We start from the raw sequence: 72,089 nt of genomic DNA on the forward strand, positions 1-72,089 counted from the left end.
TCCGCCCACCTGAGGGACGCACATGACGTCACAAAACAACAACAACAACAGCCGCTGTGGACGGAGGCGGCCGGTAGGGGGCCGCCTCACCGTGACAGACCCCCCCACCAAGCCGCACTCCCCTCCACTGGGTGTGTGGCACACAGCGGCTGCACACAAAACATGAAGGGGCAGGAAGGCAGGGACACACCTCCTGCAGTCCGGGAGCTGAAACATAAAACATACAACATTACTCAGCTCACCTCCCCGGGCAGGACCCTGGACTGACCGGGCCGTTAACAACACAAAACCACGCCCCAATCGGTCACAGGGCCCTCACGCCCTAACCGGACCTGATCCGGTGAGCCCCACAGGTGTGAGGACGAGGAGCTACGGCTCCTTTCTCGTCCCTCGTGTATGTGTGTGTGTGCAGGCTACCTCTCCAAGGTGTGGCTACTTCACCTCCTGGACCTACCTCCTCCCAGAGCTGACCCCTGCCTTCTGCTAGGGGTCACCCCAGCCTCCTGGGGAGCCAACCCCTCCCGGGGCCTCTCATCGCAAGGTGGACTCCTCCACCCAACCCAGGAGCGCCAGAGACCGAGGCCCAGAGCGCCCCCGACACGGGCTAGGGAGCAGCCCCAAGGGCCTCCTGGTCACCCCGGGCAGGAGGGAGAATCTCCTTCCTCAGCAGGAGCTTTTCAGACCGGAGCCCCATGGTCCCCAAACATCCAGGGGCCCCAGCCCTCTAGGGAGGGGCTCTTCATGACCGGGCTCCAGTCACCCCACAACACAAGGGGGCTCCTGCCAGGTGGAGACCCCCACAAGGTCCAGGAACACCGCCAAGGAGAAGCACCTGCACAGAACACAGAACACACACACACACACAACACAAACACGCCACACCGATGCCCTCCGTGCCATACCCTTTGGCACGGGACCACAACCGGTCCCCCCCAAACACATATTTAAGGGGAGGAGCAAGCGTGGAATTACATATAACAACGACATGTCACGAGCACGCTAGGACACAACGAACACGCAAATACTAGACAAACAGAAAATAGTGCGCAAACAGTAAATGAACGGGACCCACACGTGCGTGCTCTACATATAAACAGTGGTGACACGCCGCTCAGAGTCGCAGTCGCTCCCCACATTAAACACACGACACACGGGGAGCGAGGCGCCAGTGATGAGCGGCAAACGCGTCACATACACGGACGTAATTTTGGGGGGGGACATGTCCCCCCCACTTTTTCAAAAGCCGGCTTTGGTCCCCCCCAGTTTTTACGGTTAAAACCAAATATTTAAATAGCGACGAATCCATGTCCCCCCCCACTTTTGAAATCAAAATTACATCCATGGTCACATACACAAAACATTTAACATATAACAAATGAGCACGCACACTGATCCGCCGGTCCGTTCACCCGTACACACTTACAACACCACACAACAAGAGAGTTATTCCAGGAAGACGCCCTGGTCCTCGCCGTGCCAAACACAAAACAAACGCACGGCGGAACTTTCCCAACAGACAACGAACATGAAAAGCTGTCTCAGGGCAGACTGCCCTGGTCCTCGCTGTGCCACACACACACACAGTAAAAAAAGTAAAAGAGACTGGCGGCTTCCGAAGGGTGGCTGGTCATTCTGTGACGGGCAGGGGTGAGCAACTAAAAGGAAGCGATCACGCCAAGGGAAAAAGGATGGTTTAATAGAAAGTGTGCAAACCAAAAACCTGTGCAATATCTCCAAATTAAGGATATAATGACCAGCGGTCAACTGGTACAAAGACAAGACATATATAGGCAAACAAACGACCCTCAGGTGAGACAGATCACGGGCTCCGCCCACCTGAGGGACGCACATGACGTCACAAAACAACAACAACAACAGCCGCTGTGGACGGAGGCGGCCGGTAGGGGGCCGCCTCACCGTGACAGACCCCCCCACCAAGCCGCACTCCCCTCCACTGGGTGTGTGGCACACAGCGGCTGCACATAAAACATGAAGGGGCAGGAAGGCAGGGACACACCTCCTGCAGTCCGGGAGCTGAAACATAAAACATACAACATTACTCAGCTCACCTCCCCGGGCAGGACCCTGGACTGACCGGGCCGTTAACAACACAAAACCACGCCCCAATCGGTCACAGGGCCCTCACGCCCTAACCGGACCTGATCCGGTGAGCCCCACAGGTGTGAGGACGAGGAGCTACGGCTCCTTTCTCGTCCCTCGTGTATGTGTGTGTGTGCAGGCTACCTCTCCAAGGTGTGGCTACTTCACCTCCTGGACCTACCTCCTCCCAGAGCTGACCCCTGCCTTCTGCTAGGGGTCACCCCAGCCTCCTGGGGAGCCAACCCCTCCCGGGGCCTCTCATCGCAAGGTGGACTCCTCCACCCAACCCAGGAGCGCCAGAGACCGAGGCCCAGAGCGCCCCCGACACGGGCTAGGGAGCAGCCCCAAGGGCCTCCTGGTCACCCCGGGCAGGAGGGAGAATCTCCTTCCTCAGCAGGAGCTTTTCAGACCGGAGCCCCATGGTCCCCAAACATCCAGGGGCCCCAGCCCTCTAGGGAGGGGCTCTTCATGACCGGGCTCCAGTCACCCCACAACACAAGGGGGCTCCTGCCAGGTGGAGACCCCCACAAGGTCCAGGAACACCGCCAAGGAGAAGCACCTGCACAGAACACAGAACACACACACACACACAACACAAACACGCCACACCGATGCCCTCCGTGCCATACCCTTTGGCACGGGACCACAACCGGTCCCCCCCAAACACATATTTAAGGGGAGGAGCAAGCGTGGAATTACATATAACAACGACATGTCACGAGCACGCTAGGACACAACGAACACGCAAATACTAGACAAACAGAAAATAGTGCGCAAACAGTAAATGAACGGGACCCACACGTGCGTGCTCTACATATAAACAGTGGTGACACGCCGCTCAGAGTCGCAGTCGCTCCCCACATTAAACACACGACACACGGGGAGCGAGGCGCCAGTGATGAGCGGCAAACGCGTCACATACACGGACGTAATTTTGGGGGGGGACATGTCCCCCCCACTTTTTCAAAAGCCGGCTTTGGTCCCCCCCAGTTTTTACGGTTAAAACCAAATATTTAAATAGCGACGAATCCATGTCCCCCCCCACTTTTGAAATCAAAATTACATCCATGGTCACATACACAAAACATTTAACATATAACAAACGAGCACGCACACTGATCCGCCGGTCCGTTCACCCGTACACACTTACAACACCACACAACAAGAGAGTTATTCCAGGAAGACGCCCTGGTCCTCGCCGTGCCAAACACAAAACAAACGCACGGCGGAACTTTCCCAACAGACAACGAACATGAAAAGCTGTCTCAGGGCAGACTGCCCTGGTCCTCGCTGTGCCACACACACACACAGTAAAAAAAGTAAAAGAGACTGGCGGCTTCCGAAGGGTGGCTGGTCATTCTGTGACGGGCAGGGGTGAGCAACTAAAAGGAAGCGATCACGCCAAGGGAAAAAGGATGGTTTAATAGAAAGTGTGCAAACCAAAAACCTGTGCAATATCTCCAAATTAAGGATATAATGACCAGCGGTCAACTGGTACAAAGACAAGACATATATAGGCAAACAAACGACCCTCAGGTGAGACGGATCACGGGCTCCGCCCACCTGAGGGACGCACATGACGTCACAAAATAACAACAACAACAGCCGCTGTGGACGGAGGCGGCCGCCTCACCGTGACAGGCACACTGTCAAAACCAGGATATTCAGGCGATGCACTTCTGGAACTCCTGTGCCATTCTTTGCCCCACCTGTCATTAACCTTGTCCTATTCCAAGCTGTGCTTCTCTTCTTCTCTTCACCTTATTCTCCTCTTATTAATCTGTGCTGCTTCTACTCCAACCCTGTAAACAATTCCAGATTAACAACAGACTCAATGACTTTGATACAAAAAGAACGACTAATCTGTTCTTTAAATGTACTAATCTCAGTTATCTTCTGCTAAGCTACAGTCTGAATTAAGGTGCGAGTTCTGCGTGTTTTACTTTCCTCAGCTTGACAGCTCACTCTTCCTCTATTCACTGGCCTTACACAGATCCTCTTCTCCTGTCCTCACTTGGCTCTGCCTCCATCTCAGATTATTCATCATCCTCCAATCTAACCAGAAACAGTCATGGATTTGCTCAACTCTACCCTCTCTAACAAGGACAGCTTCAGGGCCCAGGTCTCCACTGCTTATCAGACAATCCCTTCCAATACACCTCATGACAAAAAAGTAATCACTTTTATCAATTTTAAAATTCAGTGGCATGTTGAAAACACCATCACTCTTCAAAACAATAAACACTCTCAACATAAACATCTTACAAAGGAGGCTACATGTTGTAGCAGTGGGGCTTTATGGGTAGTGTTGGAAAATTATATTTTAATCACAATGCTTTTGTAATCTCATATATTATAACCAAAGTCTTTATTCTAATCCTTTTATATTTTGCTAACATTACAGTTTAATCACACTGTTTAAGATTAATATTGTAATCCTTTTACAGTATTAATCAAGTTGTTTATTATTATGTTTTACTTACATTACAGTATTAACCAAATTGTTTATTATTATATTTTACTTACATTACAGTATTAACCAAATTGTTTATTATTATATTTTACTTACATTACAGTATGAATCAAATTACTTATTATCAAAAGTGTCTGAGAATATGCTTGTCTGCCCTTTTAAGTACATGCAGGAGAAAGTTAGCTAAAAAGAGGAAGCTTCAAAACAGCCTCTGTAGGTCCACTTGACATTTGCAAAACCACGAAGTGAAAACTTGGAGAGAGGAAACAACTGTGTGTTTGACGTCTGTAACTTAGGTGCAACCCCAAGGAGTGAAAGTTAAGTGGAAGGTAAATGGATTACAACCCCAAGACGTGGGGCCTCTTTTACCTTTGTGATCGCTAAATTGTCAGAACATGTTGTAGGATTTAGGGAACTAAGATGGGCTCACCTAATTCTGAAAGTCTTAGACAAACAACTTTTGGAGAACATGCGAAAACAGTTTCTGGAAAACAGGTATAGTCCGGTAAATTCCAACAGAGACGGGGGGGGGGGGGGGCTCACCCATATTCATTATAAAATAGAGACAGAAGCAGACTGGTTTTAGAGCTACACACTGAGCGACACGAATAGGCTGAGGTTTTTCACTCTTGTGTACTCTCAAAGATCTCTTAAAATATTTCTTGATTGTATTAGCTTTAATAAAAGATTAAAAGACACAAGACTGGTGACATTCCTTTTTGCATCAAACGAACGCACTGCGCTAGAACGGGAGGAAAGGAAGCACAACAGTAGACTCCAATAGTTACCTAAGGTGTGGATCAGGTATTTTAACGTCATGCTATCATGTGTGCTCCTCAAAAGATTTTACCCCCACAACACGCAGAAGCACACCCAACACCAAGGGCTGGGGTGTAATCATGATGCTGTACCTATCTCACTACACCTGTCTGGTAGCATCCTAAGCAAAGCAAAAACAAAAAACAAGATATAGAATAAGGAACTAAAGCCCCAACAACTAAAGCCCCAACAAAACACAGCCTGAGATACAACACAGTCTGAGAAATAAGCAGATGGTGGTGTTTGTGTGTGTGAAATACCACAATGCGGTTAAAAATCACAATTGACAAATATGGCACATTTAATTTCACATTTCAGACGCTTACACTGTAGAAGCCCCATACTCAAATAGCGGCCCGCGGGCCAGAAATAGAGCTTTTTTGAAAAGTGTTTTTTTTTTTAATGATATATTTTTTTCAATCATGCTATTCGCTCTTATTTTGAAATCGCGCACCGCAATCTCAAGCCGATGCTGGGAATTGCCTCTATATATATGTCAAATGCGTTCGCCACCCCCCGGCACAAATCTACGTTCGCCACCGCCACACCCCCCGTAAGTGGCCCCTTCAGTGATTGAAAAAATAAAATGTGGCCCGTCATCATTTCTATTTGAGTACCCCTGCTGTAGAGAGACACAGACACATATAGAAAGAGTGCATTACTTTAACACAAATATAGATTTTTTATCTGAAATGTGAGAAGGGAAGTCATCATTATCAAATCTAACTCAGCCTTGAACATCTCTACATCTCTCACTAGAGTACACTGCAGTGACTCACCTGGAACCTGGAATCTTCACTTATTAATTTATAAATATTGCACCATATATTTAATACATTTAATTATTTTTGGGAATGTTACCAAATGTTTGGGAATGTTACCAATGTGCCACAATATCTCAAAATCATTGGTGTACCCCATCTGGTGAATTCAAGGCTACACAGCACATAAAACAGAACTATATATATGTGGTGTTCCAACACCAGACATAAAGGAGAATTTTATTTTGTTGTGGATCGATGGTGAGTTTTTATTGGTTGATTCTACCAGTATGTATAGGGGATTGCCATGTGAGCCCCTGTCTTGCTTTTGACTCTTGCCGATACCTATACGTGGCTCGTGTCGTTTTCGTTTTGGGTTTTCTAAAACTGCCGTTTGTGTTTTCCAGTTGTCTGCTTAAACAGTCCTGAACATAATGGTGTGCATATACACGACAATACATTTTGGAGAATTTAAAATAAATGTAAATAAAAACAAGGTTGTCATGATACAGCCTTCACCTGTGTATAGATGTAGTCTGTGTCTATATACACTACTGTTCAAAAGTTTGGGGTCACTTAGAAATGTTCTTATTTTTGAAAGAAAAGCAGTTTTTTTTTCAATTTAGCTAACAATAAATGCATCAAAAATACACTCTATACATTGTTAATGTGGTAAATGACTATTCTAACTGTAAACGTCTGGTTTTTAATGCAATATCTACATAGATGTATGGAGACCCATTTCCAACAACCATCACTCCAGTGTTCTAATGGTACATTGTGTTTGCTAACTGTGTAAGGAGGCTATTGGCTATTTTAACCTTGTAAATCCTGTAAAGCTGCTTTGTGACAACTTGAGTTGTTAAAAGCGCTATACAAATAAACTTTGATTTGATTTGATATTGGATATTTAGAAAACCCTTGAAAAGCCTTGTGCAAGTAGGTTAGCACAGCTGAAAACAGTTTTGCTGATTAGAGAAGCTATAAAACTGACCTTCCTTTAAGCTAGTTGAGAATCTGGAGCATTACAATTGTTGGTTCGATTAAACTCACAAAATGGCCAGAAAAAGACAACTTTCAATTGAAACTCGACAGTCTATTCTTGTTTTGAGAAATGAAGGCTATTCCATGCGAGACATTGACAAGAAACAGAAGATTTCCTACAATGGTGTGTACTACTCCCTTCAGAGGAGTGCACAGACAGGCTCTAACTAGAGTAGAAGGAGAAGTGGAAGGCCCTGCTGCACAACTGAGCAAGAAGACAAGTACATTAAAGTCTCAGGTTTGAGAAATCGACGCCTCACAGGTCCTTAACTGGCAGCTTCATTAAATAGTACCCACAAAACGCCAGTGTCAACATCTACAGTGAAGAGGCGACTCCGGGATGCTGGCCTTCAGGGCAGAGTGGCAAAGAAAAAGCCATATCTGAGACTGGCTAATAAAAGAAAAAGATTAATATGGGCAAAAGAAAGCAAAGTTTAAAGTAGAAAATTATTTCAAATAAAAAAAAAACATTATTTCTACCTTGTCAATGTCTGGACTATATTTCTATTCATTTTGCAACTCATTTGATAAATAAAAGTATGAGATTTCAGGGCAAAACACAAAATTGTCTAGGTGACCCCAAACTTTTGAACGGTAGTGTATGTACTTCCTATGGGTGTGGCTATTTATGAATGTGTTCACCCGTCTCATTAGTCCAATGTGTTACACGCAGTACTTGTTTTGTGTTAAGTATATATTGTATCAATCAATCAATCAATCAAATTTTATTTATATAGCGCTTTTTACAACAGTTGTTGTCACAAAGCAGCTTTACAGCTGTATGTGTTAATCTTGTCCTGTGCTCATCTTTGTGAGTCTTGTTTGTGTTGCATGTGCTACCGCCACATTACTACGAGCAGCTACATCATTCATTAATAAATAAGAAATACGGTATACGTTCATGCATTCTCTTCTTTGCATCCTGCTTTCCTCGCACAGTGACAAAGGTCATTTTCTATTTGAGCACTGAAACGTTATTCATTAGACTGAAATGTAAAATGTTGACACCTCGTCACTGGGAAGTCATTTACCATTAAATATAACAGGTAGACTGAAGACAATGCTAAAGAGTTAAACAAATATTCTGCTTTGGAGCATGAACCTGTTGTGCAGGACCTGCAGGACATGTGTTTCATAAGCAGTGAGCCTACTGCTCACCAAATCCACTTCAGGAGCCTATAAACAGATAATTATAGACAGAAAACATGAAAGTGGAAACATAAACTCACTGTACATTTTTTGTAAAAATCTTATTAGCTGTAGAAAAAATAATATGAATTTTACAAGGACATGTCTTGTTTTCAAAATTTATATGGTTTAGTGACTCCTACCTCCTCCACTTAGCAATTTTATTAGGATGAACTCCCAAGGAAAAATGGTCAGCAGATCCTTTTAAGGTCTTCATTCATTATTTTCCTGTCAGCTTGCTTAATAATGTCAGCACATTCATGGAATTCTCTGCCTTAACAAATTCATAATATTCCACCGTAAGCATGTGTCAGTGAGCATGTGTGAGTATGGACAATGTCAGTCAAAGCGCTTTGAAATCACACGCTACAAACAGCAGGCTGCAAAATCGAACCAAAAACCCAATAATAATGTTTAGCCTACAGCGCATCCTGCAGAAACACATAGCTAAAAAACTATAGGGCCTATGCAATGTTTTTGAGAGAGCTGCCTTTTTAGATTCCACAACAAATCCATTGTGGTAGTGATAACTTCACCACACTGTTTCCATTTCCACTGTCTGTTTGAAAATACCTAGAGAAATCTAAGCTTGCAAAAACATACAGAGTAACTTCTTCATGAACCATTGTCGTGTGTTGCTGTGAATTAGTATTGGAATGATAGTGGGGCAAGAGAAAACATAAACGCTACACCCTGGTGAAAAGCCGCTCCTCGCCCTGGGCCAAACCGTAAAGCAACATTCCCTGCTCCACTCCCACTTTACACTACTCTCATACTCTGACAGACAACACCATGAGGCCATGGAGAAGTCAGAGGTACACTAGGGCAAAGTACGTTTGTAGGCTAGAAAAAAACAACCTCATATTTCTGGACCGCTTATATTGATTTCAGTATATAATACTGAATATGGATAATTTGTTGGTTTTGTGTTGCTTGCATCACACCCTGCAGCCAACATTCCCACAGCACACAAAACACACACATCAGTGCATAACACACACATCAGTGACAGCATTCAACCACTCCCCCTATCCCAATCACCCACTTATTGAATTGCCATCTGTTCTTCATTCATTGCTTCATATTGAACATGCCAAACAAAGCAGAGACTGTGCAAGCTTGATTCTCCACTTCTGTTTATGATGGGTTTTTTTCTTTTATGTGAATAATGTTCTTTAAATGAACATTTGCAGTCTGCTGCACTCGCACTTAAATCCTGCTTCCCAAAAATGGTACACAGCATAGGAAGTGTTGATGTTTTAATAATCCAAACAATAAAAATTATTTTGTAATAATAATAATTTTCAGATGTGCTTATTCAGTAGCAGAATGATAAATCATGGTTTTACAGGGCATAGGTTGTTATGTATTGTACTGGAAATAAACAAAAAAAATTGGGAAACTGAAGACATCTCAGGACATCTGAGCATCATTTGCAGTTCCTTCTGTTTTTACAACATTCACAGTGGATCAACGTTTATAAGAACTAGCCAGATTACCAACACTGGAAACTACCAAGAGGTCATTACCAGGATTAGTCATGTATTTCAGCACAACATTTCCAGGTTCAGCTTCTGTTTTAAACCATTGGGTTGACTGGTCAGTGTTTTGGCTATGTTCAGAAATGGAAAAGTGCATTTTGATCTATGAGTAGTATAGGCTGGAGGTATATGATCATGAGTTTTGCTGTGTGAAGAGAATGAGCAGTGTTTAGTTTTACAGGGTGAGTGAGTAATATGTTTTACAGGGTAAGTGATTAGATTTGTTTTACAGGGTACGTGAGTAATTTAGTTTTAGAGGGTAAGTAAGTAGTTTAGTTTTACAGGGTGAGTAGTTTAGGTTTAGAGGGTAAATAAGTAGTTTGGTTTTAAAGGGTAAGTGAGTAGTCTAGTTTTACAGGGTAAGTGAGTAGTTGACTGCAAGCATTGTGAAAAAAAAGTATTTAAAATCAGATTCCAGGACCAACTTTTCAAGTTGAACACTTCAAAACACAATATGGTAATATTAGTATTTGTGTAATTGCATAAAGATGCATTATCATCAATTATCATTAGAAATATAAGCAAAAAGCCTATGTTTGAGATGCCTGGACCAAGACAATTCCAGGTCAGGTCCTAGGTTTTTTTCACAACGGTTTTTAGTTTCTGTTAATCTGTTAGTCTAATGTTATTTGTACTATTTAGGTTTGAACTATGGTTAATTTCTTTGTGAAGTATTTATCTGTGGTTCACAGTGTTCTCTATTTGTATCTGTAACCTGTTTTAAACCCTGACTTGCGTTGTGCCTCTTGGATTATTCCCTTTGCTTAATTCCTGTTACCTTTAGGAATTCAATCCATGTCGGCATTCTTTTCTTAGCATTACGCATGTAGTTTTACGCATGTCATTTTACCCGTACGCCATTTGCTATACTTTTTCTGTTAACATCTGCTTAACATTACATAAATAAAAGAACGTAGGTGACCTGGTTTTAAATCTGCATTCCATATACCTGGGTTTAATTGGCTTAATGGACCTCTGGGATGCGTTGAATCTGAGCATGAATGACTCTGAAACCTGATCTGATGAATTAGTCTCTGGTCATTAGTAAGTAAGGTGAGTAACCCTGATTTTTTAAATTTGTTTTATTGTGATTGTCACATATACAGTACAAATGTAGCAATTGAATTTATGAATTTCCCCACTGTGAGGCTAATAAAGGATTATCTTATTTATAAGTGACTGTCATTGTTAGAAATGATGTAGCAATGTAGCAAGTGATGAATTCAAAAGCTATTATTGTATAAAGCTTGTAATAGAGAGATCTTAGACATACTCAGAAAATATTTTCTAGAGTTTGAAATTACAGCAATTCAAAGTCTGACAGCATTTCTGATGAGAAATCCTTGAGAATAAACAGATATGTTCTACAATGTTATGAAAGTATTTTTATACATAATGTCTATATATTTTGAAATCACTTTTGGGTACATACATCTAAAGACATCTAAATACATTTAAAAATGTAACATTCAATATTTTATGCAACCTAAAATAAGATGTAGTGAACTATATGATTTAATTAAAAGTTGATTTAATGAAAAGTTGATATTTATGCATTTGAAAACATGTGACAGAATGAGGTGTGCGTAGATACTGACATGCTGTTCTGAACGTGGGGGTGCCAGAGACCAAGGGTATGCTTGAACAATGGATCTCAAACTGGTCTATCAAGTGTGTGACTTAGTGAGATTCTGAGTAAACAGAGAGCTCTGTTTCATGATACTTGTTGAACAGAGAGGTGTAAACTATAAAAATACATGTTCCTGGTAAACCTGTCAGAAATATGAAATCAATTTGTAATGGACCCAAGACATCACACTACAACAAAGCCATGGATCATTTACAATTAATAATGTTTTAATATGATTTCTGTCCTTTTTGTTCATTGTTTTGTTCACTTTAAAGTGTGTCATACTGAGTGTTAATTAACAGTGGTCAGCATCACAAACACACGTTATGGATGAGAATGTGTTCTTTAAGGTGTGTCCCATTCTGTGTGGCACTGTGAATCAGTGGCATACAATACATAAAGCTAATTCTTCTTTTGCACAAACCCCTTACACACACCCTTAAATTATTGTTTGTAATACATGCTCAGTGGTCTTCAAAATGTACAAGACAAACCAAGAGTGGTGTGTATGCTAGAGGCTCATTGTTAGCTAGGAATACGTTTCATTATAAACCTGAAAACCAGCATAGGTAGTTTTTCCTTGCCACTGTCGCCTTTGCCTTGCTCATTAGGGCTCTGGACCCATACGATTGTAAAGCTGCTTTGTGGCAACATGTGTTGTAAAAAGCGCTATATAAATAAATTTGACTTTCTCTTTGACTTTGAAAACAACTTCGAAAACAACATATATTTTAACACTGAAAGTGTAACATAAGTATAATTTACTATTATTATTTATAGGGGTGGGAATCGTTTACTATCTCACGATTCGATTCAATTCCGATTTTGGGGGCCACGATTCGATACAAAATTGATTTTCAATTCAAAAACGATATGATTTATAAAAAAGTCTGCTTCAGTCTATAAAATCTGCATGATCTACTACAGTCTACTTTGCAAGACAGAATGACAAATACAGAAAATAAAGTGTCTTTCACATTTAATAAAAAAAAAATGCTTTTTGTTGTGTTACCAAAATTCTTGAGCTTCATTTTGCAAGCTGTCAGGGCTGGCTCAGATGCTGTTCCACCAGCCGTGGCTAGGGGCACTAGAGTCAGTCCCAGACTAAACCGGCATAACCGTACGTTCTCAGCCAGTCTCTGCTTTCTCTGTGATTGCTTCTCATTTTAATTGGGAGCATGTGGCTCAACACGTTGAGCTACCAGAGATGACATGAACATGGGGTAAACTTTAGGTCTTTTGAGGCAAGGATGTTCCTTTGATCACCTGGCTTGAAAATGTACAATGTCAATGCGCAGTTGCCTCTACAATTTATTTTTCAAAGCTGAGTTTGTCATCTGTCCACAGAATGTGAACTTGGTTTCAGGTATTTGACTAAGCGATATCTTGCTGGGAAAAAGGAGGATGTGGGATTTGAACCCCTGTCGCTCCTGCCATTTGCTTTAAGGTGTCTCGCCACCTCTCTGTTATGATTTCTCTTTACTTATTCGAGTATCTATCTCCTGCATCGCTTCCTGACCCATCTCAAGTTTTCCCAATCCAGTATTTCTTCCTATCCGTTTTGCATTCATTTTTGGGAAGGGCTTTATTTTGCTGCAGCGTTTTTTGCCTGCTGCCATTTACTTCCCCTGGTGTCCTTGGTTTCGTTTTCGCGTTGCATTTATCCGCACTGTTTTAGTTCCTGTTATTTTGTTTCTTTCCCCTGTCTCTCTACAGTTGAGTGTTATTTTTCACGCGTTGTATTTTCCGCGTTTTTTTTGTTTCTATTTACTCCGTGCCCTCACGGTTTTGGTTTCTATTCTTTTGCGTGTTGAGTCTTCCACATTGTTTTGTTTGTTCATTCTGGGTCGCTGTGCACGTTTCCCTCTCACTAATACATTTGACAAGTGTCAAACGTCTTGATCTTGTGAGTCGGCATTAGGATCCACCCTTCTCTATATTATTTCACGCGGTGTGTACGTTCCCGTGCTCACCGTGATACACAAGCCTTGCACATGAGCTTCATTGTGTCAAGTTTGGTCTTCCCTGGCATTCGGTAAAAACCAAAATGAACCCATATTTTTGCCTTAAACGAAGACAGGACAGGTTGAATATCTCTTTCCTCCATCTGTTTTCAAACTTTTCCACGCATGAGTGTGTCCCAGAACCTGCTGCATAAAGTCTCGCGTAATTTGTAATTACATAACGTGAGACTTCACCACGACTTAGAATCGATTTTGGGACATTTAAAATCGATTCTGAATTGTAGTAAATGAGAATCAATTTTTGGTATGTGAATCGATTTTTTGGCACACCTCTAATTATTTAAGTTTCCTATTGTTGCTTAATATGCTTATATTCAATGCTCATGTTGCATATTACAATTTTACAATGAAAACTTTGATTAATTTATTGATGAATACCTGTATACCAGGGGTACCCAACTAAATTTGTCCGCGGTCCAATTTTGGCAGATACCTGTGACCTCAGGTCCGGTGCGGCAGGGGTGGCGAACGTAAGTTGTTGAGCGGGGAGTGTTTTTTCAATAGCCCTGAAATAAATGCTCCGGTTTTTTTTTTTGGTCCGTATCCAGTTAATCAGGAATGAGATTGGGTCTGGACAGGACTGCGTTCGGGTCCGCCAGTTCAGTACCCCTGCTGTATACAGTGTTTTAAAAGCATTCACCCAGTTAATCACTTTCTGCCTGCATATTTATGGCACACTTCATATATCATGGTTCTTCCAAGCCTAGTTTTGGGCAAACAGTGGGTCCACATCACACCATCAGATCTATCAGATCTCTGTAGTTCTTTAATTGATTTATGAAGGGTTTCTGATTTTGAAACACTCCTAGACATTTCTCATAATAAACAGCATAGATGTAATGTGTCAAATGCAGTTACAGTGTCAGGGCTGGCTCAGATGCGACTCCCAGGATGGCCACTAGGAGTCCACAAGCCAGTTCCGGGCAGGGTCTCCGCAATCAGCAGTGATCTGTCACATCTGACGTCATCCCTACTTAAGGAAGGGATTTGAGACAGATCATTGCTAATTCGTTTTGGTCTCCATGACTCACGTTACCATATCTCTGGTTTGCTAGTAATCTCTGGCCTTCCTCAAGTTTTCTCCCTGCTGTATTGTTCTTATCCGTTTCTTTTTTAGTTTGTAATGGGTATTTCCTTTGTTGCAGCGTTCGCCTGCCAGCCAGCTACTTCCCCTAGCGTATTTGGTTTTCTTTTCTTTTCTCTTCTTTCCCCCCTGTGCACATTGAGAACTTTTTGTTCCCTTTATTATTTTATTTCCCCACGTGTCCGTTGTGGAGTTTATTTTACTACACATTGAGTCTTCTGCATCTTTTCTGTTCTCTTTTATTTTTTCCCTCACGTTTATTGATTATTTCTGTTGATACGCATTATAGTTAGTCCGCGTCAGTGTTTCCCCTGTGCCAGCCTGTCTCACACGCTCTTCAGCGTTCGTTGTGGTTCTTCATATTGCGAGCCGGCACTTGGATCCACTTAATCTCAGTGACATTAAGTGGTGCTTACTGTTTCAATGAGTCTATGAAGCTATAACAACTTATTTATTATATTCTGACCTTACCCAGAAGCTTTTTTATGAATACAATATGAGAACAGTTTTTGAGGTACAGGATAACCACATCCCTCATGGCAACCGAGCATCACAATGGGGAAGAAAGGTGATTTAAATGACTTCGAACGTGGCATGGTTGTTGGTGCTAGACGGGCTGGTCTGAGTATTTCCGAAACTGCTATTCTGTCTGAATACAATTTTGAGCAATATATGAACAACTGGAATAATATGTCCACAAAGTTCCTTGGTTCGTTCATTCTTTAGAACTTTTCATGCCATACTCACACAGACAGCCATTCAAAGTCCATTAAGTATTTGAGAAGAGTACACACGTGTGGGTTGACCATGTTGTTCTTTTTCACTGAGACCTTCCCACCTTTCTTGCTGATGGTTGGATTAATTCCAATGAAGCATCTAAAATAAAAAATAACATAGCCCCATGCTTTATATCAAAGTATATGTTTGATAGGCTCCATGTTTCACATTTAAAATAAGATGCAATTCTAAATTATACCTGGTCTTACTTTAAACCATCACTATCCCAAGTCCTTAAATCAAATGTTAACAATTATATTTTGGCCTTTTCTGAACAAACTGGCCAGTGTACAGTCATGGCCAAAAGTTTTGAGAATGACACAAATATTATATTTTCACATGATCTGCTGCCCTCTGGTTTTTATGTGTGTTTGTCAGATGTTTTTATCACATACAGAAATATAATTGCAATCATATTATGAGTAACAAAAGCTTTTATTGACAGTTAGAATTAGTTAATGCAGCAAGTCAATATTTGCAGTGTTGACCCTTCTTCTTCGGGACCTCTGCAATTCTCCGTGGCATGTTCTCAATCAACTTCTGGACCAAATCCTGACTGACAGCAGTCCATTCTTGTACAATCAATGCTTGCATTTTGTCAGAATGTGTAGGTTTTTGTTTGTCCACCCGTCTCTTGATGATTGACCACAAGTTCTCAATGGGATTAAGATCTGGGGAGTTTCCAGGCCATGGACCCAAAATCTCTATGTTTTGTTCCCTGAGCCATTTAGTCATCACCTTTGCTTTATGGCAAGGTGCTCCATCATGCTGGAAAAGGCATTGTTGATCACCAAACTGCTCTTGGATGGTTGGGAGAAGTTGCTCTCGGAGGACATTCTGGTACCATTCTTTATTCATGGCTGTGTTTTTAGGCAAGACTGTGAGAGAGCCAATTTCCTTGGCTGAGAAGCAACCCCACACATGAATGATTTCAGGATGCTTTACAGTTGGCATGAGACAAGATTGGTGGTAGCGCTCACCTCGTCTTCTCTGAACAAGCTGTTTTCCAGATGTCCCAAACAATCGGAAAAAGGGGATTCATCAGAGAAAATGACTTTACCCCAGTCCTCAGCAGTCCACTCCATGTACCTTTTGCAGAATATCAGTCTGTCCCTGATGTTTTTTTTTCTGGAGAGAAGTGGCTTATTTGCTGCCCTCCATGAGACCAGGCCTTGCTAAAAGAGTCTCCGCCTCACAGTGTGTGCAGATACACTCACACACTCACATGGGCAACATGGTGGCTTGGTGGTTAGCACGTTTGCCTCTTTTTGCACGTTTTGGTGGCGTTGGCGAACGTAAAATGGACACAGATTGAGTGTTATATCGCCGGTGGTTGGCGCCAGAGCTAGCGAACTAGTAACTCACGCATGAGAGTTGGCAACCCAGCGGACAACATTAAATGTTACCGGATCGAGGCAGACAGTTACCGGAACGCACGCTTCAAAATTAAACAGTTCCCGGATCCTGTTCCGGCAGGATCCGGCTCAAATTAAGCCCTGGGCCTGGCGCTTGCAGCCTCCTTTTATAGTGTCCAGTGGTGTCATTCTTACTTAATCATGACAGATTGATCTCCAGCCCTGTCCTCATCAACACCCACACCTGTGGTAATGGAGCAATCACTGAAATTATGTTAGCTGGTCCTTTTAAGGCAGGGCTGCAATGAAGTTGAAATGCAATTAATTGCTTTTAAGCTGATCACTCTTTATAACATTCTGGAGTATATGCAAATTGACATTATAAAAACTGAAGCAGTAGACTTTGTAAAAATTAATATTTGTATCATTCTCAAAACTTTTGACCATGACTGTATGTGTGGTGGACTTGTACTGCTTTTATCTGCCAACCAAACTTTAATTCCACATTCAATAGTATTTTTAAAGTTTTTCTTAGCAAAGGCCTGGTGTGGCTGCAGGGTCAGTGAAGATTTATCAGTTCAATATTCTGACCATTTGAGGTTGCATTAGAAAATATAAATGAGTGTAAAATATATCACTTTTCTATTTGGTACAGAAACAGATAAACAAGTAAAAAAATTTCACAGTGATACATCTTTGCTAAGTTATCTATTTGGTCATCCTAACACAGATTTAATGAAATGCAACATCTACTTGCTTGTTAGCTTATAACAGCATTTCAAACAGAAAATGGAAAGAGGCCACGGTGTTGAACATGGAAATATCTAGTATTTAGCCTCATGCTAATGCAGCATGCAGCATGTAGAATTAGTAGTTCTCAAAACTTAACACTTCTCCACTGAACAGCATGTTAACAAGTAGCTACTACCAGGAGTAAAATGGCCACAGCACTACAAAATAAAATAAAAACGCAAAGAGGAACACGATGTTTTAGTTGGTTCAGGTGCTAAATGTGGTTGAAATTCTGAAACCCTTAAATGGTGAGCACAAGATAAGTCAGAAGCTGTTGGGTAAGATAATAAAGTACAATGATTTATTTTAACAAGGCATGGATTAATCCAGAGATCTCAGTTACATACACACAAGGTGTCTGTCGCAGAGAGCTAATTCTCCACTCTGAACTCTCATCTTTTATACTTTTAATCATCAATACACACAGTGTCCACGAGGTGAACATGAGGTTATTAACCAAATGTGATTGGACAATACATGAAATAATTAACTGATTTGACAGATGCATATTAGCCTCTCCCCCCGCATGCCCTCTCCACGCTCAGTATCCTCGTAATGGCATGATAGACTGAATGTCGCCGTGGTCCCTTCCAAGAGATGATTAGGCGCCTCCAACGAGGTCAGTTTAGGAACACCAGAGGAACATCAGATTAGGACTGAGCCGAGGCCGTCCAGAGAGAAGACAAACACTTCTGAGGCCTACTGAAGCCACGAGGATGGTTTAATGCAGGGGTACTCAACTGGCGGACCGCGGTCCGGATCCGGACCCGAACGCAGTCCTGTCCGGACCCAATCTCATTCCTGATTAACTGGATACGGACTAAAACAAAACCGTAGCATTTATTTCAGGGCTATTGAAAAAACACTCCGTCACGAGTGTTACGTTTGCCACCCCCGCTCAACAACTTACGTTCGCCACCCCCGCTCAACAACAAGTCTGCCTGGTTGAAGCTTCGCGAGCGGCGCGAGGGTCCGCGCGGCGAAAATGACGTAATCGCTGTGGCTCCGCGTGTGCGCGAGTGCCTCGCGCGCTGTCGGTTCGCGAGGTCGTGCACCTCTCGAATTTTCTAACTTCGCGCCGCGCTTCAGCGCAATGAACAAAGTCACGTTTTCAGGGTTCATACACCTTTATAAGGTGGAATTCAAGCACTTGTACGCCACTTTCAAGGTTCATTTCAATATTTCCCAGCATGTTAAACATAATTAAGTAAAAAAACGCCCAATCTTCACGTCTTCACGTTCTCTCATGTTTCGTCCTGGAATTACAAGAGGCTCGTAGGCCTATTTGTTAACCTAATACAAGAGAACTATTCAGTCAGACAGATATTTGTTGTGAAACCAAGTAGTTACAATTTCAAGCATTTTAAAGTACTTTAACCTAAATTCCAGTACCTTTCAAACCTGAAACATATAGCAACATTAAAGTTGGTCAGGTAAATGTTCATTTTCCTGTTTTGAGGGGTGTTTCTACCACATATCGTTTCGGACAAAACGCCTATCGTTTAGGACAAAACGCTCGCGAAAGTATAAACGCCTCCACCGTTCGCGCCCCCCCCCCCCCCCCCCCCGCTCAACAACTTACGTTCGCCACCCCCGCCGCACCGGACCTCAGGTCACAGGTATCTGCCAAAACTGGACCGCGGACAAATTTAGTTGAGTACGCCTGGTTTAATGTATACTAAGAAAGCCTGACATAAATGGAAATCATCAAATTTCCATCACACCGCAGCAAGCTTATCAACGACCAACAAAGTATAGATAGATATACTGTGTGTACAGGAGACCAAGTGGAAGGGGAGCAAGGCCAGGAGCATTGGTGGTGGCTTCAAACTCTTCTATCATGGTGTAGACAGGAAGAGAAATGGAGTAGGGGTAATCCTGAAGGATGAGTTTAGTAAGAGTGTAGTGGAGGTAAAGTGAGTAAGTGACAGGGTGATCTGTGTAAAGTTAGAGATTGATGGGGTGATGATGAATGTCATCAGTGCTTATGCTCCTCAGGTAGCTTGTGATATGGAGGAGAAAGAAGAATTCTGGAGAGAGTTAGATGAAGTTGTTTTGCAGGTTCCTAAAGAAGAGAGAGTGGTTATAGGAGCAGATTTAAATTGACATGTTGGTGGAGGGAACAGTGGTGATGAGAAGGTGTTGGGTAGATATGGTGTTAAATAAAGGAATACGGAAGGACAAATGGTGGTATATTTTGCTAAAAGGATAAAGATGGCTGTAGTTAACACTTACTTTAAGAAAAAGGAAGAGCACAGGGTAACGTATAAGAGTGGGGGAAGATGCACACAGGTCGACAATATCCTCTGTAGGAGACGAAACCTGAAAGAGGTTAGTAATTGCAAGGTGTTACAAGGGGAGAGTGTAGCTAAACAGCATAGGATGGTGATATGTAGGATGGTTTTGGAGGTGAAGGAGAGGAAGATCAGGTGGTGGAAGTTAAATGATGAGGACTGTGGTGTAAAATTCAGGGATGAGGTGAGGCAGGTACTGGGTAATGGTGGTGGTGTTCTGGATACCTGGGATGAGACTTCAAATGCAGTGAGGGATGTGGCTAGGAAGGTACTTGGTGTGACATCAGGACAGAGGAAGGTAGACAAGGAGTCCTGGTGGTGGAATGAGGAAGTTCAGGAAAGTTTGAGAGGAAAGCGGTTGGCTAAAAAGAATTGGGATTTTCAGCGAGAAGAAGAAAGTAGACAGAGGTACAAGGAGATGTGACGCAAGGCAAAGAGAGCAGTGGCAGAAGCTAAAGAGAAGGTGAGGAGAGTGTCTTGGGAGGGTGGAAGGAGTATTTTGAGGAACAGATGAATCAAGAGAATGAAAGGGAAAGAAGGTTAGAAGAGGTAGAGGTTGTGAATCAGGAAGTGCCTCAGGTGAGCAAGGAGGAAGTAAGGGCTGCAATTCGGAGAATGAAGTGTGGTAAAGCAGTTGGACCGGATGATATTCCAGTGGAAGCATGGAAATGTTTGGGAGAGACAGGGGTGGAGTTTTTGACTGGGTTATTTAACAGGATTTTTGAAGGTCAGAAGATGTCTGAGGAGTGGAGACAAAGCATAATGGTGCCAATTTTCAAGAATAAGGGTGACGTTAAGAGCTGTAGTAATTACAGGGGAATAAAGTTGATCAGTCAAAGCCTGAAAATCTGGGAAAGAGTAGTGGAAGCTAGGCTTAGAGGAGAGGTAGAGATCTGTGAGCAGCAGTATGGTTTCATGCCAGCTAAGTGCACCACAGATGCAATGTTTGATTTGAGAGTGTTAATGGAGAAGTATAGGGAAGGACAGAAGGAGTTACATTGTGTGTTTGTTGACTTAGAGAAAGCTTATCTTAGAGTACCAAGACAGGAGCTGTGGTATTGTATGAGGAAGTCAGGAGTAGCAGAAAAGTATGTGAGGGTAGTGCAGGATATGTATGCGAACAGTGTGACAGCAGTGAGATGTGCGGTAGGAATGGCAGATGGGTTTAAAGTGGGGGTAGGACTACATCACGGATCAGCCCTGAGTCCCTTCCTGTTTGCAATTGTCATGGACAGACTGACGGACGAGGTTAGGCAGGAGTCCCCTTGGACTATGATGTTTGCTGATGACATTGTGATCTGTAGTGAGAGTAGGGAGCAGGTGGAGGTGAGCTTGGAAAGATGGAAATGTGCTTTGGAGAGCAGGGGAATGAAAGTGAGCAGGAGTAAAACAAAGTACATGTGTGTGAATGAGAGGGCAGACGGTGGACAGGTCCAGTTACAAGGAGTTGATTAGGTGAAGGTTGACGAGTTTACCTACTTAGGGTCGAGGGTACAGAGTAATGGAGGAAGTGAAAGAGGTAAAGAAGAGAGTGCAGGCAGGGTGGTTTGGATGGCATAAAGTGTCTTGGGAGATCTGTGATAGAAGAGTGTCGGCTAGAATGAAAGGAAAGATCTATAGGACAGTAGTGAGACCTGCTATGTTGTATGGACTGGAGACAGTGGCACTGACAAAGAGACAGGTGAGGGAGATGGAGGTGTTTGAGATGAAGATGTTGAGATTCTCATTTGAAGTGACAAAGAAGGATAGGATCAGAAATGAGTTTATTAGAAGATCAGCACATGTAGCATGTTTTGGAGATAAAGTTAGAGAAGCGAAATTGAGATGGTTTGGACATGTACAGAGGAGGGAGGAGAGGTATATTGGTAGTAGGGTCTTGAGGATGGAACTTCCAGGCAAGAGGAGAGGTAGACCTAAGAGGAGGTTTATGGATGCAGTGGTAGAGGATATGAGAGTGGCTGGTGTGTCAGTGGAGGACACTCAGGACAGGGCCAGATGGAGGAGTTTGATCCGCTGTGGCGACCCCTAAACGGGAATTGCAGAAAGAAGAAGAATAAGAATAGTTTTCTATCTTTTTTTCATGTGACAGTGTTGAGTCACTGAATTTGGCGACCACAATATCACAAGTAGGGATGCAAATTATCGATTAATTCATTAATCGTTAGTTGACTGATCTTATCGATCGACTTTCGATTAATCGATAAGCAGGGTTTTTTACCTGAATTTCAGTGTTTCAATAGGGCTTTTAAAAATATTAGCTAAATATACTGCTCAAAAAAATTAAGGGAACACTAAAATAACACATCCTAGATCTCAATTAATAAAAATCTTTGAAATCAGTTGAAAATCTCTCATTTCTACCTGTTGTCTGTTCCATTTGCACAAGAGCAGTTGAAATTGATTCACAATCAGTGTTGCTTCCTATCTGAACACGAAGTGTGGATGACTTGGAGTTACATTGTGTTGTTTAAGTGTTCCCTTTATTTTTTTGAGCAGTGTAGTTAAAACACTTTGTTCAAAAAGTATATATTATATTATGATAATTATATTGTATTATATTATATATTGCTCAAGTAATTATGCATGAGGAAATTTTTATGGTATAACAAAATACATTCTTTCATTTTAAAAAAGGAATAAATTAAGGACTGGCTCAGTTCAATTTGAAACATTAGACATTAAAAAAAGAAGAAATTAAATAGAGAGCCAAACAGAATATTATTGAGCCCATGTTTGGACAATGTTTCTAGCTTTGTAGTGAACACATGCTGTAATGCGACCGGAGAGTGCCCAAGTTTCCACAACATCATTGAGCTTGTCAGTTAAACTGTCAGCGGTGTGTCTATCCGACATGTTTGTCGTAATCAGCACTGCAGATTTTAGCTGCCAGTTCTCGTCAGTGTAGTGGCACGTCACAGTAATGTAACTTTCTTTTGTTAGAGCCGTCCAACAATCTGTTGTAAGGGCTACAGTAGTAGCAGTAGATAGCTTTGTTTTTAGCTCACTCGTATTTTTTTGTAGCGAGCTTCGAAAACGCTCGCCTTCCCAGTGTAGCTGTGATCTTAGGTTGACCAGGTGCACTGGTGAAATGCAGGACAGCTGCATGCATGGTGTTCAAATGATAATTGAGTGAGCTAGTGGAACTGTTGTACTTCAATACCGCATTACACACAGAACATTTGACTTCTTTGCCTAAATTAACAATGTTGAAATTGTAGCGACTACTACTCCTCGCAGCGAATTCCCTAACAGACAGGCACTTGGCCCTTTAAGTGACACTGGGAGAGCGGCGCCTGCGCGCGCAAGGGGAGGGGAAGAGAACAGTGCTATTGTTTGAGTTATAATGTCAAATTTGGCGAACGAAAATTGTTGACGTCGTTGAGGCCGTATACTCCAACGCTAGGAATCTAGCACTAGGACCCTGGAGCGGTTATTTTCTGCATTAGCGCTAGATTCGGCAAAGTTCACATCGCAACTGAACTGAACAACTGAACAACACACACTTATAATAATTTAATGCCTCCCCTCATAAAATTCCAGACATTTTAAGACATTTTTAGGCCTTGAATATGGAAAACTTAATTTAAGACATTTTAAGACTTTTTAAGGACCCGCGGGTACCCTGATACAGGAGCGCTCTCTAATGATTAATCGTGATTAATACATTTTGATCGAGTAACGTCTTAATCGACAATTAATCGAAAGTCGATTAATCATTTGCATCCCTAATCACAAGATAAATGACCAAAATGAAATAAAAGAAGGAAGCCTGTCTTTGGTGTCCTGTTGTCCAAAAGACTTGAGTGATGTCATTTCTTGATGTACATGCTCATACGGATCATACCATTGTTTTTGTGGGGGAGATTCATTTGTGTTACGGGGTTGAGTGGTTACTCAGGTACAGAAATAAATAATGTGATTTTAATGAATATTTATCAATTCATTTTGAAAAAAAAGATCACAAACAATTACACAGACAGTTGTTTAGGTTGATATCAAAATATATGGACTTTTTAATAGTTGTATTTGGTATATTTTAATTATACTTTCATTGAAGGCCATGAGGGACATGACAAAATTGATGCTAATAAAAGTTCTCATTAAAAAATCATTTATAAAAATTACACTGTATTAAAGGAGATATTTCAATGTATGTGTAAAGCTGTTAAAATATAGATTTTTGTGACCCAGTTTGACGACGTTACCTAACGCCATTATTTTTATTGGCGTTATTCGCAACAATGCCTACGAATAATATACGAACAGCTAGTCAGTATTTACCTTGTAAAAATAAACTGGACAATATTACTCGTAAATGTTGCTTATGGACACCGTTAGCTTGTCATTCCTTGGAAATAGCACATTTGTGACGTTCGGGGTGGCGTGAAGGACGAGACACGAGTCCTTGGTTGCGACAGACGTCACTTTTAATATTGACATATAGCGCACGAAAAACACCTAACATACACAGAGACGTGTAAACTTTAGACAATGACGAGCACAGGACACTGCGCGAGCGCACATTAAATAGACAAACCACATCAGCCCCCTGTGATGACGAGACGAGCCACAGGTGAGACAGATATTCACAGGACGAAACCACACCCACGGAGATCCACTGACGTAGACGAACCAACGCGGACGACGTAAACACACGCCCAAAAGGGAGGGGCTGGGGTCCTCAACGTGACAACATTTTGAGTCCGTATCTCCTCCGGCTGGCGGACGCGCCCGGTGCAGCGCGGCTGTCGTACGCGCCCGGTGCAACGCGGCTGTCGATTTTCTCCTCCTCACCCTCCAGGATCCCCTCCATGGACTCTGCTGGGCTCTCACCCCGGGAACAGTCCATGGGGCTGGCCCTGGAAGATCTGGAGGACGCGTTCTCCCCCGGAGTCCTCCGCCCCTTTACAGTCCCCACGGAGGAGGGGAGACTCTCCTCCTCATCCTCCGTGTAGGCGTCTTCTTCCTCGGTGTAGAGGTCGCTGTCCTCGAACTCGGACACTTCCGAGCCCACGGACGGAGGATAGCCCTCTTGCTCCTCTTCCTCCTCGCCCTCCTCTACGGAGGGAGTGGGACCTACGGACGGAGGGAGGTAGTCGTCTTCCTCCGACTCCTCTCCCTCCTCTTCCCCGTAGTTGAAGGTAGACGCGTCGCTCTCGGACGGAGAGTAGTCCTCTTGCTCCTCCTCACCGTAGTTTACGGTAGACGCGTCGCATATCGAGGGGGGGCAACCCTCCTCGTCGTCCTTCTCCTGCTCCTCCTCCTCGGAGTCCCCCTCTCCGAACTCCTTCTCCGGGGTGGACTCGATAGCCTCGTAGACGCAGGAGTCCACCCTCAGAGGCGAGAGGGCGCGTGCTGGAGGAGGGCGTCGCTGGCGCTCACGCCAAATCCGCACCACCCCCTCGCGGAGCTCCTCTGCCAAGTCGGGGTCCTGCGTCCTCCGTACCGCGGCCAGCTGGAAAGCGCAGACGGGATCCTGCTCCAGCTGCTCCTGTGTTGGCACAGCCTCCTGGCGCGGAGAGGAGCCTTCCTCTCAACCGGGGGGGGGGGGGGGGTCTTCCTCCAGCTCGAGGATGCCCACCCACAGGGGCGACAGCTCCCGAGAGGGAGAGGGGTGCCTCTCTACCCACACCCGAGCTGCCGTCCGGCGGTATTCTTCGGCCAGCTCGGGTATGGAGGTCTCCCGAGCCGCGCACAGCAGGTATGCACACTCAGGGTCCAGCATCAGCTGCGCCAGAGTCGGCGGGGCTTTGCGACGCGGAGGAGAGGGAGAAGAGCGGTGATGCCGCATGCTGGGTTTCTTCCCTCGTTACAGGGCCGGGGTCCTCAACGTGACAACTATATCTTTTCTTTGCATAAATAACTTTTCTTCACTGTAGATGTATGTTTTATTCATCCGGTGTAAAGATAATAATATGAAGAATTCATTGAAAAATCTCACTGAAATTATTTCAAATGCAAAATCAACCTTTTTGAGGAAGTGACTGAAACTTGGGATATTATGAATGCTCTGAAGCTGATCTAATTTAATGCTTTTGCATAAACCTGACACATGATATGTTATTATAAATATGTTATTTCCCAGGATGAGCCAGATACTTTGAATGTGGAAAATCACATGGAAACTCTCACATGATACTAACGTGAATGAGAGGTTTAAAATCTTCATTATGAGCAGTGAGGGTAAGTTTTATTAAAGTTAAATTTCTGCTAGTGTTGAAAATGTTGAAATGCAATTTGTTTGGTGAATGTAATTTGTTGAAATATGACAGTTCCACTCAAAAGGTCATAATACAATAGGCCTACTTACAGGAAAGCAAATCTAATTGGATATTTGTATAGCTATTCTATAATTCCTATGCAAACGAATTTGAAATGTTGTGCCATTATGTTTTTCATAAATATTATACAGTATATGGTATATGAATATAAATATCAATAAGGCAGTATGAGGTAAAGGCAGAATGCCAAGGTGTAGTTTCACGTTAATAATTTATTTACACAGAACATGACGAACAACACACGTGACACACACACGGTTAAATACACAGGCATTAATAAGACATGCATGCAGCACTTAATACAAACAAGGGACAGGTGGAACAGATAACACACACACACACACACACACACACACACACACAAACAGACACACAAAAACGTATATGCAGTACAATCAGGCCTGATAGAGGGTTGAGGGGCCAGGGGAGGGGTCAGGAGCCAGAGGAGGAGTGAGGAGTTCATTCCCATTCAACGTAATGAGACACTAACACAACTCTTGTTTCTAGTTTAAAAGCTACAGTTTTATTCCCTTCGTCTCTTACCAGGTTCTGTTAAGTCTATTTTGGTGAATCATTTTGAGACATACTGCATGATTTAGCTCACCCGTAATAAAATTGCTTACATACCACAAGTTCGTCGCTGCTTATATTATGAGTAAAGAGCAAAATGCTCTTTAAATGTAGCTCACTAGCTAGGTATTTAGAGGTGAACGCATTGTCATTTTGATGAATTTGCTTTGCGTACCTGCAGCACATTTTGCTGGGCTTTCAGAAATTGTGAATAAAAACTGAATGCAATGATGTGGAGATGGCAAATGTCAATATTTTATTCGTAATAGAACATAGATGACAGTTCAAAAGTTTAATCTGAGTAAATGTAACATTTTAAAAGAAAAATATGTTGATTCAAAATTTCACAACTCACTCATTACGGGTTGATCTGTGATTTGTGTTCTATTCTGAATAAAGTACTAGATGTTGGCACCTCCACATAATTGCATTCAGTTTTTATTCACAATTTGTTTAGTGTCCCAACTTTTTTGGCATCCGGTTTGAATGTCTAAAATGTTTCATTCTTTACGGTCACATTTACAGGGATGACATCAAAGTTCCTGCTGAGAATTTTGCTCATTTACATGTGTGTGGTGGACTCACAAAGGCTCCCTGATACTTATGACTTTAATATAGAGGTAAAGTTTAATTTGAATTCTACATTAGTATTATTGTTGATTGTTGTTTTTTTCGTCATTGTCCTGTTATGCTGGCCACTTTTGACTTGAGTCCTAGCTATGTGTTTTGTTTTTGTTTCTGTTCAGTCCAGTCTCTGCCCTGTCTCATGTCTAGTTATCCCTGCCTTTCATTTCACCAGTGTTTGGCACTGGTGTTATGGTCTAATCCACTTAAACATTCCATTTCAGTTTAGCTATACAGATGAACAACAGGATCACATAAGACAAAAAAGAGATGGTAAGAGGTTTCAAAAACCATGTTGTGTTTTTAAGACATTGGTCATTTTTAATACTGAGTTGCTTGCGTTTGAAATGCTTTGTAAACCACCATCTAAATGATAACAGTATTATTCTTCCCAGTGAATACAGGTCTACTAGAATACATTGTGCTGGTGGAGATAAATGTGTCGCAGGCAATTTTAATAGAACAAATTAAAACATCTGTTGACTCAATAAGGCTTCCATTTCAAGTTGATAACACAACAGCAATTACTTCGTTTAATATTACAACAGGTGAGTTCAGTTAATCCATTATTAACATAATAAATATTCATTGAGGTAATATTTGTTCTTTAATTAAATACATCTCTGGTATCTTACAATGGGAATATGGGAATCACTTCAAGCATGAAAGTGGAAGCACAAACTACATCTGATCCTTCAGTATAGCATTGTTTATAGTAGCTGGTTTAGTAGCTGGGGCAGTCATGGTCCTGTGGTAGGGAACTGGTCTTGTGACCGGAGGGCCGTGGGTTTGATTCCCAGACCTGAGGCCATGACTGAGGTGCCCTTGAGCAAGGCACCTAACCCCAACTGCTCCCTGGGTGTCGAGCTAGGGCTGCCTACCACTCTGGGCATGTGTGCACCACAGCCCCCTAGTAATCACTAGTGTGTGTTTGTGTCTGTGTTCTAATTGCACAGATGGGTAATTGCGGAGGACAAAATTTGATTGCGGTGAAAAAACACAATTGACAAATATGGCACATTTTGTTTCATTTAGGTAGTGTTTCTGTGCATAGCTGAATTAGGTTGTGCAGAGGATAAGTCATGTTGTTTCTTTTCTACAAGTTTTCCTCTCTTGCTAACTGCATGTCTTGGAAACAATGCAGTTCAGTAGAAGCAAAAATACTAGCAGCACAATGTAGAACTTCTCACAACAAACATGAGAGAGAATTGTACATGAAAACAACCCTCATAAGATAGCGCCATGTCTTATATAAGCTCCTTGACCCAGTTTCACTGGTTTACAATTTTAGCTTTTCTTTATGGAACAATAGCAGTATTTCCTTGTGAGGCCACCAGAGGGCCTTGTGCTTGTACGACACTTTGACATCTCCTTCAGTAAAGTTGCCTGTATGTGTAACTGATTCCTAGGCTTTGCCTACAATCACAAGGTACAGACTTTAGTTGACAGTGCAGTCTACTAGCCAGACTGTTGCTGATTACACATTCCATGACAGAAACCATTCTTATTTTGATTATAGTATCAGGTAGTGTTGATCCTGACATTGTTATATGGGTTAGGGTTAGGGGTAGGTTTGGCCTTAGGGTTATGTGAGAGGGTCCTGCTTGGGTATATGAAAAACCAGCAGTGGTATAAAGATACAAAAAAAAAAAAACCTTTAAGGTATGTTTTGGTGCATTATAAATGTGTAAGTTGTATTGTGAAAAATGTGTGTGCCACATATGGTTCCGGTCTTTGATAAAGGTTTGTTGGAGGAGTAAGAGTCTGTATCACCTACTTTGTCTTGACTGACCAACATTGCTTCTGATTCTCATCGTGAGATGCTTCAGTCATATTTACTCACACAGCCTAAATGAAAGTTACTGTGTATAATCACAATATAATATTTTAGTAAGATTTTGTTAAATATTTCTGTCTTCACTAGTGTGCCTTCCAAACGACACTAAATACCAGTGCATTTGTGAGGATCAGTATGTTTGGCCATATGATTATTGTACTGCCTATGAAGCTTGTGATGAGATAACTTTGGGAACATGTGGCTGTATCAATGCAATTCCGAGTGATGGAGGGATATGTGAACCAAAAAGTGGTAAGAAAAGAAATGAAGTACTTTCACAATTGCTCCTGAAATAGCTGTCTTTATATTTACATGACCGCTCTTTTCCACAGAAATACCATTTTATGATTTTTTGGTTGAAATTGAAATGAATGCAACAAACATAGTGAAAGAGGAAGTGAAGACCCTTCTGGGAGGAATCAGGTTCCCAGTTTCACTTGATGGGATAACAGAAGTCACAGAGGTGGACATTACAACAGGTGGACATCAGCCACATACTTTTCTTCTGTTTTGTTTTGAGGTGGACACGTTTACAACAAGTGTAAATGATCATAATGGGCAGGCATTTTTAACCGTATATTACATTTTTCAAAATGAGAATATACTAGCACAATGACAAGAATGCAAAAAGAAACTAAAAACTCTTTATCTAATCAACGAAGTGATGAAGCAGTTTGGTGTCATGGTAAAATTCCCATGACACAAAATTCCCATGATGGGCATTTTACTTTTTAATTGTCATTAAAACCTTGGTTAAATACCAAGAGATCTCAAAAACTGTCTAACATCAACCACAGTAATAGTAGTAACAGCTCTGCAGCACAAAGCAGCAGTAAGCAAGATGCGTTGGTTTGATGCAAGTGAAAATATGATAGTGTCAGCACTGTGAAGACTCAGCATTCTTTGGACTAAGACATGTGGTGTGAGACTTCAGGTGAAAAATTTACAAAAATGTACACTGAAGATACTCACCTAGAGTCTGTTCTAAACACTGTGATTCGTTCCTTTCATTTCCCAGTGTGCCTTTTTAATTATACTGGATACCAGTGCAGGTGTGAGAATCAGTATTTCTGGCCATGTGACCAGTGCACAACGTATCAGCACTGTGATGACATCATCAGTGACACATGTGGTTGCCTCGATGCTATTCCAAATGATGGACAGTTCTGTCAACCAATGACAGAGCTTTCTAGTATGTATAACCTCTAAAATAAACACATTTTTTCCATCATTTGAGAAGAAAGAAGTCAAATCTCAGTGTAGGAAATTGTATTCACATAATTCAGTTATGCTAGTTCTGAAAAGCAAAACACTAAACTATTCTAAATTATTTCTCAACTTTTCAATATGAAAAGCTTAAATTTATAAATACATACATCAGAAAGGCATTAGTACTTCAAAGAAATGTTCAGCATTATTTAAATTAATCTTGATTCTAAAATATGACATTGGATTTTTTTAATCATGTTTTTGTTGGTCCTTTATAGATATCTCGTGTCCAACTTCAGCGCCCCCAACAGGTAAATGTTAAACACTGAAATACTTGTCACAAGAAGTTATTGACAGTACTACCCGACTTCTGTATAAATGTATTTTATTTGTTTCATTTTATAGCAAATATGATAGAATTACAAATTGCTAGAGTTTATATATTTATCTTACAGTGCCTTCAGTTATTAGGGAATATATGCTGGTTACATTAACTCTCTACATTGCTCTATGATTATACAATAAGAATTTGCTCATGGCCATATACCTGATGTCACATTACGGGGGCCCTCTGACAGCCGCCCTTGGCAGTATTTCATGCTGTCATGTTGTTGTTGCGTTGTGTTCGTCTCTCAGGTGGGCGGGGCTCATTATGCAACCCGACACCCGAGTGTCGTTTGTCTGTCTATGTTTTGCTTTGTACCAGCTGACTGCTGGTTATTGTATCCTTCATTTGGATTACATTGTGGGTTTTCAGTTGGTGTACGTTATTCACTAAATCCTCTCTTTTTATTTGGTGTGATCACTTTTTATTTGCACTCTCCTGGCGTTACAGCAGGTTTGAAAACATGACGTTTTGCTAATTTGTTGAAAAGCAAAAACTAAAATTTTGCATGGAAAAATTTTCCAGATGGATTGTATATAACTTCTGAAAAATTACTACCATTATCTCACATACCCACACACACACACCAACTACAAAACAGATTTTTCTCTTTGTCAGAATACTTCAACTGTGAGTGTATTTAGCTTAAACTTACTAACATGCACAGAAGTATGGATGCAGTAAGTTTCCTTGCATATCGCTGTTATTTTATTACTTAGTTTATACCATTAGGTAATTTTTTAATATTTACCATTTTATCTGAAATGATGTTCATATTAAGTAAATTGTTAATTTAAATGAATGAAGCAGCTTTGAGGTATTTTAGTAGTGATGTTCGACGTGTTATTGTTGAGACTCAAAACAGCTGTTTTTCAGTCCCTGAAATTTATTATTAAATTTCTATTAACTATTACAGCAATATCCACGGCCACCACAACCCTAACAGCATCCACCCAGATGACCACAACCACAATCGGTATAGGTACCTTATTATTCTTGTATATTTTAATTATTGTCAAAATGTTAGTGCATGTAACATAAGTTTAGTAACATACACAGTAGTATGGAGGCAGTTCGTTTCCTCGCATATCACCATTAGTTTATTTAATAAATAAATGTAATATACTAAACTATTACTTAGTTTAGACCATTAGTTAAACACTAAATAATTGCCATTTTATCTGAGATGAGGTTCATATTAAGTAGATTGTTAATTAAAAATTTTCAAATGAATGAAACAGCTTTGAGTTATTTTAGTAGTGATGTTTGACGTGTTATTGTTGAGACCCAAACAATTTTTTCAGACCCTGAAATCTTTATCTCCAACTACTACAGCAACCTCCACTGCCACCACAATCCCAACAGCATCCACCCAGATGACCACAACCACAATTGGTATTGGTACCTTATTATTTTAGTATATTGTATTGTATATAAAATTGTGAGTAAAATTGTTAACATTGTTTGTGCAGGAAATGATTAATCAAGGCCTTACACAGGCTTACATTCACTGTAGTTCAAACTTCTAAATAAAACCAACTATTGCTCATATTCATGATTTTATACAAATGGAGTCATTTTAAACAGCTTAATGAAAGTGAAAGAAACTTAGATAACCTCATGCAGACACACCCAACCAAAAAATGAGGTGAAACAACACACAGGTGGAAAGGACAGAAGTGGAGACTCCTTATGGGGCGTCACATAACCTGTGAAGCCAGGAAAGGCCAACAATGAGCATATGGAAGGAGCAAAAACCAACAATTAAGGAACCGCAGGGTGGGCCAGGTCACTGCGGGGGACTCCCACCTTAATGCACAGTTCCGTAGGGAGAGGCTGAGAGACCCAAGGCAGGCATTGCATGGCAGGAACTGGACAAAGGACAGGAACATGGACAGAGACAGGAGGGGAAAGGCCATAGAGGGTGGAGCAGAAGGAGACGGGCTGGTGACCTGGGACTGGATGGTGGACAGGACAATGGTTTAGAATGGGGGACTTGACAGGATACTGGGAGACAGGAACAGTGATGGTTTCTGTGGACATCATGAATAGTGTATTGGGACGTAAGTACTAAATATGTCCCATTGCTCCTGCAGGAGGTACAGCAAAAATGCATTTAAACAAGTCAGTATTTCGATCTTGCCTGCATAACGGGTCATATGAAATCAAACAGTGAAAACCAAATGCAACGTTTAACTTGTTCAATTTGTTTGACAGCATATTCTCATTTTAGAATATTACATTTTTTTTTTATTTGTTTAAGTCAACCATTGAAATTACTCTTCTTACACAGCACCAACCACTGCCACTACATCCTCAGCCACACAGACAACCACAACAGGCATGGTTACAAAACCTTTTTATCTAAGTGAAAGTTAACCAAAGCACATCATTTTGTGCAGCTGCTTTGTCATTGACAAAGTAGGCACTGGAAATGCTGTACAAAGACACGTTTAACACTGGCATTCTTTTATCTGCTTTTTTCTGCTAGGTTTAGTCATTAGAACAAGCTCTCAAGCCACTACAACCACAACTACAACCACAACATCTACTACAACATCCACAAAGAGCACAGCAAGTATGGCTACAGATGAGCTGATTAATAATCTTGCTCCACCATACCTATCTGACCACTCACCCTAAACCCCCAATCCGACTTTCATGACCGTGCCTATTCTAGATGTGCACCATGACTCTGGAATTACCTTACCCCCTTTGTTCCACACTCTGTAACATTCTCTACATTCTAATACAATTGAATAATAATAAAATGTATTGCCAATTTGGGCAACACGGTGGCTTGGTGGTTAGCACGTTTGCCTCTCAGGTCTTGGGTTCAAGTCCCTATCTGAGTGGTGTTTCCATGTTTTCCCCGTGTCTGTTTCCTCCGGGGTCACTGGTTTCCTCCCACAGTCTAAAAACATGGAGGTTAGGTAAATTGGCATTCTGATTCCCTGCGTGTGTCACTGTTGGCTGTGGCTTCCGGTAGAGAGTACGCTGTGCGCAATTGGCTGCTGCTTCTTGCCGGTGTGTGATTGGTCGCGTAAGACTTGTACCTGTGTTAAAATTGTAAAGCCACCTTGGGTATCTTGAAAGGTGCTATATAAATTGAACATTCATTCAATTATCTTCCTTATTCTTAATCTCCTTTCCCCTAGTTCCTTGCTTCCTTACATTTTGTTGTAACAAATTATTATATATATTCTGTATTGCTTGTCAATTGATGTTGTGTTCTGTTTATTGTAAGAACCTTTGGGTGCTCATGATCATGTGGGCCGAAGGAGCCCACCCCAACAAACCCCAACAACCCAACAAAATCCCACATACTAATTAAACCCCAAAATAAAATATTTTGCAGGCCTGAGTCATGACTCAGGAATGTGAGTACAAAAACTCATTGTCCGGAACTAGCTCATCGCCTGCTAGGCTAATACATCGGCATGTTACTTTGCTAAGTAAAAAGAAATTAAAGCTTTGCTTAGAAACTGCTCAGAACATGTTCATAAACCAATCTCAGACACTAAGGACAGTTATGCAAAGTATTTCGGTTTCAAAATATGCACTCACCACTGCACGTTAGTAATTCCGAATATTGAACCGGAAACCAATTAAGCATATTGTATCTGTAGACCATCTAGTGTGGTCAGCCAGGTTCATGCATGGTGCTTACCTGGGGAAGATTGGAATCTGAATACATTATGAGAATAAGGCAAGCTGGTGGAGGTAGCGTGATGCTCTGGGGAAAGTTTTGCTTTGCATACTTTGCATCATGGCCTTCACATGGATGTTACTTTATTTAGGTTAGTGGTATATGGCATTGTTTTGGGCAGAGGAAATGTGAGGAACAAGACAAACAAGTTGATGTTGACTTGGCCTCTAAATAACCCAGATCTCAATTCGGCCACACATCTGTGGATCATGTTGGAAAAGCAGGTCCCCATCTGGCAACTTATAGGACTTTAAAGTATCTGCTGCAGTCTTGGTGCTCATACCATAGCACAACACCATCAGATCTATTATTGAGTCCATGTTTTGACGGGTAAGAATTGTTTTGGTAGCACAAGGTGGACCTAAACAATATTAGCTAGGTGGTTTAAAGGCTGATATGTACCCTAGGATGGACTGATGCCCAGTCCAGGATTGGTTCCCCACATGTTCCCTGAGTTGACAAGATATGCTACAGCCCTTCTGCAACCAAATAATATGAACTGAATAGATTAATTAATAGTCCCAATCACTGCCATTTTTAAAACTAGTGTGGTAATGATTCTCTTCTCCTTTGCATTAATGAATGCTGTATGTCTATTTTGCTTTTTTACAGGCCCTTACATAATTTCTTTGTCCTTAACAATAAATGAACAATTTGACACTTCCTACTACCCAGATGGTACAAATTACGCATCTAAGAAAACAATCCTTGAAGATTCAGTAAGTGTTGCATTTGTTAATCTGCTGGCTGCTTCATATGTTGGAAGCTTTCAGCTGTAGTCCAGATTATTGTTTTTGTTGTTATTATTGTTTAATTGTAAACATTTCCTGCAGACCTTTGTGGACCTCATGACTGTAGCTGTGGTTGTTCACATACTTCTATTTCTATGTCATCTAGGGGGGGTTCATATATTAATCGTTTTCTTCCAGATTAATTCAATTTACAAGAGTTTAACTTCCTATGTGCCCAATTCTGTGATGGTGACCCGGTTCAGGTATTGCAATTTACTGTCATTATACCTACTTTAAACATATTTTAAATGTCCATCTTGCATCTTGTTATAACATACAAAAATAATAATAAATGAAAAATTGTTTCATTGAATGAAAATAAAGCACTGAATTATGTTCTGTGTTTTCAACAGGTCTGGCAGTGTGATTGTAGACTACAATATTGCAGCAACAAATGCTAATCCTAATTTAGAATTACCAAACAACCAACTTGTTACCAGTCTCAGTGAGAAAGGAATTCCAATAACTGCAAATGGATTTACTAAAAGGGGTTGGGCCATATTTTAAGCTTGATTTGAAAGTAGTTTAGATATATAAAAATACAGATTTTTGCTATTATTACAAAATGAGTTTATTAATGAAATTAAGCATATTTATTTTCAGGAAAAATTTGATTATAAGGATTATGCTAATATCATGAACAGTCTCTGATAACACTAGCAAAGTGTCCTCCAGATTTGCTGACACCCTTTGTAAACATGGGATAATGTCTTTATTTATCAGCTTCAGTTCACAGTGTACCGCAAATATATCTGAGCAGATATTGCAAAATATTTTTAATGAACAAGTCCTGTTTCTGTACTATACAACAATTCAAGATTTTATGGTCTCTTCAAATCACCCCACAGGTTTTCACTGGCGTTTAAGGCAGGGTACTGAGGGCGCCACTGCAAAACCTTGATTATGCAGTCATATAAAAGCATACGTTGTGCTAATGTTAATTAATGTTTTGGGCATAAACATGTTTTGGATCACTACTGAAAAATCCAACTATGATCCACTGTTATCCTCATAGCAGAAGCAGGTATAATTTTAACCTAAAATCTTTGATTGTCATGAAGTTGTCTGAAACATATACAAATCAGACATTTTCAGATAAAAGTTGATGTCTGTTTAAATAGACAAACCACATAAGCCCCAAGTGATCAGGAGAGGAGCCACAGGTGAGACCGATGAACACGCTCAGACACAACCACACCTATGGAGATACATAGACGTAGACGACTAGACGTAGACAACATGAACACATGCCCAAAGGGGAGGGGTCCGGTGCTGTAGCGTGACACATATCTATGAATGATTATATCATGAATTATCATAATTAGGCAAGATAGAACTTAACAGTTAACTTCACAAAAGAAACAACAGTCCGTTTAATCAAATACTCAAACAAACATTAAACATTACAATAAATAAATTACTATTTACTTATTTCCATTATGGCTGTAACACAGGGTCATCTCACTTCTTTATTATTGCCCTAATAATGAACATTTTGGTATTATATTGTTTATGTATATAACTGACAAAGGGGTTGACCTCCAAATTTTTACATGTAAAAATTAAGCTGATAAAAATAAGAACATTTTGTGTATTTTGCTCATTTTTACCAAGGGTGTCAGTAATACTGTTTTCTAATGTAACAATGAACTATATGCCATACAATGCCAAAACCAGGTATTCTAAAATGTGAATTGTTCTTATTTTCAGTTCCAACAGGTATATATGTAAACAGTAGCACAGTATATCCTCAGCAAAATGTAAAATTATGGTGTAATATTTCATCAATAAATGCTGGGAGCATCACTTGGTACAAGGATACCAAAGATGTGAACAACAACAACAAATATTTCATTAATGCGACTGAATTTACACTCACTGTGATAAATGTAACTTCTGCTGACAGTGGTAAGTCATTATTTTTTTATGTAGCTCTAACAATTACCACTATGACATGTACATGTGTACTAATTAGAGGTGTCAATTCCAGGTTCAGAGATTAAAAGTCCTCACCAGGATTTTGCTCAGGCTTCCTGGATTGTGTTGATTCCACTAATTTAACCTGGATTGCTAATTAGAAAATATAGCAAGCTTGAGCAAAATCCTGGTGAGGACTTTTAATCTCTGAACCTGGAATTGACACCACTAGTACTAATTAACCATTAGCATAACCACTGACATGCTGGCATCTAACTGTTTATTGCAAGTATTTCAATGAATGCATTATCATGTATCATAATTAAGTTCAGTTTGTTTTATTACATTTTAATCACATTTTAAACACATTTTATTTACGAGTTTATTTATCTCTGATCTACATCTATGATTCAATGAGGTACTAGTTCGCCAACCACTGGTGATGGATCAATAGCGATATAATACTTAATTTGTGTCCATTTTACACCCCCCCTTCAACAATTTACACACGCTACCCCCCTCCCTCCCGTCAACAATTTACACCCCCCCCCCCCCCCCCCCCAAAAGATCAAATCTCACTCCAAGTGATCTTGAAAAGTTGGCAACCCTGCATTTAGCAGATGCTCTTATCCAGGGTGATTTACAAATGCTTATCTATTCACAGAATTCATTCTAGATAATAGCACAGATAGGCCAGAATTCAAGATACCCTTGAACCAGACTACTACTAAACTACAGGAATCAATGTCATTACCAATTTTTATTAAAACAGGCTCAGTTAAACAGTAGTTACACCTTTACCAAGAAGTGCAAATAACCATAGACAGATAGACATACAATTTAAGAACAACAACAAATGCTATCTGCTGCGTTAGTTCTCATTTAAGCATGGAGTTTTGAGTCGAGCCATGCTTGAGTTACAGAGTGCTTGCAGTACGGGTTGGGCTTTGACCATGGACATCATGTAGGGAGGGGCTAGTCTATTTTAGGTTTTGTAGGCAAGCATCAAAGTTTTATATCTGATGCGTGCCGCTACTGGAAGCCAGTGAAGAGAGCATAGCAGAGGAGTCACATGGTGCACAGAGGAGTGAGAACTTGGTGCAGCATTCTGAATCAGTTGTAGAGGTCTGATAACCCATGGAGTAAGTAGGGAATTGCAGCAGTCCAGCTCTGAGATGACTAGAGACTGAACAAACATGACAGGAAGGGTTGTATTCTCCATATGTTGCAGAGGAGGAATCTGCAGGATCTGGTCAGCCTTGAAACATGTTGAGAAGGACAACTGGTTGTCCAACATTACACCCAGGCTTTGAGCAGTTTCTGATGGTGTTAACAGGGTGCTCTCAAAGGAAACGGTGAGGTCATGGGTTTGGGGTTCCTGGAATGTACAGAAGCTCGGTTTTGCTAGGGTTGAGCTTCAAGTGGTGAGCAGTCATCCATGAAGCAATATCTGCCAAGCATGCCGAGATACACCCAGAAATGTGGTAAAAGGGTGTCAGAATGTGGGAAAGGAGGAATTAGGTAGTGTCATCAGGATAGCAATGGTAGGAGAAATTATGAGGCAAAGTAATGTCACCAACGGAACGAGTAAATAAAGAGAAGAGAAGAGGGCCTAGTACTGAGCCTTGGGGTACTCCAGTGGACAGTTTACATGGATTGGATGTAGCTCCCCTCCTTACCTGATAGGAACAGTCTTCTAGATATGACAGGAACCATTTCCAAGCACAGCCAGTCACACCAAGGCTAGAAAGAACAGAGAGGAGGATGTTGTGGTTGACCATGTCAAAGGCTGCAGAAAGATCCAGAAGAATTAAAACTGATGATAGCTTGTTAGCTTTGGCAGCATGGAGGGTCACTGCTTTGAGGGCTGTTTCTGTTGAGTGTACCAGTTTGAAGACACACTGGTCATGGAGTTAGTTCTGGGTGCGGAAGAGAGATAATTGGTCATAGAACGCTCGTTCCAGAGTTTTTGGTACCACCCTTGCTGTCTTGAACACGGTAGATACATGACCCAAAACTAAGGAGTTGTTGATGATTGCTGAAATAAATGGAAGAAGATCTCTTAACATTTTCTGGAAAAGAGTGAACGGAATTGAATCCAGCAGGCACGTAGGATTGCTGGAAATCAAAAGTTGATGTATCTTGTCTGAAGAGAGAGGGGAAAAGTAGCCAGGGAATTGGGTGTTGGCTTAGAGATGGGAGGTTGGGAACAAGGGAAAAGGACTGATGGACTGCTGCAATGGGCGGGACCCTGGACCGACCCGGCCGTTAACACAAAACCACGCCCCAGTCGGTCGCAGGGCCCTCGCGCCCTAACCGGCCTTCACCCGGTGAGCCCCACAGGTGTGAGGACGAGGGGCTACGGCTCCTCTCTCGTCCCTCGTGTATGTGTGTGTGTGCAGGCTACCTCTCCAAGGTGTGGCTACTTCACCTCCTGGACCTACCTCCTCCCAGAGCTGACCCCTGCCTTCTGCTAGGGGTCACCCCAGCCTCCTGGGGAGCCAACCCCTCCCGGGGCCTCTTATCGCAAGGTGGACTCCTCCACCCAACCCAGGAGCGCCAGAGACCGAGGCCCAGAGCACCCCCGACGCGGGCTAGGGAGCAGCCCCAAGGGCCTCCTGGTCACCCCGGGCAGGAGGGAGGATCTCCCTCCTCAGCAGGAGCTTTTCAGACCGGAGCCCCATGGTCCCCTAACATCCGGGAGCCCCAGCCCTCTAGGGAGGGGCTCTTCATAACCGGGCTCCGGTCACCCCACAACACAAGGGGGCTCCTGCCAGGTGGAGATCCCCACAAGGTCCAGGAACACTGACAAGGAGACGTACCTGCACAGAAAACACAACCTCACACACACACACACACACACACACATACAAACACAAAACACAAACGCGCCTCACCGACGCCCTCCGTGCCATACCCCGTGGCACGGGACCACAACCGGTCCCCCCCCAAACACACATTTAAGGGGAGGAGCATGTGTGGAATTACATTTAACAATTGACAACACGCTAGGACAAAACATACACGCTAATACTAGACAAGCAAACAAAAAAACGGCGTACACACAAACAAAAAGTGACGCGCCGCTCACGTTCGCAGTCGCTCCCCACATGAAACACAAGACAACACGGGGAGCGAGGCGACGGTGAGGAGCGGCACCAGCGTCACACACAGAACATGTAACATATAACACAATGAGCGCGCATACCGATCGACATGTCCGTTCACGCATACACACATTTACAACAACACGAAGAGTTATCGCCAGGAAGACAATCCTGGTCTTCGCCGTGCCACGGACACAACACGAAAACATGGCGGAACTCTTCACACCAACTGACAACAGACTCGAAGAGCTTTCCCAGGGCAGACTGCCCTGGTCCTCGCCATGCTACCCACACACACAAAACACAAAAGCACGGCGGAGCTCTTCAAACAAAACACTACGCAGACAAACACTTACCACGAGACATGACCACAAATGAAGGAGAAAGAAAAAGAGACTGGCGGTTTCCGAAAGGTGGCTGGTCATTCTGTGACGGGCAGGGGTGAGCAACTAAAAGGAAGCGATTACACCAAGTCTCAGGGAAAAAGGATGGTTTAATAGAAAGTGTGCAAACCAAAACCTGTGCAAAAGATCCAAATTAAGGATATAATGACCAGCGGTCAACTGTTACAAAGACAAGACATATATAGGCAAACAAACGACCCTCAGGTGAGACGGATCACGGGCTCCGCCCACCTGAGGGACGCACATGACGTCACAAAACAACAACAACAACAGCCGCTGTGGACGGAGGTGGCCGGTAGGGGGCCGCCTCACAGTGACAATACAGGAAATCATAAAAAGGAAGACTGATGTGGCAATAGGGCAAGTAATTTTGCTCAAGACATTTTATGTTTGCTTTGAAGCCAACAATGCAGAGCACCAGCACAGTGGGCTGTAAACACAGTTGCTCCTTGTTCAGATGAGATTCCTGGCAATGCACATAGGGCCTATTCTGATCTTCAACCTGCTCCTTATACTAAAGTGTTCACCTGCTCTGTGTGTGTGTGAGTGTGGGTGTTGCTGGCCCACTTCCATTGTGTTGTGACTGTACTTGGAGAAATTCCCAGCACGTTTCCAAAATGTAGTGTTGTACACGTTGTCATTTTGATTAATTTGATTTGTGTACATGCAGCGCGTTTTTTTTTTTTTTTTTTTTTTTGCAGTGTGATGGGTTTTCTTGGCCACCATTGACAAGGGGAGGACTGTAGTAAACTATCCTGGAGAATCTTATGCAGCTAATGTCCATACATATGTAATTACATAAACATTAAATGAGTTACAGTGTCATTATAAGCACCTGCGATCTTTCAGTGCATCAGATGTATCCCAATTTCACAGATTATACCTGTTATTTTTCCTGCCCACTCAAGCATGACTCTGCAAAGTATTGCCACTTCTTTACGAGTGACTACTGAGCATTTTCCTAGTGAAACTTCCTGTTGTAACGACTTAACTATTACATTAAAACTATTACATTAACACATCGCAGTTCGACAGAAACAGAGGAAACAAGTAATAATAATAATGCATGACCATGTTATCAAACACTCGAACATCAATCACATTTAGACAAAAACTAAGGAAATGTTAAGAATTATCTTAATACATGACCATGTTATCAAACACAAGACATCAGATACTCAAATTAAACAGACCAGAGAAGACGATCAGAACTATACCATAGACTACATTAGATACTCAAATCAAACAGACCAGAAAGGGGGGCTTACAAAAACACAAACTCTTAACGACAAAACCCCTAATGCAATAACTAAGAAAGAAACCCTGCAGATATGAACAAAACAAAAACCCACAAGCACTGAATGAAAGGATGAGTTTAAATTTTCAGACCCTCCAGAAAGTCACGATGTTGCGATTTGCAACTTCAACGCAACTTCAAGCAACCCCGCGAATTCAGGGCGGTGTTGCAACTTCAGCCAATCACCGCAACTTTCCCGCAAATTTGATCAATCACTGATGTCGTCTTGATGTGACGTCGACAAACTCCCGCCTTACTTCTGTATATACGTTCAAGAGGAGCAGACTGAAAGCAGCATGAGCGACGAAAATAACGGCAAAAAGATCGGGAAAAGCAGTATCCCAGTACACTACATGAAAGCGGGGATAAACTGTCCAGATCCGACCCGCGAATTGATTATCTATGGCCCCCTGGATGATATTTAATTACTATTAGAACCGGCCCGCAGGCCACAGCCGCCCGATGGTGTTTTGCACGCACAAACACTACATTCCCCACAATGCAACGGTAGCCCGCGAAGTCACTGCAGCGCACGCAAGCGACGAGGGTCTGAGATAAAGTTTATAAGTTTAAACTTTAAACTGAGATAAAGTTTAAAGTCAGAGATAAAGTTTATTTATCTCTGATCCATATCTATGAGTTACTAGTTCGCTCTGGCGCCAACCACTGGCGATCGATCTCGATATAATACTTAATTTGTGTCCATTTTACAGGCCGCCCGGTAACAAGTTACGTTCGCTAACCCCGCCACCCCCTCCAGGTTCAAATCTCACTTCAAGCGATCTTGAAAAGTTGCCAACCCTGAATAAATAGGTAAATAGATCATTAAAATGGACTACTAAATAGAGGAAACCATACAACATTTACTCCCTATTGTAATGTACTCACAAAAAAGCAAAAACACACCGCAACTTCCATCGCAATTTTTTTGAAAAACACCCGCAACATCAAACATTTTAGCCCGCAACAATCACAAAAAAGGCCCGCGAAATCCTGGTGGGACTACACACAATGAAGGACAGAAACCAGACACCGGTGAAGTAAACGACTAAAACCAAGGGGCAGAACAGGGGCATAGAAATGAACACAAAACAAAGCACAAGGGAAGACAGAAAACACGGAAAAGAATGCAACCAGATTGATCGACAGAGGAGGTGGAGTCACACGTGACACCCGTTTGTCTTTCTGGTTTTGAATTTGATTTGTTTTTGCCTTTACTGCCTCAGTCTTGGCTTCTGGTACCTCTGTTTTTTGGATAGCTTTCTCTCTTGCCTAGCCCTATATAGGACAGACATTTTGGAATTTTTTTTGGAAATATTTTTATATGGTTTAATCAATTAGCATTTTTATTAATCTTTTCTTTACTTTCACAGGTGTCTACTCATGCAAGATTGTGGCTCCAATCCCTTATGTAGCTTTGACAACAATTACAGTTTATCCAAATGCCAATCTACAAACAAGCAGTAACAAAACTGTGGGATGCACAGATGCTAGTGATACTACACTCATACTGATGTGTTGTGCCAACCACAACTATAACATTACAATGGATGTCAGAGCTTGTTCAGCTTGTACCAATCCAGGTCAGACCATGAGGCCCCCCACCCCCACACACATATATTTGACTCACAAATGATAGACTACAGGCCTTATTCCAGGTCTACAGGTCCAATCTAAATAAATATATAAATAGGCTGATCATTATGTGGTAAAAAAAATTATATTGTCCACTTCGAATAATCTGGTGGAGCAACTACAGCCACTAAAACTTTCACTTTTAAATTCACGGTTGGACTCTCAGGGAGCACACACACACTGATGAATACGCGAATCACTGAGCTTCTGCCAAACACCGCAAAGCCAATTCTCCTAATCTTTCCAGGCCAGTACTTAGTAATGTTTGAAAGTAGACAGACTGATGGTACACTGTTGAACTTTAAAAACAGAGTGAGTGCAGCATCAATGTGTTCACTGGGTCCACATTACTCAGCCCAAGCAGTCAGCATTATTATATGTCTGCAGAATGCTTCTGTAAAAAGCAGCACATATTTTCAATGATTTGAATCAAATTACATATAGAGGCTAAAGACCAAGTAATGTTTTTTCCACTAGTTCACAAAGTCTTTAAAACTCTTTAAAACCATTTAAACTGTTGTCTGGGTGGGATGACCCCACCCCATCATTCACAAGCCAGTATCGGATGTCTGTGTTTGTGCTTGCTGATGATGGCACTTATTACTATCCCTCAAGTGTGCTGTGCTGCACTCAGTGACAGCACAGACAGCACTTTGAAAAGATGCTTGGCACCATTATTGCTTATGACAGAGTGAGATTAGCTAGTCTGTGGGTCTGAATTGCCATAATGAGTAAATTGAGTGAAAAAGTAAACTACTCTTAAAAAAAGTTATAACTCTTTAATCAGACTTTTCTTTGTTTCTGTTGCACAGGAGTATCGTCAGACTGCAAGACATACCAATATATGAAGAAAAAGGGCTGCCTCGACAATACTAAAGTACAATGGGTCACATGTCAAGCCACTGGAAATGAATATAATGAATATAAGACAATTAAGATAAATGCAAGTAATGAAGGTGAGTCAAATTTTTTTTCAACACTGACAAAAGGAAAAAAAATCACATCAATAGATGAAGATTTTGAAACATATGACACTGTTTCCCATCACTGTTTGGAATTATAGCACATCCTTGACAAAAACTTTAGCATGGAGAAACAAAACCCATGATAAAACTCTTGATCTAAAGAACTAAGAATTAACAATATTCATGGGTAGTAACACTGGGCAAGGGAAAGCATGAGAAACATAGGACTAACGTTAACTGAGATATAAACATAACAGGAGTATCTCAATAAGTGGAAGCACAAACACCAATCCATGAACAGCAATCGTTGAATGATCGAATGACGAATACAGAATAAACTGACCCTCAACCATGTACTGGAAACAATGGATATACCATAAACAACTCAAACTAATAAGACAGACTAAACCATGAACAGCTGCATCCAATAACAAAAGGCGGAAACCAATGCAACAAGGAATGGCAAACAGAACTTACAACAAAAGCATGTGAAATACAAAAACAGTGACTTAACAGACAGATGGGGGTGGAGCTAGGCATAACATAAAACACGTAGACAAGACTAACAGGTTGGGGCGGTGTTAATTGGTAATTCAGCAGTCTAATGTTTTGGGCATAACAGCTGTTTCTACATCTGTGAGTCATGAGTTGGAAAATTTTCGGGATTGAATCAGCCATAACAGAGTATACCCTAGGTGTTGGTTGTCCTTTGTCATTTTCCAGACTTTGCTCAGGCATTGTTTCTTCTAAGTGTAAAGTGGAAAATTCTTGCCATTGTGGATTTCAGCTATCCGCTTAACTGTCTGTAGGTCAGGATTTTCTCAGTCTGTGTCTCCCCTATGTGTTGTCTGCCCAGCATGTCTCAGCCATGAGCTTTTGTTGTGTTCCCTTGTTCCTCCTGTCTCCTGCCCCTCACCTGGCACTTGCCCTTATTAATCCCATTCAGACATTCCCTAGTGCCCTTCAGTGTTTGTACACTGTCCTTGTCGATCATTGTTTCGTCCCCTCCATGTTTCCAGGTTGTTTTTTGTTTCCTATGTCCTCGCCCCTTGCCTACCGTAGGTTTATTCTAGTCTTCGTTTCTATCTTTATTATCAGTCCTCTCTATCTCCTAGTATTACTATTCGTTCTAGCGTTGCAGTTGATTGTTGGCATTAGGTATGTGTTTGCCTCGGGGTTAGTTTATTGCTGTCGTGAGTTTGGTTTCTTTTCTAGTGTATTTAGTGGTTCACTGCTTTGTTGTGTTTTGCTGTTTTCCGTGTTCGTGTCTTCCTTGTTCCCCAGTTTATTAGTTCTTAATGTTTATGATCCTCTGCCCGGGTGTATTGTGTCATTACCATTACCATTAGTACATGTTTGTTTTTTTTTTGTCGTCAGTGACGGGCAAGGGTGCAAACGAAAAAAGGTAGCAATCACGCCAAGTCTCAGGGAAAACAGAGGGTTTAATGCAGGGGTCGGCAACCTATGGCACGCGTGCCAGTGTTGGCACGTGGAGGCATAATCACTGGCACGTGACACGCTGGACCAGCATCAGCAAAAAAAATTTATATAAAAAATCTCAGACAGAGAGCACGATCCTCCAATCGAAATCGGTCCTCAAAGCTCTGCTCGGCGGAGGCGTATATACTTGGCAATCAATTGCGATATAATACTTAATTTGTGTCCATTTACATCTCCCCTCCGCTAACAATTTAAACTCGCTGCCCACCCCCTCTCCCCCCGGTCAACAATTTAAACTCGCCGCCACACCCCCCCCCCCCCCCCCCCCCCCCCCCCGGCTGTTCATTCGCGCAGTGTCCTGTGCTCGTCGTCTGAGTCTGCACATTTTTCATGTACATGTGTGTTTCTACGTGCGCATACTGCGCTATTTGTAATTATATTAAAAGTGACATCTGTTGCCAAAGAAGGATTCCGTGTCTCATCCTTCGCCCTGCCCGCGCGTCACAATATATAGACAAACAAACGACCCTCAGGTGAGGAGGGTCACTCATAGGCCCCGCACACCTGAGGGACGAACACAAGGCAACAACAACAAAACAACTGCTGCTGTATACGGATGTGACAAGTAGGGGGCCCGCCATACCGTGACAGTCCTCCCCACCAAGCCGCACTCCCCTCCACTGGCTGTGCGGCACACAGCGGCAGCACACAAAACAAAGGGGCGGGAGGGCGGGGACAAAACTGACCTGCTCCCTGCGGTCCTGGAGCTGTTATACAAACACACACAGATTAGCTCCCCTTCACTTGGCTGGGACAAGGCAGGGACCCGTTCCTTGCAGTCCTGGAGCTGTAACACAGAAAAAATATACATAGATTAGCTCCCCCTCATTGGACAGGGCCGCGGACCGACTGGGCCATCAACAAGTTGACAACCACGCCCCAGTCAGTCACAGGGCCATCGGACCCTAGCGGGCATCGGACCGCTGAGCACCCCATGGTGTGCGGACGGAGAGCGACAGCTCCCCACTTGTCTGTGGTAACTGTGTGCGCAGGTTGCCTCCCTGAGCGCAGTCACACCACCCATTAACCGCTCCCGGCTACCTTACCTCTCGGAGCTGACGCCTGCCTTCCGCTAGGGGTCACCCCAGGCTCCTGGGGAGTCAACCCTTACTGGGGACGCTCAGCGCAAGGTGGACTCCTCCACCCAACCCAGGAGCGCCAGAGACTAGGGCCCTAGGCACCCCATTAGGCCTGGGAAATCTGCCACAGGAACACCCACAGGAGATCCCACGCTGACCGGGAGAGTCGCCTCTCGCCTCCAGGAACCTGCACACAACAGCACTACACGACCATGACATGAAACAAAACACATAGGCACCGAGGTGTGGGGACGGGGAGCAATGGCTCACCACACGTCCAACCACACCCACACAACATGTAAAACATACGCGCATAACCCTGACCATTATAACCCCAGTACATAGGGGGGAGAGGACTCTTTCTCAGCAGGAGGTGACACCCTACTACATAACGCCCGAGGCATCCCTTGCCTAATTAATAGGGCTCAGGGGCACCTACCGGCTCAGGAATCCCTCCAATTGGTCAGGGCCTCCTACCATAGCTACACCCCGGATGTGGCTTGGGACCCCATAGCCAATTACACACAACAAATTCACACAGCATGCTAGGACAAAATGAACACGAAAAGACAAAATACAAAAGAAAAACAGACAGGACCCACATGCACGCTCTGCAAACAGGGATGCGCCTCTCCAGCTCGCAGTTACTCACCACCGTCAACACGGAACACATGGAGAGCTAGGCGACAAAGACGAGAGGCCCTTGCGTCTCACACTCACATCATTCTAACGTCCACATGTCTATACATAACACATAACAGAAAAACGCATGTTCCTTAGAAGAGGAGCATTACGGAGGTCACGGGCTCTGGTCATCGCCGTGTTACATAATGTAGATAAGACAAACAAACATTTAAACATGGTGGGACAAGCGGAGACCGACCCAGCTCACTCTCTCATGAGACACACAACATATATATATATAACACGCAGACAAACATCACGAGACATGACCACGAAAGAAGGAGAAAGAAAAGGAAACTGGCGGCTTCCTGAAAGGTGGCTGGTTATTCTGTGACAAGCATAGGTGTGAATGAAAAAGGAAGAAATCATGTCAAGTCTCAGGGAAAAAGGAGGGTTTAATGCAGGGGTCTCCAACCTTTTTGGAACTGGGAGCTACTTCTTGGATACCAGTTATTGCGGAGGGCTACCGGGGGGGGGCCTTGGCAGCAAACGGAAGTTGTTGAGCGGGGGGGGGGGGGGGGGGGGGGGGGGGGTGGCGTCGAACGAAAGTTGCGTGTGCGAGTGCGGACAATCTGTAATAGTAGCAAAAACATAAACGATGCGGCGCTTTGGTGCATGGCGCTATAGTGAGCTATTTTTAAAACAAGCCCGCGGGCGACTCATGACGTGGGTGACTCCTGGTTTATTCAATATTGACGGCAGCCTAACTTTTTGATTGACAGCTAATTGAGCAATAGAACACGAGAGGGAGTGTGTTATCGTATGTACATGCCGTTACTTGACAACGCGTCCGCGGAGTGATACAGAGAATGAGAATACCGTGCTGTTATCACACATATCTGCAGGGTTAGAACACTTCTCAACCAGTCGGATTGTGAACTAACTGTTGTATAATTGGCGAATAATCATTTAGTGTTAGAAGGGGAGGGACAACTGTGAATTTTGATTGGACATAAATTTAAGTGAATTTCTCGATGGGACCAATTAGGTTTACAAATTTATATGTAATTCATTGGCCCTTTGGCGAGCTACTCGGAAAGGGGTGGCGAGCTACTGGTAGCTCGCGAGCGACGTGTTGGAGACCCCTGGTTTAATGTATAACGTGCGCAAACCAAAAACCTGTGACTTGACCTGAATTAAGGATATAATAACCAGCAGTCAACTGGTACAAAGACAAGACATATATAGACAAACAAATGACCGTCAGGTGAGGCGGATCATAGCCCCACCTGAGGGACGAACACAATGCAACAAGAAGACAATTGCCGCTGTACACGGATGTGACCAGTAGGGGGCCCACTGTACCGTGACAGAACTATTACCTGTTTTCCAAGTTCTCTTGTTCCCTCCCTGCTCTCATCCATTCGCATATTGCAGATGTATACTGAATCCCCTAGTGTTACATGGTCTGTCCAAAAACTCTCGTCACCGCATTAAGAGTTTGTTCTGCCTTATGAGGCAGTCATGGCCTGGTGGTTAGGGAACTGGTCTTGTGACCAGAGGGTCGTGGGTTTGATTCCCAGACCTGAGGCCATGACTGAGGTGCCCCTGAGCAAGGCCCTTAACCCTCAATTGCTCACTCGTATAAAAAATTAAAAAAAAGAGATAAAAATGTAAGTCGCTCTGGATAAGGGCATCTGCCAAAATGCCATAAATGTAAATGTCTATTGGCCGTTTGTCTATGTACTGAATTAAATACAGAATCTGCAGTTAATACTACCTCTGTGCAATTGTGTCCCTCTTCACCTGTATTAGAACCAATAACGTTACAGACAACTACAGCTATAGGTTTGGTGAGGTCCAAAATCTACCCCTCTAAACCTCCTCCCCACACACACACATTTTTAGATATAGGTCTAATTTTCATTTCCCTTTTACCATTTCCCTCCTTTGACCAAAATCTGAAACTAATGTGTATTAATGTTATTTTTAGAATTCGCCTGCAGTAGTTCAGACTATGGGGGAGGACATTTGAATCAAAATGCAACTGTTGATTGCACTGGAGAAATGGTTGGCAATCAAATTATTGTATGTCAGTCTGCAGGATGGAACATAACACAAAACAACTGTATCCCCAGAGTCATTCAAAATCTGATAGACAGAGCTCAGGTAAATAGATTTTTATTGGGGAATTGATTTGATCCACAATAAATTTAATATGATTTCCAATAAAGAAAATTGTGATTGTCTGAATGTAAATTCAGAGTTTCTAATGGTTTGTGCTTTCCTTTGTTTGTAGAATTTAGCGGTATCAGACATCCCAGAAATAACGGCCAATCTCAGCAGTGCTACTTTGGCAAATAGGCAAAACATAACAGGGTCTCAGGTGACCATATTGGGAATTGTTGAGCTACTGCAACAAATTGCTAATGTGTCACAAAACTTAGCAGAAATCACTGAACTCATTATGAAGGTTTGTATTCATTTTTACTTTTGGACGAATTTTATGTGTGACTTCAGCAAATATCCTGTTTTGAATAGGCTGTTGAGAATAATATATTTGACACTATAAACTGATAACTATCAGCAAGTTATCGTGCAGCATATCGCCAGTTAAAAGTACTACTTGCTTTTACTTCAAAAAGAGGAGACACTATATTTCATTTTGTTAAAACAGATGAGGAAAATATGACTTTAACAGAGTTTTTCAATTTAAAGGATTTCCTGCAAACAGTAGGGGTCATTACATCCATAGAAGCACAGAAAACATGGACAACTCTGAACAATAACAATGAAACCCAGAAGACCAGCTCGTTACTTCTGATGTCCATCGAGGAAATGGCACAGAAACTCTCAAATAGAACCTTTGAAATAGTAAACAGCACCATTCATCTCACCAGAACGAACATTTCTGTTCCATATTTACATCATTTTGGTCAAAATGTAATAGATATCTTAGATTTACCAGGAAATACTGAAGACATTTTTTTTACCTTCATATTTCTCTCAAATTTTAGCACTGTCTTGCCAGTTCGAAATGCAGCTCATACCAGCATCAATGGAGACGTAGTTGTGATCAGGCCAGAAAAAATCATTAACAACATAAACATTTCCTTTTCCCTTATAAACAATTCACTGAAATACCCACAGTGTGTGTTTTGGAACTTTGCTCTCTTGCAAGGGATTGGAGGATGGGACCCAACTGGGTGTGAATCAAAGGTTGTAGAAAATGAAACAGTTAAATGTGAATGTAATCACACAACCTCTTTTTCAATCCTGATGTCACCATTTGCCAGCAATTCTTCTGACTTAGCCTACATAACTTACATTGGTGTTGGGATTTCGATGGTCAGCTTGGTTTTATGCCTCATTATTGAAATCATTATTTGGAAAGCCATGACAAGGAACGACACATCCTACATGCGGCATGTCTCCATAGTCAACATTGCTCTGTCCCTCCTGATTGCGGACATATGCTTCATCATTGGAGCATCCATTGTGAATCCAGAACGGGAGACACCAGTGGGTCCCTGCAGTGCAGTGACGTTCTTCATCCACTTCTTTTACCTTGTCCTTTTCTTTTGGATGTTGCTGTCAGCACTCTTGCTCCTCTACCGTACCGTCATGGTCTTTTCTGGATTGTCCAGGGTCAAGATGATGGCCATAGCGTTCACCATCGGCTATGGGGCCCCATTACTCATAGCTGTAATCACTGTGGCATCAACAGCTGGAAACAAAGGATATGTGGCAAAAAAGGATGCATGTTGGCTGAACTGGGATCAAACGAAGGCCCTCCTAGCATTTGTGATTCCAGCTCTGACAATTGTAGTTATCAATCTCTTGGTGCTTATTGTGGTTATATACAAGATGTTGAGGAGGGGAGTTGGTTCCTCCAGTCAGCCAGATGAGAAACATATCTTAGTGGTCATTGCCAGATGTGTGGGGATTTTAACCCCTATATTTGGTCTGACCTGGGGAATCGGCATTGGAACCATGGTGTCCCCTAATAAGGGAATTCACGTGGTGTTTGCAACCCTTAATTCACTGCAGGTACCAATTTTATTTCACATATTAGCTTAAAATAATAAAGTAAGAAATGAGTATTAAGTTATGAATTCTTGGACAATTTTGATTATTTCACATATTTTACCTATAATTGGAGTGGTGCATGCTTAATTCACTGTGCACACTACAATGCATTTAATTACAGCAGAAATGATGCACCATGTGCTTAATGCAGGAAATCTCATTTATCTTTTGAAAGGGCTTCTTTATTTTGGTGTTTGGAACATTGCTGGACAGTAAGGTACGTACTGTCAGTCTTGACAAAAACCTTTTCTAAAAATAAACGAATTCCACTTTTGACACTCCATCTCAGTCACCTCTTTTGGTTGTATTATTGATATTAAATGAATTTCAACAGTACTTGGAGATTACCAGTTTTGTGTTTGCAGGTCCGAGAGGTGCTGGCAAGAAGGTTGTCACTGATTAACATTAGCTCTAACCGCACAAGGGTAAATAACCAAATACCTTTGATCATGAATGTGTGTAATTTTGGATGTATTCATCCACACTTTAAATACCTACGTGTTGATGCTCATGTGTCAATTACAGAGCACTACTGCAGGACTGTCGTCTTCTAGTGGACATCCCATCATTCAGAGATTGCGGTGAAGAAGTAAGTATTTGATCCCATATTATTCAACAAAAAATATCTTTCTCAAATTTTCAATTAGGCTGTTTTATGATTGTTGAAGGTGTCATGTAGTTTTTCATCATCATAATGTGCTATCACACACTACAAATTCCTTCAGTGTTGTAGAAAATCATATGGTCTAACTTGCCTAAGCCATGCACTGACTTCTGCTTGTCATATTTTGTTATAAAGTAATTTTATGTAAGAATTGTGTGTACAACATTTCAGATTGGAACAGGTTCTCTCCAGTTCCTTCTTCAAGCAACTTGGACACATTTGAGAATGAGAATATATATATAAATTTCCATTGTATGGCTACGCTGGTTGGTTGGTTTACTTTATGAATACTGTACTGTTTATGTAAAAACATTTTAAATTTAATTTATTTTATTTAATTATCATAATTCATTTTGAGGAAGATTTCGCTGGGATTTACATGCACCTTTTAATCTTGTACCATTTTCATTACAACTGCCCGATTTCGTAGTCAATGTGAAGAAAAAGTCTTTGAGCAGGATACTGTCAACGTTGGCTTCTCCACAGCTTCTTTGTTTTCTGTGGTTTCCTGTCTTGTCTTTGCTTTGGTGTTTACTTTCAGGTTTTGTGTTCGTCATGTATCTTGACTCTGTCTATATTGGTAATTTGCACCTGGACCATTGGTACAACTGATTTTTTTCATATTTACCCGAAATAAATAAACTCAGCAAATGCGTTAACATCGTAATCAAGAGACTGTGGCTTAGCTTTGCTGTTTGCCTTAACTTTAACTCAGTAGGTTACTGCTCTGGCGTTTTACGCCTTTCTCAGTTGTTGAGCTGCTACTTTATTTTGGCATTATGGACAATAAACTCTTTGCAGCTCTAACACTGCCTCCTGCTACTTCTGTTCCATCCACGATATCACACTTACTAGGAAGAGGAATGATGCTCATCAGGAAACCAGTCACTTTTCTGTCTCGCTTTCTATGTATGCTGTATGAAGAGCTCAGATTTAAATGGGGGGATAACGTATACAAGGTTCTTGTTACGTTTTATGTCACAACTCAGGTGGCTGAATCCTCTCCCCAACACACATCCTCACACCTCCTTACCCGCACACACACACAAGAGTGCATGTACACAAGCACACATGCCTTTGTATTACAAGATTAGTATTATTATTTTAAATTGTGGATTTCAGAGTGTTCTTTAGTTATTTTTATCTAAGAAACATAGACATGTCTTTTCAAAATAATGCAGGCCAATCTTTAAATGTCACATTATACCAGTGTGTTTTAAACAAATCTGTTAGTGGATTGCAGATTTCTATATAACAGGCAAGAAACAGCAGATGTGAATAGTAAAACACGCCTCAGATGCCCTGACCCTCAGCCTCTCCTCTTTAATCTTTACACAGTCACAAGGCTGGACTGGTAATGTGGCATACTGGTCCGACAGTCCTCAATGGCCGATGGATTTTTTTTCCTTCCCTTTTTTTCGAAGAGACCGGCCCATAATTTGGCCCATATATCTTCAATATAGACAGTGGTCTGAACCAATCAGGATATAGGATGAAAGTGGCCCCACCCTTTCTCCGCGTGGTCCACTGTAACCAGAGTTGGCAGGTTCGTGGTTTTCACGCCAAATTGGGCTTGTTTGAAAATCCAGCTGCGGGTAAAAATTCTGACATTTTTGTAGGACCTGGCAACCCTGGCTGTAACTCCCGCTACGTTCAGTGTTGAGCGCGTTGTTAAAGGAGAGGCAGCATGGAGCAACAGAAGCGGCAGAAAGGGGGAGCGAAGAAATTGAAGAGTCTCAATGTAGATGCTACAAAATATGTAAAAATGTTCGCTGCTGTAGCCACCGCGTTCTCTGTAGGTGAAGACAGCAGCAGCAGACAGAGAGAGCAGCAGCCAGAGATGCAGGCTTGTGAAAGATAAACCTAATAGACAGACTGAGCGGGAAAGTGTAGTACGTAAGCAGGTATTAACGTTAGGATAACACAGGGACTTTATTACATGAGAATGATGAGCAATGACGATTGATTAGTATCAATACTAATTGGTGTTTGCATACTTCCCAAAATCCTGCTGCCACGCGCCATTATTCTGATAAAATAGCAAATGGTCAAGACTGAAGAAGTGTTGGATGAGCAGCAAGTTTCCATTTTAGGCTATCATAGCATTTTAGATATTTAGGTTAAAGGTGTGTTGAAAGGCTGCATAGAAGTTTGAGTTTGTAGCCTATATGCTGTGGTTGAACATATTTAAAAAAGCTCTCAAACAAGTAAAATTACAGATTTTAAAACTTATAAATGATAACTAAAAGCTTTAAATTTAAGCATGACCAGGGGCGAACTGGGGAGAAAAAGTGGCCCGGTGTCACGTAGGGCTACGCCCCCTCTCCTCGCTGTCACTCCAACGTCTCTGTTCCTCATGTCTTTGTTGTTCCTTGCCTGTTAGCCCCGCCCAGCTCGTCTGTTGCCCTGGTTTCCCTTGTCTGCCACTCCCGTGTCGTAATTGTGATCACCTGTTCCTAGTTTAGTTTCATGTTCATATAGTCCCTGTATTTCCCCAGTCTGGTTGTCTGTTATTCGTTGTATCGTGTTCAGCTCTTGTGATTCTGTGCTCGCTCATTTCTAGTATTGTATTCTCCGTTGTCTGCTCCTTGTTCTGTGTACCCTGCTTAGTTTTGTTCTGTCTTTACTATGCCCCTGTATCTGTCAAACCTGGATGGCTCACCTGTTATGACCCCTGCCTGTGACTACGACTTCGATTATGGATTGCCCTGTAATAAATCTCGCTCTTCTCAGCATTTGTGTCCGTCCCCTCGCTCCGCAGCGCGAGTTGCGTTACACCCAGGAGTGGGAAGAGGGGAAAAACAACTGAAAAGCTACTGAAACCTACATTGTTCACTCAGTGAGTAACCTCTGCAGCTTTTCTTTTTTTCTCTCTCAGCTTTTCAGCGCTACCTTTACGTTTCGTAGTTTGTTTAGACCCTGGCTTAGACTGCTCCATCTTTACGGCAATGCGGACTTATTTTTTCACGTTTCAGTAGTGTCAACAGTGTCGCGGAGGGATCACATGATGAGTTAGACCAGGGGTGCCCAACCTTTTTTTAACCAAGATCTACTTTTGAAGTTGTTGGCATGCCGAGATCTACCAAGTCAAACACCAGGGCCGGGCAATAATTTAAACAAAGAACCCCAATCACAGTTCAAATGTAACTGTTTTTTTTATTTGCACAGGTGGAGAATAAGACGTAAATCCAACAAATGAGGAAATGATCAATGCGTCAAAAATAGGTTGTCAAAACAGAACAAGACAGCATCTCTATCTCTCAGGCACACACACACACACACACACACACACACACACACACACACACACCCCAAAACTACAGAAAAGAGCAGTCAAAAAACTCCAGAAAAGGCTGGGCAGTCAAAAAACCCAAATCTAAATAAAAAACAATTCCACAGATTCACACACACACACACACACACACACACACAAAATAACTCTAGAAAAGATAACTTGAAAGCAGCGAGAATGCTAAACTTCACTGGGCAGTGGCACTGGCAGGGAAACCGGCAGATGGATTTAAATTCAACTGGAAAACAGATAAAAATCGGAACATACTTTTCTAAGTATATGGATATGAATATGTGTAATTCAAGATAGTAACATACTCTTCTAAGTCCAGTATGGATATGAATAGGCCTATGCCTAATTCAAGATGAGAATAATAAAAAAACACTTCTCTATCTTAGTGGGACTTCTGGCACTGGAAGGAGTCAGCTAGCTTCTCATAATCCGGTCAGTAGGAGCTGAGCGCCAGCCTTAAACAGGCCGCGAGGTGGTCATCAGTCAATGTGGTTTGTACTTAGACTTAATTATTTTCATGTGTGAAAAGGCAGATTCAAACAAATATGTTGATCCAAAAAGGGAAGTCATATTCAGTGCACATTGAGGCTTGGATACTTTTCTTCCAGCAGTAGGTTCCATAATTCGCCACTTATGCCATGTGTTACTCTGGATTTGATCTCAATGTCACTTTGCAGTGTGAGAATTTCATTCTCAACAGCACTGGCAGCCAGGCTGAAGAGTGTGGCTACTTTGGATGTAATGCAATCCAAATCAACATATTCCCCAAATAGAAAGCATTGAAACTGTGCTACAGGCTCAATGGAAGCAAAGTCAGTAAACCGGCGCTCAAACTCTGACAGAATGTTTTGGATTTGTTGCTCATAAGGAGCAAGTTCCAAACTGTCTTGGCCCTGACAGCGGAGCTCTGCCTCCATGTGCAGAAAGTTCCTTAGATCACACTTTTGCAATCTGCTTAACAGCAGCCGTAACTTCGTTTTAAAGGCGTTCACTGAACTGATCATGTTGGCGATGAACTTTCCTTTCCCCTGCAGCTCGAGATTCAAGTCATTGATCTTATTGGTGACATCGGTGAGAAAAGCCAAATCAATGAGCCACTGACTTCTAGCTGAGTATAAGCAGCTGCATGGGTTGTTGAGTGTTTCAGGAACTCTTTAATTTCGGGCAAAAGTTCCAAAAATCTTTCGAGGAATGAGAGGGTGAGAGCCCAGTAGAGTCCATGAAATGGAGCCAGGGAGAAGCGGAGCAGCCGATGGTGACTGACAGTGGACTCTCATGCGGTCCGCCTGGAGTCCGCCTGCACCCGACGCGCCCGCCAGCCGCGCTGCACCCGACACGTCCACCAGCCTGGCACCTGTTTCGTGTGTGTCTGTTCCGGTGTTTGTAAGTCTTCCCGTATGTTTGCCAAACCCACTTTTCCCATTTGTGCCTCTTTGTGTAAGTACACCTGTTTGTGTGTTTGTGAACGTTCCGTTGTGCTTGTCTAACGTGTTTTCCCCGGTCTTCCCAGGGAGGGTGTTCTAGGCGGTTCATGGCGGACTCTCCGCCGAGGGCGGTCATCTCCCAGGCGCAGGACTGAGCGCGTCGGATCCGCCCATCTACGTGGGTTCGGGGCACTCAGTCCTGTTGGCACCCCGGGAGGGGTAGTGCCCTTGGTGGGGGAGTCTGTCACGTTGAGGACCCCGGCCCCTCCCTTTTGGGAGTGTGTTTACGTAGTCTACGTCTCCTAGTCTGCGTCTGTGGATCTCCGTGGGTGCGGTTATGTCTTGTGATCATCCGTCTCACCTGTAGCTCGTCTCGTAATCACGTGGGACTCATGTGGTTTGTCTACTCAATGTGCGTTCGCGCAGTGTCCTGTACTCGTCGTTGTCTGAGTCCACACATTTACGTGTGCTTTCATGTCTTTTCGTGCGCTTTATGTGTTACATGTAATAAAAGTGACATCTGCTGCTACAAGGGATTCTGTGTCTCATCCTTCACCGCTCCGCCAACGTCACAAAATGTCTGCTTTAGCCTTGCCGTGCTCGATTTTATCCATCTGTTCATTCTGGTGTTCTACACTAACTGGTTTTAGTTGATTGACCTTAAAACGAGCACTTCTTAACGCTTAACATTCGTTCAGATTGGCTATTTTATATTTCTGAAGCAATTTTCTTAAATACAAGTAAATAACCATGTAACGTTCATGACGTTTGCGCTGTCATTTCTACAATGCTCAGTTAAATGTACAATGGAGGAAAAGTGGGACACCATGCACCAGTTACTGCTAAAGCCTGGTTCACACTACACGACTTTTCAGTCGTCAGGTTTTTGTGCCGTCCGCACTACACGACTGGTTGTGCTGTAATCGCGAGTCTTTAAGTTGTTGTGGCTTTCACACTACATGACTGATCGGCGACGCGGGCTCACGAATTACATGACTGGGGAATCGCCGACTCATCTCGCTGCCGTCCAAAAACACGAGAACACGAAAACGAAACTCTCCCAGAACCAGCAACACCACGTAGAAGAAAAAAACAATGTACATGTACTCCACATTTTCGTTATTATTATTATTTTTTACCATTTAAACACTCCATAGTCCCAAGTTGCCAGAATTATTTAATCTCTCCGTTGCAGTGAACATAGATATAATCAATCGCACTATTTCTCAAGTGCTGTCACAATAACTTAAACACAGTGTTGTAGTAAAGTTGTAAGAAAGGTGAGGATTTTGTGTGGTTACTGTTTTGAAATCATTCTTGAAAGTTTTTTACATTCTTCAGAGATATCTTCAGCGGTGCCGCGGTTCTCTCTCCGCGTTCCCATTGGCTGTAGCTAGACGCTGCTGCCGACTTTCAGTCGCCGACTGCTAGATATTAAACATGCTAGATATCTGCCAGTCGTCTGCGACCAGTCGGCGACGGCTCAGTGAGCGTCTTTCAGCAGTTCACACTACACGACTGAGCGAGCGACGAGTGATCGCCGATTTGCCTCCGACCACAGTTTTTGTCGGCGATCAGTCGGCGACTGAAAAACCAGCCTAAAATCGTGTAGTGTGAACCAGGCTTTAAGGTATCATACCCAAAGACCTTAAATAAATCACAGAGGCAAAACCTCAGAAGATATGCCTCCAAGTTTCAAATTAAAGGTCAGTAAAGTTATATCATATGTTAGTCTGAAAATGTTTCCAGCATTAATATTGTAGGTTGGATAGTTTCATAGACCTTATAACAATGTGCTTCCAGCACTAAGACTGTAGGTAGGACAGACTATATTACCTTATATTTTACAGACTATATTACCATATCAGAATATGCTTATACTATGAATCTTTGTGTGGTTTATTTTACATTTTAGAAGGAGACCTCTTGTTTGAAGGCAGCAGAAAGGCCATTAAAACAATGGAAGAGGCCAGGGTATTGTTTGGGGAGTTTCACTCCTCCCCAATGGGTGGCCACTCAGGCATCATGAAGACTCGGGATGCCATGTGTGCCAGGTTTTATTGGCCAGGCATGATGGTTGATGTCCAAAATTGAGTATGGTTTTTGTGGTTATTTTATTTTATAATTAATAGAAAGTGTCATAATATCTTAACAGATGTATGTCTTTAGGTCTTGGAATGTGACAGATCTCAGAAAGTGGGGAAACCACTGACTGTTGCACAACCATTGCAATTTATCAAGGTAAGTGCATTCGCTTCGTCAGTAGAAATACATGAAATGTATATATATATATTTATATATTGGTAGGTGTCTGCTGTTTGGGAGCTCATTGGGATGGACCTTACTGGACCCTTAACCAAAACGACTGATGGATTTCAGTACATTTTAACCATAACCGATGTGATGGAAATTTTATGATTTCCCTTTCCCTTTCTTAGTATATATTAAACACATTAGTATTTTAATATATAATGTTTCATTCAGTTTTCAGAAGCTTTCCTTTTGACAGGAGACATCAGCAAACTGCAGACAACACAAGTAGCTATAAAGAGTGCACGCATGGAGATAGCATGTTCTTTGCTTGAATGTCAAGGTGAATTTTATAGTAATTCCATTCCATTCCGTTATGCATCGCACTGTTGTAAAATGACCCGCTATTCTCATAGGTACATGAATGCACTGGTCTTGACGCCCCCTCCAAGGGCACTACCCGTGCCGGGGTGCCAACAGGACCGAGTGCCCCGAACCCACGACGATGGGCGGATCCGACGCGCTCAGTCCTGCGTCTGGGAGGTGACCGCCCTCGGGGAAGCGTCCGCCACGGACCGCCTAGAACACCCTCCCTGGGAACACAGGGGAAAAGACGTTAGACAACGGCACGGTCACAAAAACACAAACAGGCACGCTTACACACATAGACACAAACGGGAAGAGGGGGTTAGGTACACATACGGGTAGACTTACAAACACAGGCACACACACACACGAAACAGGCGCCAGGCTGCGCGCCAGGAGGAGAGCGATGAGGGGAGAGAGATCGGGAGCCACTGGTGCTGCAGGCGCTGCGGTGGGCGGTGCTCCTCCTGCCCTTGCTGCAAACCCTCCACCGGGTGCAGCGCGGTTAGCCGACGCGCCAGGTGCAGCGCGGTTGGCCGACGCACCAGGTGCAGCGCGGTTGGTCCCACCCCTTGGTGGGTCGTACGGGAAACCCTCATCGCCCGGGGATCTCCCTCCGGACCTGGCAGTGGGAGTGGCTTCCTCCGCTTCCATCTCCTCCTCACTGCCACGGCTCCAGCTCATGGGCTGCCCCGAGCTGCCACCCCGGGAGCAGTCCATGTCGCTGGCTGGGGAGCGCTCGGGGGATGAACCCGCCTCTGGACTCCTCCTCCTCTTCACCGTCCCGGCGGACAGTTCCGAGGGGGGAGGGCTCTCCTCCTCCTCCTCCGTGTAGGAGCCCTCGGACGGAGGGTAATCCTTGTTCTCCTCCTCTTCCTCACCGTCTTCCTCGGGGTATGCGGAGCACTCCGATGGGGGGTACTCCTCCTCGTCGTGACCTTGCTCCACGCCTTCCTCCACGGTGGTAGAGGGACCCACGGGCAGAGGGAGGTAGTCCTCTTCCTCGGACTCCTCCCCCCCGTAGTCGACGGTGGACGCGTCGTCTAGCGATGGGGGGTAGTCCTCTCCCTCTCCACCGTAGTCCACCGTGGAGGCGTCGTATAACGACGGAGGGTAGGCCTCCTCCTCGTCTTCTAGCTCCTCCTCCTCGCCTGGGGAGTCCCCCTCCCCAAACTCGCTCTCGGGGGTTTTCTCCACCCCGCAGAGCGCAAAAGAGCTCACCCACAGGGGTGAGGGCTCCCTGGATGAAGAGGGGTGGTACATCCCCCAAAGCCGCACCACACCTCGGGGTCGTGGTGCACCCGCGCCTGTCGCTGCAGGGACGCACAGATCGGGTCCAGCTCGAGCTGCGCCAAAGTCGGCGGGACTTCGCGGCGCGGGGGGAGGAAGAAGAGCGGTGGTGCCGCTTGCAGGACTTTTTTCCCTTCTTGGGCTTGCTCTTATAGCCTGGCATTTTTCTTTGTCTCTTGAAGGCTCGTCGTTCTGTGACGGTGGGGTCTTGGTGAAGGACGAGACACAAATCCTCCTTTTTACGTAACTTTTATTTAACAGGATTGCGCAATAGTGCACGAGCAACATATACTTCACACGGAACGTGTAGACATTAGACAACGACGAGCACAGGACACTGCGCGAGCGCACATTAAATAGACAGACCACATTAGCCCCACGTGATTACGAGACAATTCACAGGTGAGACAGATTATCGCACGACATATCCATCACCACGGCGGTCGACAGACGCAGACAAAGCACGTGGACAACGTATACACACGCCCAAAAGGGAGGGGCCGGGGTCCTCAACGTGACATTAGAATTGAGCTGTTATATTGGAGAAATTCAGAAAATACATATTAGAGATGATTTCAATAAAATCATAAAAGTGATTGTGATATAATAATGCTAAGTTTGAATCAATTACTTTAACCAGTAATAAAAAATAATAATAATTCCACGTCGTACCCCACATACATAAATTACAAGTCGGTTGTGCTGTGCTAATTATGAGGGGACGGTCTAAACCAGGGGTGCCCACAGTTTTCAGCTTGCGAGCTACTTATAAGTAATTTGTTGAGGGGGGGTGGCGAACATAATTTGTTGAGTGGATTGCAGATTGGCTACCGTGAATGTCAATCAAAATACAACCGTCAGTGCAGATGTGCGATTCATCTACGTACTATTTTATGTGACGCGATCTATGCACATTCCTTCGCGATCGACCGACACTTCCTTCGCGATCGACCGGTAATGAGCACCCCTGGTCTAAACCAAAAATGCCAGAGCCGATTTTTTGTCCCAGTCCAGCCCTGCATAGTCATGGTCAGCCGCATATTTAACAGTGATGAGTCAGCCTACAGAAAAGAGTAGTTCAGCTCAAGCAATAACCACAGGTGTGGTTGTAGAACTTAGACAGCACACCCTCATTCCCCATAACATTAGTTGCCCTAAGCAGTGATTCCAGTTCCCGGGCACCACTGTAACGCGGTGACTCACAGAGATTAAGTGGATCCAAGTACTGGCTCGCACTATGAAGAACCACAACGAACGCCGAAGAGCATGTGAGGCAGACTGACACAGGGAAACAGGGAAAAACTGAAACTTAAATGACGCGGAATAACTACGTGTATCAACAGAAATAATCAATAAACGTGAGGGGAAAGTAATTAAAGAGAGCTGAAAAGATCGCAAAAACAGTAGTGATGTCAAACTCGAAACGCGGAATCGAACTGAATCAATTCATTTGAATCACGGTGTTCCGAAACAATTTCGAAGTCCGTATCAAAATCATATATGTAATTTAACAAATGTACAAATGATGCAATATGTGCAATAAAGGAAAAAAACATTAAAGTGCCGTTCCAGAATAACAAGTGAGAAGTATTTTAAACTTTGATTAAAAAATGTCTAAAGTCATGGCTCTTCTAATGTTTTTATTCAGCTACTTTTGTGTAAGAGCGGCATATACTTCTGTTTAAAGAGCTTCTCCGTGCAGTTTCCGCCTTCTTTTGGCAGATCTGTTAAGATGATTGGCTGCAGTAAAAAATGATTGACAGCTAACTCTGGCTGATAATTGGCTTAATAAAAATTGATTGACAACAAAAGTCTAGTATCTGATTGGCTGCAGTCGAAAATGATTGCCACATGCTCCGCCCTTTACCCACGCCCACCGGGGCTCCGGCCTGCAGCATTACCCTTCTCGATGAGTCGGCGATTCCCCAGTCGTGTAATTCGTGAGCACGCGTTGCCGATCAGTCATGTAGTGTGAAAGCCACAACAACTGAAAGACTCGCGATTACAGCACAACCAGTCGTGTAGTGCGAACGGCACAAAAACCTGACGACTGAAAAATCGTGTAGTGTGAACCTGGCATTACCTGGTTTTATCGCTTAACCCGCTTCTTGGAATAATAAATAAAGGATTACGCATGCATTTTCCTACCTTACAATGTGAAATGAATAATGTCAGCTATATCAATCCACTGACTATTATAATGAAAAATACATCTTAATGACATAATTAAAACAACCCTGTTCTCTGCAAAATGATATGTTTTCATGACTAAATTTATTTAGGGACACAATATGCTATGGGGGAATATTTCATGTCATATTTCATTAAACAACACATCTGTTTCTGTAAAGAAAAGGTTGTGGATTTAGACCCTGGTTGCCCACTAGATGTCACTGTGGCATGTGATGATTCGAACGTTTCACAAGATCGAATCATTTTCCGAATCAATTGGTTCATTTGATTCGATCTCCCAAAAGCCCCACTTTTGCCATCACTAGAAGTAAGTACTTGAATAAAAGAAGGAGACAAAACAACAAATAAGAGAGAAATGGTGATGAAACGCCAACCACTGCAACCAGGAACCAATGAGAGAAATGGCAGAGTAACGTGAGGCATAAAGACCAAACGAATCAGCAGTGATCTGTCACAAATCCCTTCCTTAAGTAGGGATGACGTCAGGTGTGATTGCGGAGACCCCACCCAGAACTGGCTCATGGAATCCTCCTAGTGGCGGTCCTGGGCGTCGCATCCAAGCAAGCCCTGACAACCACTATATCCAGAGCCTCAGAAAACAAGAAAGCACAAGAGGATGCAGATTAAATTCATGAGTCTATCCTCACTAGGGATGTTACGATACTAGAAATGTACTAGTACCAATATAAAATATTGTTTTGGCCTGCTCAACTTCTATTATGACAGACCAATAAGGCAAGGCAATTCCCAGTCTATCATTTATGTTACATCCAAAGCCTAGACCACTTAATAATAGTTTCTTATGCTTACATCTTCCATAACATTTACCATACATATAATGCATTTAGCAAACTACAAGCCATATTACAGAAAGCTATTTTTTAAAACCTGTGTATCCTGTTTTGGAGGATTATTTTAAACGTACCAGCAATATGATGAATGACACAATTGCATTCCTATACAGCTGAAGTGGTTTTCCTCATTCCTCAGTCTGTTGTCACTACTGTCCCAAGGTCTGCTGTGGTCTATCCTATCCAGAGCCGGCCCTGACTAATGTGGTGCCCTAAGAGAGATTTGGTTGGTGCCCCCTGCATCATCAATCATCAGGTGGATTATATCAGTATTAAAGAAACAAATAAAAAGCAACTGAGTTATAAATATTACAGTATAACAATAAATAAATATAAAGGTGTTGCACAAAATTTTTTTTAAACTATTTTACATAAAGTAGTGCAGAGAACAACTACCACCACTGCAGATCAGTGCAATATGCCTACTGCAACATTGTTATTATTTCCAAAGTGCATCTGAAATGAACAGAGGCCATGCATTCCTATACAGCTGAAGTGGTTTTCCTCATTCCTCAGTCTGTTGTCACTACTGTCCCAAGGTCTGCTGTGGTCTATCCTATCCAGAGCCGGCCCTGACTAATGTGGTGCCCTAAGAGAGATTTGGTTGGTGCCCCCTGCATCATCAATCATCGGGTTGATTATATCAGTCTTAAAGAAACAAATAAAAAGCAACTGAGTTATAAATATTATTGTATACTGTATAACAATAAATAAATATAAAGATGTTGCACAAAAAATATTTAAAAACTATTTTACATGAAGTAGTGCAGAGAAAAACTACAACCACTGCAAATCAGTGCAATATGCCTACTGCATGCCTACTGTTATTATTTCAAAAGTGCATCTGAAATGAACAGAGGAGCTGTCACGGTGAGGGGGCCGGGTCGCCACCAGAGGGCACGCATCCCGGCCAGCAGCCGATCCCAGCACACACCCCCGCGCACGCAACCACTCCCACAGTCACAATCACCAGTATACTGAACACCTGTTTCTTATTTACTTTGCTCTTCTTAAGCCCGCAGGTCGTCTGGTCCAGTGCTGCACATTGCCGCTACATGAGCGTCTCTGGTCTCTGCGTGTCCGTCACTGCGTTCCCTACCTGCGTGCGCGCTACGAGCTTTACTTTGCATCACTTGCAGTGTATGCGTTACGAGCCTTACTAGTGTGCGCTACGAGCTTTACCTTGCATCACTTATAGTGTGTGCGCTAAGAGCTTTACTGGTGTGCGCTACGAGCTTTACCTTGCATCACTTGCTGTGTGCTTTATTGGTTTGGTTGCCATGGACAATAAACATCCTTCTGTTCAACCCCCGTCTCCGGCTGCCTCTGTCCTGACGCCTCCGGCGTCACAGAATGTGCAGCCTGGAGCAGCCGGAGGTGAGGGCGCCTCCGCGATAGAGGTATTGGCCCACCAAGGCATCGCCCTGGGCAGACAACAGCAGCAGACAACAACAGCTTCCTCCAGGAGCTCCGCGCGATGGTGACCACTCTGACGAGCTGCATACAGGCTTTGTCAGCGCAGACGTCCACACCTTCTCCGAGACCGCGGACACCGATTCCTCCTCCCGAGCCCTACAACGGGGATCCGGAGCGCTGTGAGGGCTTCCTGGTCCAGTGCAAACTGTATTTCACCAGCATGCCCCACTCCGAGGAGGCGGAGAAAGTCGCCTTCATGGTGAACCGGTTGCAGGGCAAGGCACTGGACTGGGGAGCAGCCCAGGTCAGCGCAGAGAAACCCTGCACCCGCAGCTACGACCAGTTCGTTCACGAACTGCGGGCGGTGTTCAACCACCCTAGCTGCGGGAGGGTTTGTGGTCAGAGCCTGTTGCAGCTACGTCAGGGAGACCGTAGCGCTGCTGACTACGCCCTGGAGTTCCGGACCCTGGCCGCCAGAACCGGTTGGGATGAAGCCGACCAGACAGACGTCTTCATAGCGGGGCTGAAACCCGACCTAAGGGCGGAACTGAGCTGTCGGCCCGAGGGAGAGGACCTGAACCAGGTGGTGCACCGAGCGATAACCGTAGACAGGTTGCTGCAGGAGCGAAAAGGAGGAGCGGCGCTTCCTCTCACCCCGCAGGCTCCCGTGCACATGCCGCCCCGTGAGACCACGACAGTCGAGCCCATGGATTTGGGTACTACCGCCCCCCCTCTCACTCGGACCGCTGGTCCGAGGAGGGGGCGGGCTAGGGTGAGTATCTCTTTGATGGGTGGTCTGTTAACGTGGGAAGCGTCGGTGTCTTACGGGGCAGTGTCTCTATCTGTGTTTGCCCTAGTGGACTCGGGAGCCTCAGGGAACCTGATCCGGAGGAGCGTTGCCGAGCAGCTGAGGGTGCCCCTGATCCAGCTGTAGAAACCGAGACGCGTGCACGCACTGGACGGGCAACCTGTGAGCGGGGGTTTTATTTCTCACCGCACTGCACCAGTCACCATACACGTTCAGTGCCGAAGGGAACTTATCAGTTTTTATGTAATCCCTTCCACACGTTATTCCATCATGTTAGGTCTCCCCTGGTTTAAGCTTCACAACCCTGTTATTGACTGGTCCACGGGTAAGCTGCTGAAGTGAGTAGCGCCCCTCCAGGGCACCCGGTCTCCCTCCCGTGTGTTCGCGCAATCCACCAGCGTTGAGAGCCCTAACATCAGCTCCACCCCGGTCATTCCCGCTCCGTACCGTGATCTAGCGGAGGTGTTCAGCGCTGCCAAGGCCACCCAGTTACCACCCCACCGACCCTGGGACTGTCACATCACCCTCAAGGCAGGTACTACGCCTCAGGAAGAGGAGCGGGTCATGGCTCAGTATGTTAAGGAGGCTCTCGCTCAGGGCTATATTACTCCCTCCACCTCTCCCGCCTCAGCCAGCGTCTTCTTCGTAAAGAAGAAAGACGGTGGTCTGAGGCCATGCGTAGATTACCGAGGGCTCAATTCCCTCTTAGTGAACTTTGCCTACCCGCTGCCTCTAATGCCGTCGGCGCTGGAGCAGTTAAGGAAGGCTAAAGTTTTCACTAAACTGGATCTGCGCAGCGCCTACAACCTTATTCGCGTACGCGCGGGTGATGAATGGAAGATGGCGTTTAGTACCTCTACGGGGCACTACGAGTATCGCCTCTTGCCTTATGGCTTGGCATCTGCTCCGTCGTTCTTCCAGGCGTTCATTAACGGGGTCTTAAGGGAGTATCTGAATAGATGCGTTGTCGCTTACATTGATGACATTCTGATCTATTCTCCCTCCTACGACCAACATGTGCGTGATGTACGGGCAGTTCTGGGCACACTCTTGCGCAATCGTTTGTATTGCAAGCTCAAGAAGTGCGAGTTCCATCTCAGTGAGATGAATTTCCTAGGTTACACCATTAGGCCAGGCTCCGTGCACATGCAGCACAGGAAGGTGGAGGCGGTCGTGAAATGGACGCAGCCTCACACACGGCGCGAGCTTCAGAGATTTCTGGGCTTCGCGAATTTTTATAGGCGGTTCATTCGCGCATATAGCCAGATCGCATAGCCCCTTACTGACATGCTGAGAGGGGGAGGGGTTAAGCTTCGCTGGACAGAGAGATCTACGAGAGCGTTCAACCAGCTGAAGCAAGCGTTTGTCGACGTGCCGGTTCTGCACCAACCGGATCCTAACCGTCCCTTTATAGTGGAGGTAGACGCGTCAAACGTGGAAGTAGGCGCGGTGCTGTCACAGCGGCCGAAAAAGCATAGCTCCCTCCGTCCCATAGTCTTCTATTCTAAGAAGCTCACCGCAGCCGAGCGCAACTACGGGGTGGGAGACCGTGAGTTGTTGGCTATGCGGAAGGCGTTTGGTGAGTGGAGACATTGGCTGGAGGGAGCTAAGCATCCATTCACCGTGCTTACAGACCACAAAAACCTGGAATATATCAGGACCACGAAACGGATGAACGCCCGTCAAGCCAGGTGATCTCTGTATTTCTCTCGTTTCAAGTTCCAAGTGACATACCGGCCAGGAGAGAAGAACCAGTGCGTGGATGAATGTTATCGTTTTTCAGCACAATCCATTACTTACATCAATAACATTATTAAGCGTCACATTTCAAATATTACACATCGCGGATCAGCCCTAAATTCTCTCCAGATTGTTATACATCGCTCTTCGTTTTTTGCTAGTGGAAGTTTTTTTTTATAGTATAGGAGATGCGGAATCTGTCAGCAAAGCTACTGTATGTCGGTCTGTCTGAAAACTATGTCTGGCATTAAAATGACTAGTGCCCAGTTTTGTGGTGTTTCCTGGGCATAAGCCAGTTATGGACATCAAAGAGGAATTCCACGAATTCCACGAACGAATTCTTCGTTGGTGTGTCTTTAATTCACACGGACAACAAAGAAATTAAGCAAAGGAGAAGCAGTATATAACAAACTTCATTCCATTTACATTTTAAGGATTTCCTAGAGAGATTGGCTGCATTGATGGAACCTACATATGCTACCTATTCCAGCACCATTAGAACATGTAGGTGATTACATAAACAGAAAATCCATCCATAGCATTAATGTACAGGTACTAACCTTTATAATACTTAATGAATAATGTACTTATCTTTAATGGTAACAAAAATAACGTAGCTATTGTAACTGACCGTTCTCCCCATCAAGATCATATGTGATGTTTCCCACCTCATCACAAATGTTGAAGCTAGATGGCCAGGATCCGTGTATGATTCCACACTGTACAACAAATCTGAATAGAGTAGGCCTGGGGTAGTTATGCTAGTTATTCACATGCAGTGTAATAGTTAAATCATTGCAAACCCTAGTGCGATTTCATTTTTCCTGTAAATAAATATATTTTATAATATATTTTAAGAATAAGATTTAGTTATGTACAGCCATACCACTTTGTACAATATTCTTATACTTCATTTTTATCTGATGCTGTCACGGTCGAGGCATAGCAAAGAATGAGACAGAAATCCTTCTTGACGTTCAACGAACATGACGTTTAATTTACAAATAGCGCAGACAGCGCACACAGAACACAGCAACACACACACACAAGACACCACCGCACCCACGGAGATCCACAGACACAGACGAGTAGACGCAGACGACGTAGACACATGCCCAAAAGGGAGGGGCCAGGGGTCCTCAACGTGACAGACGCCCCCACCAAGGGCACTACCCGTCCCGGGGTGCGAACAGGACCGAGTGCCCCAAACCCACGTGGATGGGCGGATCCGACGCACTCAGTCCTGCGTCTGGGAAGTGACTGCCCTCGGCGAAGCGTCTGCCACGAACCGCCTAGAACACCCTCCTTGGAAAGACCGGGGAAAACACGTTAGACACACACAATGGAACGTTCACAAACACACAAACAGGTACACTTGCACAAAGAGGCACAAACGGGAAAAGGGGGTTTGGCAAACATACGGGAAGACTTACAAACACCGGAACAGACAAACATGTAACAGGCGCCAGGCTTCGCGCCAGGAGGAGAGCTATCAGGGGAGAGAGACCGGGAGCTGCTGGTGCTGCGGTGGGCGGTCCTCCTCCTGCCTTCGCTGCGAACCCTCCGTTGGGTGCAGCGCGGCTGGCGGACGCGCCGGGTGCAGCGCGGCTGATCTCCCCTCTCGGTGGGCCGTAGGGACTTCCCCTGTCGCTTTGCGACCGCACTCCGGAGTGGGCAGTGTGGCTTCCTCCTCGACGTCCATCTCCTCTTCCTCCTCACTGCCCAGGCTCCAGCTCATAGGAGTGGCTGGACTCCCGCCTCGGGAGCAGTCCATCGCGCTCTCCTCGGAGCGGTAGGGGAGAGCGCTCACCCCTGGGCTGTTCCTCCCCTTGACGGTCCCGGCAGAACTTCAGAGGGGAGCGAACTACCCTCGTCCTCTGTAAAGAGCTCGCTGTCTGTGCACTCGGAGATACCTGAGTGCACGGACGGAGGATGGATCTCTTCTTCGCCCACACCGTAGTATTCTGTGGGTGCGGAGTATATGGAGGGAGGACGGTCTTCTTCCTCACCCTCACTGTAACACTCGGTGGGGGCGGAGCAAACCGAAGGAGGGTAGTCTTCATCCTCCTCGTCGCCTTCCTCCTCCTCTTCCTCTACGCCCTTGCCGTAGTATTCGGTAGGGGCGGAGCAGACCGAGGGAGCCTGGTCTTCATCCTCCTCGTCGCCTTCCTCCTCCTCTTCGCCCTCCCCGTAATCCAGTGGGGGCTGAACAGACAGAGGGAGCCAAGTCTTCTTCCCCCTGTTCCTCTTCCGATTCCTCGTCCCCGAACTCGCTCTCCGGAGTCTTGGCGGTAGAGCAGAGCTTGAGGACGCCTAACCTGATCGGGGAGAGGTCTCGGGAAGGAGAGGGGTGTCTCTCCCGCCACATCCGCTCCGCGGCGTCACAGAAGCAGTCCGCTAACTCCGCGGAAGAGGCCTCCCAAACCCGAAGTAGCATGATCCTGCTTAACGGGTCCTGCTCCATCAGTTCGGGAGTAACGGTGGCAGCGCGGCGTTGAGCAGGAGTAGATGCATGGTGGCGCCGGCTGGTTCTCTGGCTTCTCTTGGTCCGGGTGGTGTACCCTGGCATTCTGTCTCTTGATGGCTCGTTGTTCTGTCACGGTCGAGGCGTAGCGAAGAACGAGACAGAAATCCTTCTTGACGTTCAACGAACGTGAAGTTTAATTTATAAATAGCACAGACAGCGCACATAGAACACAGCAACACACACACATGTGTATGACTCAGACAACGACGAGCACAGGACACTGTGCGAACGCACATTAAATAGACAAACCACATAAGCCCCACGTGATTACGAGATGAGCCACAGGTGAGACGGATTATCACAAGACACAACCGCACCCTCGTAGATCCGCAGACGAGTAGACGCAGACGACGTAGACACACGCCCAAAAGGGAGGGGCCGGGGTCCTCAATGTGACAGATGCCATGTGTGTTTCACACCACTCAGATTAGACCTGGAATTAGTAAGTGTTCAATTAAAAAATATTTAAAAACTCAATACAGTATTATACAGGTGGAGAAAATAATAATATAATCGCACCCTTCTGCTAAATATAAAAATAGCATTTTCACTCACGCATGAACTCTGTTGGCAATTTTTTGACATGCTGACTGCCTTTCTCTAGCAGCTACTCTAGCAGTATTACATTTACATTTAATAATATCTAAATATTCTGCATACGCAGTCATTAATACTTCAAGCTACAGTGGTGTGAAATACGATGCTCAGCTGATTTTTGCGTTTAAGTCCATGATAAATCCTATTTATCTGCGTTCCATTAAGAATGCCTTTTATAGTTACGCGTGAACGCGCTTCTGTCTGGGTCAACCTACTCAGAGTTGAGCGACCCTGATTAATTAACTCAGATCAGCCGTTTTGGAACTGAAAACTCTGAGTATGTCAGATCGGGGTAAGACAACTCAGAGTTCAGAGTTAAGTTTAGAGTTTGTTAAACCCGCTTTCTGGAATACCTCCCAGGTCAATAAAGTTGTTTGGAAATTTGTTTTGTATATATTGCACATACCAACAATAATATTCTGTAACTGGTTAATAAATGTTTCATTTTGTGCAAGTGTATATAATGACTATTACACCATTTATATTTTAGTCAACTAAATTATTTTGATAATTAGTTGACTAAATTCCTATGATAATTAGTTGACTAAAACTAGACTAAGACTAAAAACAAATCAAATGACTAAATTATGACTAAAACTAAAAAAGACTAAGTCATAATTTCAAAAGACTAAGACTAAAACTAAATCAAAAATTGCTGTCAAAATTAACACTGTCTACAAGCTGTGAGTAGGCTGAAAACAAAGTTTTACGTTGGATTGGGCTGCAAAGTTGAGAGTGTTCACGCGTTACTCAT

The 72,089-nt window shown here is 43.4% G+C and overlaps 1 protein-coding gene across 4 annotated transcripts; it reads left to right on the top strand.

The window, feature by feature from the left end:
• The first annotated feature begins 10,660 nt into the window (after window positions 1-10,660).
• LOC143523178 (uncharacterized) lies at window positions 10,661-53,357 on the top strand. 4 transcript variants are annotated; one of them, XM_077017449.1, is made up of 26 exons: window positions 10,661-10,979; window positions 25,968-26,065; window positions 27,259-27,353; window positions 27,582-27,630; window positions 27,753-27,905; window positions 29,282-29,446; window positions 29,527-29,673; window positions 30,213-30,386; window positions 30,682-30,714; window positions 31,705-31,770; window positions 32,124-32,183; window positions 33,082-33,129; window positions 33,280-33,366; window positions 35,110-35,216; window positions 35,427-35,491; window positions 35,642-35,778; window positions 36,999-37,196; window positions 43,387-43,596; window positions 44,461-44,604; window positions 49,810-49,985; window positions 50,116-50,289; window positions 50,535-51,866; window positions 52,081-52,122; window positions 52,271-52,330; window positions 52,431-52,494; window positions 52,741-53,357. In XM_077017449.1, exons 2-25 carry the CDS (start codon window positions 25,987-25,989, stop codon window positions 52,488-52,490), a joined length of 3,861 nt encoding a protein of 1,286 aa, XP_076873564.1. In that variant the 5' UTR covers window positions 10,661-10,979; window positions 25,968-25,986; the 3' UTR covers window positions 52,491-52,494; window positions 52,741-53,357. The 4 variants fall into 4 exon arrangements, with proteins under 4 accessions (XP_076873564.1, XP_076873566.1, XP_076873567.1 ...); XM_077017451.1 differs by having other exon boundaries at window positions 31,705-31,764; XM_077017452.1 differs by lacking the exon at window positions 33,082-33,129.
• Window positions 53,358-72,089: the final 18,732 nt, after the last annotated feature.

The sequence above is a fragment of the Brachyhypopomus gauderio genome, chromosome 9, assembly GCF_052324685.1.
Source record: "Brachyhypopomus gauderio isolate BG-103 chromosome 9, BGAUD_0.2, whole genome shotgun sequence".
In the NCBI taxonomy this organism is placed as follows: domain Eukaryota; kingdom Metazoa; phylum Chordata; class Actinopteri; order Gymnotiformes; family Hypopomidae; genus Brachyhypopomus; species Brachyhypopomus gauderio.

Bases quoted from the DNA above. Each gene is read 5' to 3' on its own strand.
- LOC143523178 (XM_077017449.1), top strand. From the start codon at position 25,987: ATGTGGAAAATCACATGGAAACTCTCACATGATACTAACGTGAATGAG. The intron at 27,354-27,581 runs GTAAAGTTTAAT...ATTCCATTTCAG, and splicing joins CTTATGACTTTAATATAGAG to TTTAGCTATACAGATGAACA. The intron at 31,771-32,123 runs GTACCTTATTAT...CAACTACTACAG, and splicing joins CACAACCACAATCGGTATAG to CAACCTCCACTGCCACCACA.